We start from the raw sequence: 72,089 nt of genomic DNA, 5'->3' as shown, positions 1-72,089 counted from the left end.
ATGATTGCTAGACATCAGAGCCAAATGGCCTCTCTGGAAAGCCCTCACTGTTTAAATCTGAGGGTCAGACCTTTTTCTTTTACCAAAGTAAAAGTAATATTTCTTTTTCCAAGCACTTTACTCTTATCTGTGTAAATATGACAGCACAGCTCTGTGGGGTATTCTGCAAATCTTATGAAGTGGATTTTTCCGTTGACCCTCTTTAAACCTATAATGAATGCATGACAGGCTATTCCTTTGCCTATTGATGCCTTTAATGGAACAAACTACTGCAGAATAATTTCTCCCAAGGGCCAGTCATCGCTACCAGTGCTGGCACCCAGCCCCTGTCATGAGCCATAGCCCTAGGCAAGCAGCCACAGTTCATAGCAATTTGGTATAGCCAGAATGCTAATTTGTATGATTTAATTTAATTCAATTCTCAATTTATTCAATTACTGAAGAACAAAGTCCCTGCCTCTACAACCCTGTCTCCCCTCCTCCATTCTTGACATGACCCCCCACCCCTCCCCACAACAACCACCAATCTCATGCCTGTCGCTCACACCGCTGCTGCTGCACTTGACATGCACATTTGCGACTGTTTTGGAAATTGACTGGAGGGGCCGAGGTTCAGAAAGCGCTCCACATGTTGAATCCTGTCGAGTGCTGAGTCTCTGCTGTGGAAAGATTTAGCCACACCAGCACCCACAGGGATCTCTACAGCTTCCCATCAGTCCCTCTGTCATCCTTCTACCAAATCAGTTTAAGTGCAGAGCTGTTTCCGCTGATTCTGTGTGTGCTAGGCCTCAAATTTGTCCTTTTGAAAGGGTTATTAGAGCATGCAGGAGGTCTGTGTGTTACGCAGCACTCCTCGAACTCAGTGCTCCAGCGCTTTGCTGCCAGCCTGCAGCAAAATCAAAAGCTGCACACATGACAGTACGTCAAATGTATAACAGTTAAATATTTAAAATAGGAACACATTCATACAGATTCATAACTGAGAGAGTTAATTAGGGTGATTATCTTTCTGACACAAATGATTATTTAGAGTGGGCACTTTTTACAATATGGCAGTCAATAATTAACATGTGCTGATCTCTCATCCACTGCCCTTCTGTTGTACTGAACTCATCACCTCACCGAATGTGCACTGCTTCATGGTTTAAATCCCGAAACAAAGGCAGAGTAAATACCTGAAAATCCGTGAGAACTCCCCATCAATTTAAAGGTAACACTGCTCCTATAAAACAATCCAAAAGTACAAAAGATCAAGAACCAGTCATAATGTAAACCACTGTAAAAGTTAGGGAGTTCTTTTCACATTAATAATATTTGATGGATGGAAATATAAAAGTACAAGAAAAGAGTTTCAATCTCCTAAATCTTCATTTTGTTCATTTTCATGGTTTTATTCATTTTTGTCTTTGGCTCAAGGTGGAAAACAATTTATCATGTGAGGTGTGTGGTCCGGCCAAACCCAGTAGCAGTTGACCACCTGCCTGACTAACTGCACCAAGCTACCCACAACCCCCCCTCCCATCTCTCTCTCTAAGCTTTCCTGCTGAGTCAATAAGGAACTCTTTGGCTTACAGAGGATGGAGGCACTCAAAATAGAGCGCCTTAGCTTCTACGCCAAAAAAGATATGAGCTGCGTTCAGTCTCGAGGAGTGCATTAAATCTGTCGACGTGAATGTTTCACAAACCTTGACGAGGCGGGCGGCGCTCCCAACTGCGTGTCTCCTCGTGGGAGCAGAGGGGAGATAAATCTGCTGCCTGTTGGCTGCAGGTTGAGATCAGAGTGCGTGCACTTTAGTACACGCAGTTCTTTCTTTTATCTTGTGTCTCACTTGCTGCCGTGTGCACAGTACTGGATACACATGCACGGGAAACGGAGGATGTAGTTAAAGCACTTACAGCAGCACGGTTTGATCTTGGGATGGGTTCTGAGAGGTCTGCAGCCAAATTTGCCTTGTGAAATCTCATTATTAAAGCCAGGCCCATCATGAGACGTCATTAACGAGTACTGGTCCTCTAGCCTTCTAAATGGAGCGTAGAGAAGAAATGCGATATGCTAAACGCCACAGCAGCATTAAAAGCGAGGGGCAGAGCCCAGCGGTAGGGCCAGAGGGGAATTAGGATTGGATCACGGTCTCCCTCTGTTAATCTACCTGCTGGTTTTCTTCAATACTTTCATCCATCTTCTCTCTCTTTCGTTTTTCCTTCTTCCCAAACTTTTTCCAAACACTTCCCATCATACCACCCGTCCTCTCTTCTTTCCCTCCTTTTTTGGAAATCTGCTTCCTCTGTGTATTTGATTATCCACCCACTTACACTTGCTCTCTCACTCTTCCCTTTTTTATCTTCTACTTCCCTGCCAGCTTTTACATTCTGTCTTGCAACAGAGTTTCTCTCCTCATTTCCATGTTTCCCCCCATGTCTTATTCTTATTTAATCCCTCACTCCCGTCACCCTCAGTCCATTTCCAGCTCGTGCATTTCCTCTATCCCACCTTCTGTTTATCCCTCTTTTTTTCCCTCCCTCTTTCCCACCTCCAATCTTTTCCCTTCCTCTACCTCTTTATTCTCAGGGGCGTCCCTGACCCCATTCATTCATCTCTCTTCAAGACAGTGGATCCGCTTTCAGCGATTACGCTACATGCCCCACTCTCTCAACCCATCGCTGTGTTTTCCAACCACTTTTCACACACACACACACACACACACATACACGCACACACAATTCCCATTCCCTTTCTCTCTACTTTCTCTTTTGTCTCGCTCCAACCTATTGCCCGAGGGGAGTGATTGACAAGCAAGCGGGGGTCTTGTAAAGGGGAGTTTCTGATTGGTGGCAAGGGAGATGAAAAGGATAAAGGCTCCTGGACCTGCCCCGTCTACACTGCAAAAAACAAAAAAAGTATTAATTGTGACTCATCTTGTGCTCAGTATGAAGGTGTTCCAACAAGCTTCTCTGGCTCACTGGAGTTTTAGCTGTCTGTGTTTGTTCAGGGAAGAACCATCCAAAATTTAGATGGAACCAAAAACCCAAAACGATAAAAAAAGGAGGGAGTCCGGCAAAAGTAAATGTAATATTTAAATGGCTTGGCACTCTCACTCTTACCCAGCGAAGTGTGTGCCAAGCTTGAAAAGATTTATGCTCTGTATGCCTCCCACCGCTTGTTAAATTACACACATTTTAACGCAAGCAGCTCAATTCATGTTGTAGCAGGACTTTTGATTTATACCATCTTCAATGCAACTCGACTGAACTGTGATGCACTCCCAACAAAAGGATCTTAAAAAGAAGGGTTGTTTGTGCTCTTTTAAGACAGATGTAGCTAATTAAAACTAATGATGTAACAGAATAAGGAAATCACCCTAAAACTGGAGGGTTTGTGGGTATACAATAACAGATGTTGAAATCGGAAAGCCAGCAATTTCTCCTGCCTCGAGAGCTGAGCGCAATAAAATGAACAATGCACATTCAGCTGCTTCTCTGGCTTTTCTTCCCATTTTGCTAGAGACACCTCACAAAATGTGTAATTTATGATTTCTCAAAACGAATCAACAGTAGTCCTTTTGACACAAAAAATGTATATGAAGTACATGTTACGCATATTATGCAGTGAAACTATATTCTCAGTTAACACTGATGGAAGTGACTAACATCATCTTCTAGGTTTTCTGTGTGTGTGTGTGTCTACCTTGGTTCAGTTAAAACTGTCTGAACACCGCCACCACCTGGTCAAAATGGTGTACGACAGTTTAATTACTTAATCTTCATAACTTAATGCCAGTTTGACCTATGTTGACTGTTAGGGGATATGGGGTGTGTGTGAGGTCGCGACCAAAAACAGAGTGTGCATGCAACATAAACGTAGTTTATGGTATATCCATGTATGTATAAAACAAATTTAATATCTTTAATGCATAATAAGAAATAACATAAGAAATAAAAGAAGAAAAATGCAGTTGAGTGCAGCCATCTTTAATAGAATCAGTGCATAAATATGCAACAAGAGCAAGCAAAGAGGTCTGGAAACAGCTGTGTTGTTGCACTTGCTAAGCACAGAACAGACCTCGGGAGCAGATGATTCTGCTGACGTCTTCATCCAATGACTCATACAAGTGCAAATACACACAGCAGCCCTAAACATACTCCCTTTGAGACTTAAACCCACCTGTCCAGAGAAGTGTGTGTGTGTGTGTGTGTGTGTGTGTGTGTGTGTGTGTGTGTGTGTGTGTGTGTGTGTGTGTGTGTGTGTGTGTGTGTGTGTGTGTGTGTGTGTGTGTGTGTTGGTATTTGCATGGATGCAACATAACAGGGAAAATAACAATTGAGCAAAACTATTAAATGTAGTTTAGTATACATTTTTGCATAACAGCAAAGCGTGCAGAATATAAGCATAAAAAAGTTTTGTATCATTTCTATCATAGATCTATTGGATGGATAAAAAAAATCCATTTTCATTTGAGCTGCAAGTCTTGCGGGCTTGAATCCTGATCAGGTTCACACTTTTGGAAATCAAACTCAATTCCAAGTCCTAAATCCACTTTTACTAAATCACACGAGGCTCGCTGAAGAAGTGCCGAATACACTGATAGCGTTTTGTGTTTAAACCAAATTCAACCTAAACTTGAACGTTTTTACGCCTACATTGGAAAAGTTTCATGATTGTAAAATATTTTACACAGCTACATAGGACAAAATGTGTTGTAAGCATGTGGGATGCATGTTAAATGCAGAGCACATCAAATGCTGAATGTGAAATCTTTCATATTCTCATTTTATTTTTGTGGCATCGATCAGTTAAAAAACAAATGATCTGACAGGACTGTCTCAGCCGCTGTGCTGAATCGCCTCCTCAGTTAAAAACAAGAGGTTTCAATTGCATGAATGGCAGCATATTCCTCAAAATCCTGAACATATTATTTGCCATTAACGGTGCCTTCACAGATGTCATATGAGTCAATCTGAGGTCTTTGTAATCAGCCCTGAAGAAAATCTATCTTCCTACATTCACTGGAAACCTGAGTGTGATCCTTACACATTAACAAAATACTTTCAAATTACCAAGAGGACCTTTAAAAAGTCACCCATGCTTTCACCCCATCATATTTGCATTACTGTAATTCCCTCTACTCCTACAGGTCTCAGCCAAAGTCCATCTCCCTCCTTTGCGTAAAGATCCCAACTGCTCAGTATTAGCGTTCGGCCTTGTCTCGTACTTGTAGCAGTTTTCCTGGACTGTCTAAATTCACACTTTTCTGGGAATTTTCCCAGACAAGTGTAATACAGCGGCTACGTGCTTGCTGCTGACTGTGACTGAACTATGTCATCTATGACAGATAGCGCTGACAACGGCTCATTACAGGAGTTTACAGACAGTTTATGGAAAGTAGGAAGCACATCATTAAATTGCTCCGTTGGCTCGCATTTATTGGCAGGCGCTCATCATTTATGGCTGCAAATATCACGCGTTTATAGCAACTTTTTTGTGGATGAGATCGTGTACTCTGTGAGGCTTTAAATGGCTCAGCACCTCAGAATGATAAACGCTGTGGCTTTTTGTGAAAGTCACTCAGTTGTTTTGTGCTGTGCCTCGACAGGAAGACGCATCGCCACTGCGAGGGCTTTGACCATCACTCGCTGTCCCTATACTGTCTTGGGAGTAATAGTGGAAAAAGCTGACAGTAACAGGAGGTAGAAGATATCTTGTCACTGGAAAAATCCATAAACCAAGTAAATGATTTTTACCCTTAAGAAACAGCGTTCTGCCTGTAAAGCTACTTATAAAAAGATGTGAATATAACCTCGACGCCCGAAAATCAGCTATCCAGAATAATTTGCAGACCCTTAATAATAATGATTCAACAAATTACGTGTTAAAGCCGGAAAATTTGTTTGTTTTTTTAAATCATTAACTCATTCGATTTTAAGTTCCAGCAATATGTTGCAAATAACACTGGGAACGAAACATATTTATAGCTTCTTTTAACAACATGTTAGCTTTCAACTCAATATCCAAAAGGTTGTAAACTGATGAAATTAATTTTAAGTTTATCTGATCATTATAATTATTTCGTTAATCTGTTGTTAAGATGAGATGATCAGGAATCATTTATGTGGTGGAATTTTTGTATTAATGCTCACTTATCTCCATGGAATTTCCCATAATTGACCGCATGGCCTCTTATCTAAGCTACACGCTAATTGCTGACCTAAGCCAATAGTGAAATTCTCCACTAATGGCATTATCATTAATGCGCTAAACCGATTTGTCAGTGCTCCCTCCATTAATTAAAACAAGACCAATTATCCAAGCCATCACCATCACTTCTTTTTACAGATATTTATTTTAATCATGCAGCTATTATATCTACTAACTCACATCCCCCACTCTTTGTTTCACTGTGAAAGCATGTTTTTTTAAAAAAAAACAAAAAACAAAAATACAACAGATGCAGTCATTAATAATCTATTGCTCCCACACGTGTAAGCACCACAGCTTTTAAAGTCATGACTACATTTAACAGTGAGAAGGAAAACTAATAGCAAGAATGTGCAGTGTGCAGTGTGCATGCACATGTGTGTGAGTAGACAAACAAATTATTTTGGGTGAGGCATTTCCAGCCAAGCAACAGTTTAATTGAGTTGCAGGCCAGCGTGCAATTGCACAGAAAATCGGATGTGACCTTCAAATTTCCCGATTCGAGTCCACATTGAGGCCATGTGATGACCGCTCCTGCAGCCACTAGATAGTCCCTAACCCCGTGTAGTTATTTCAGTTTTCATAGCCTGAGCTGGCGAAAGTGCACGCACTCTTTACGTAAGTAGAAGCACAGATACTTGTCTTACAGATGGCGGCATGTTTTAGGTCATTGTCATGCTGGAAGACCCATCCGATCCGTAACCCATCTCCAGTGTTCTGGCTGTGGGAAGGAGGCTCTTGTCCAATGTTTGCCACATGGGCACAGAACCAATCTGTGGGAGCCAAAATTCAAGCTGGGTGGGATCTAATACATCTTTCACTCAATGACATTTTTTTCCCATGGATTTTTGGTTCATATTCTGTCTCTCTGCATTAAAAATGAAACTACCATAACAATTAGAGTCTGTTTATTTCTTTCAAACTCACACATCCATTGCACATTTCTCCAACTGTATCGTGTTTCATAAAGTCACAATCACACATCTGCATCTGTATAGAATTAAAAATGACTGAATGCTCCAGTTTTTCAAACCAGTTTACTGAGCAAAACAAGGATGAGAGTTGTGTGTCATTTACAGTACACAGGTATACAGCTATACATCGACAGCAGAGATATATAAGAAGGCGCGGGGTTAAAGTCGCAAGGTATCAACAAAGCACGGGCCTTATAAAATATCAAGATGGTGTCTTATTTTTCCTGGAGCACTGCAGACTCAATAACTATTTCATAAAAGCAAGTAAAACCATAAGTTTGGCTTGAGTCAGAGTTAACGAACGCTTTTCTTCTATAAATGAGGAAATAAATGATCAGCAAAAGGGAGAGGGGGTCTACACAAGGGAAAAAGACAAATTACACATGACACTAGCGGGGTTGTATCAGTGAAGGATCACTGTTAGCAGCATACAGTGAAGTGTACATATCTGTGCAGTGAGCGAGTTATTGTTGAATCCAAGGGCAGCGGGGAGCAGAGCACGAGAGGATTTATGTATAAAACATCAGTATCAGTATCACCATCTGTCAGACACTGAAGCTCAAGACAAACATACAGTGAGAGAGTCTGTCATGCTTATTTTTAAGTCTGCAGAAGGGGAAAAACACACACAAACTGCGGGTGCACAGATGTGTGTAGGCGAGAGTTTGGCAGCGTTATTTACATTCAGATGGACAAATACACTTACGGGGCAGAGGTGCAGAGATTTTCATTAGAGGGGAATTAGTAGGAGCTCGGCTGTAAATAATGCATGCAGCAAATGCAAAGCAAGGTCTCCAGATGGAATTTCACTTGGTATGATCAAAAGGTTCAACAGATGAAGTTAGTGTTTGACTGCATTCCTGACAATTCTGCAGTCATCTTTATAGCTGTCTGGTTTGCAGTCAAGAAGACTTCGTGTCAATTTTTTTATGGGGAAAAATATTGTCAAAGTCCTTGGACTATTTGTGCGACTACACTGTATAATATAGCCCTGAATAAAATAACAAACAGGGCCTATAAGGAGGGAGTCGGCATAAAAGACGGAGAACAGAATGAAGGATGGGTGACCGAGGTCAGGTGTTAGGGCCTGAGGCAGCAAACATGGCAGCAAGAGAAAAATAAAGCTAATGTAAGTCAGCATCGTTCTGTTTAGACATGGTTGCAGTGCAGTAGTGTAGAGTGTAAGAGGAAAACATGACAGTCTCTCTGCAGATCCTCTGCTTTAATACTGTGGTAATTACAGCAGCAGCTAACAGGACAGCTACTAAAATAAAAACAACACATTGTAAACGTCTCATTCCCTTTTCTAAAGAAAATAAACTAATGGAAAAAGTTTGCTTTTTTAAATCATACATTTACAGGGTCAAACAACATTTCATGCAGTGAAAAGTAAATCTGTCAGATATTTGTGATCAATAACACTGGACTGTACTATCATAGAATTAAAAAAAAAATGCTATGGCACATTTGTTGGTCACAAACAATAAAAACTGAACGATCAATGTTAGATCCTTATCATTTCACTCCCAAAATTTACAAATAGCATTTTTGGCATAAAAGTCATACATATTGTTATCATGCCATTTCATGCATGTCCTAAGATTGTGACACGATGCATTACGTTTGTCCATAACTGTCCGAAACAGCTGTTTCATAGTAACATCTGTGATTTGTCAAGCAGGATAATAATCATGTGAACACAGTGATTAAGACTCAGATGAAGAATATATATTCTGTACATTTCTCTCTATTTTTTATGACAATAAATATTTCTAAGTGTTGATAAATACAAGGTGGTAGATTTCCATGAATGGGGGCATTTAACATTTGGAGAAGACTCATAAAAGTTGATTTTCTTCCTTTAGGCAGTGACTAAACAGTTACATGTGTTCTAAAGAGGATTTAACTGTTGTTGGTGACAGTGAGTAGATGGGTAATAAGTAATAAGGCAAGTCTTAATACAGATCAGTTGAGACAAACACCTTAATTATAACTTGGCACCAAATATAAATTAAAGCTACTGGCTAGTTCAGATTTGGGGATTGTTATGTGAAAAGGACAAATACATTTAATTTATGGTTAGCAAATTCAAAAGGGCATACCAGCTCTGCCAATCTAATTTAGATCCTGATGCCTGCTGTGCTTAAGGGAAAGACATTTTCTCCATCATGTAGTAACAAAGCCAAAATTAAAAGAAACATTCTGACATTATGGGAAATGTGCTTACTTGCTTTCTCGTTGAGAGTTAAAATAAACAACAAACAAACAAACAAAAAAACCCCCAACAGACTAATATCACCAGTAGCTTACTCGTGTCTCCAGGCAACTGGAGGTTTCCAGGAAACCATCCAACCCCTTCCAAATACTGAGTTTAATGCCAAGTTTTTGTACTGAAACAAACAGGTTATAATGTTCCAATTAGAACACTTTAAAAATTCATAGGTGGACTTTGTTATCTTGATTTAGAGCCAGGCTCGCTCTTTTCTCACTTGTTGCGTTAAGATAATTAGCTAACTAACTAGCTGAGGAAAGCTAACTAGCTGTAGTATCTTCCAATTTCTATACATCCAAAGGGTGCCAAGCAATATGTCTTGCGTAGCATATTATGTATATCATAGTGTAGTATACTATATACCTTAAGTACTTGTTTAGTGTAGTGTAGTGTGTATTGTAAAGTGAATTTAACTGGCTAAGTCTTAAATCAAAAACGGCAAGTTATGCATTTTATGTTAAAGAACATGAACTGCTAGCAGCTATATTTTGCAATCTTCTGACCGCACATATATTGCCAAAATTTCTAATAGTAAACATGACACTGTAACAGGCATATACTCCAAGAAACAGCAAACCATGTCCATCAGAAAAAAAGCTGCCGCTGCTGGCTAGCTAGCAATTGGCATGCCATCACTGTAAATGACTGCTGGTTAGTGGCATCGCCCCTTTTTCTATGTACAGAAGACTGACACAACTGAAATGCTGACAGGTAATTATGCAGCACTTCTGTAGCTGTATTTGTAAGTGTGTGAAGAGATAGTACAAAAGCACACAGCTTGAGACAAGGAAGAATTTCTCATCAGTCAGTAAGAAAGCAAATAAGCAGCAACCCAAATGTCAAAATATTTCTTTTACAGCATACAAGCAGCTTAAATTGTCCAAGAAAATCTTTCAGCCCAGAAAAAAAAACCAGAACAGGATCCACTTTATATAATGTAGTTACACTATTCATTGAAATAACCAGACAGTTAGAATATGTCACAATACACTGACAGGGAAATGCAGAAGCGGGACAGTGGGCAAGTGAAATGTCATAATTTGTTTTAATATTGCCAAAAAAGGTATCAGCTAGACACACACAATACACATGGATGTGGTGTGTGCGTAGGGAAGGCAGGGAGGTAGAGCCAACAGTGAAGGGTGGGTGAATTATGTCGGGGCTATAGTTGCCTGATGGGGGGAAGGTTAAGGGTGTCCAGAGCGCTGTGGTAGAGCTCTCTCAATGCTCTCAGCAGATACAAACGACAAAACATTTGGTTGAAGAGATGAGGCAGTGGCTCCTGCAAGCAAGACAGACAAGAAGAAAGACTGAGAATATAGCAAGGGTATGTGAAGGAGTGAAAATACAGAGGAACAAAAATAACAATAAAACAACTGCTGGCTTCAAAATAAACTTCAGTTCTTTTCTGTCTGTTACAGATGTGGTCAGAGGTGGCTCATCATGGGCATGAATATCATGGTAATTTCAGGCTTTCTTTGACGTGTTCTTTTTCCAGAGTGTAATGAATGCACAGCATAGATCTTTAATGACTTAAAAGAAAACAGGAACAGGGTACATAAGTTTGAATTTATCTTGGATTTTCTCTAATCCTCCACACAATTACAGAAAATTAATTATTCCACCCTGGAAAAAGACCAGTTAAAAAAAAAAATCATTAAAAGCCTCAAAGTACTAGGATGTTCATGCATTAACGCAGTGGTTCCCAAAGTTTTTTTGCTAGGCCCCTCTTTGTTTTACAACAAACATTTTCGCCCCCCCACCCCACGCACACTCACGCACGCACGCATGCACAAACACATCCTCCAACCACACCCACCCATATTTTGCTCCATTGCGGTTTATTTCACACCTCAGACATTTAGTAAACAATTAAGCAAATACAAGTAATCTGCAATAAATTACAGGTAGTAAGAAAATAAACTACTAACTCTTTTACGCTACGTCCACACCTACACGGTTATTTTTGAAAACGCAGCTGTTTCGTCCACACGTAAACGGCGTTTCGAATCACCGAAAATGGAGATTTTTTTAAAACTCCTTTTTTGCGCTTCTGTGTGGACGAGGAATACAGAGTTCGTCACGCAACGTCAAAGGTATGTGCCTTTTTTCATGTCAGGCTGTGCACCACGTTATTGTTTACATGAGATGAAATGCAAAATAGCAGATAGAGACAAAATACTGTTAATCTGACCATCTGCAGATTTTACACGCTTACATATACACACACAGTTACTGTCCCTCCGTTTAGAAAGGCAGAGGCGTCACGGTGGGATTATTTTATGTGTAGTTGTTTTTTCCTGTGTAATAATATTCAACATTGCTATCAATACATTTTTCAAAAAAAATGCCTCTCTGTGCAAAATGGGTTTAAAAACATGAACAACTGTGGGATACTGTTTGTCCGTGATTTGAACCGGGGAAACAAATTTTGGCAGGATCAGCCTGATATTATTTGTATCCCGCTGTAACCTTACTGTATAAAGAGCTAACATCTCCAAAATGTCACCCCTAGTTAGTCATTACAACAAGTGTTTGTGAACTAAAAATCAAGAAAATTGTTTGTCCGTGATTTGAACAGCCCAGCTGCTCCCAACAAAGGGAAAACCAATTCTGCAGGGAAGACCTACCTCGGCACTTGTGCAGGTGAAGCCAAAGGGAAGATATGCTTCACTATATTTTCTAGTTTTTGGCTTAGAATGAAGTTGGTTTGGAAACATATTCAGCTATTCAGCTTCATCTCCTGCTTTGCAGACCTTCCCACGCTTTGGGAAGGTCTGCATTAACGAATGAGTCTATGCAATCTTCTGACCACAACTATATTTAAATGTAGTGTATAAGAAGAAAGGGAACACACAAACACACAAGAAAAATCACATAAACGCATAAGCAAATAGATTTTGCAGCATTCACACATAATCAGAAAACCCTACTGTAAGCATATTTGCTGTGGTAATATATAATTCAGAAAATGATTAAGTGTATGTATACAGACAAATATAAAATCTACTTCTTGTGGGACAATATGTATAATATAATCCAGTTAATTTGCACACAGTCCCCTCTGTAAGTACACACATACATATATGAGTACATCCTTACCCCCAGTACGTGGACCCGGTTGTAGTAGGAGCTAAAGTCTTTACTGAGCGACACGAGAAATTTACAGATCTGAGGAACACAAACATGTGTATGAGTTATATAAACATCTGCAACAGCGGACGTATCCACCTTTTCTGTTATTGCTCTTACCTGTTCAGTTTTTATGTTCACTCTGGCTCCACCCCCTTCGCTATCCAGAGCCTGTCCCGATTGTTCAAGCAGCTCCGAGAATGGAATGAGGTAATTGAACAGGAGAAGCCATTCACCCTGTCAGTTAAAACACAGTCACATGGTAGCGCTGTAGGATTAACACTGCATTACTAAAATTTAGAAGTTACAGTTTCTAATATAATTAAAATTAAGAAATATAATCAAATTGTAGAGAACAGCATAGAAGACACTAAAGTGGCACCTCTTCTTTCAGAGCAGAGAAGTCCAGCTGGGAGTCCTCTGGGATTTCTGGGTAAAGACCTGCAGATAAAGAGTCAGGAAAACTAAATGTAGAAACATTGTGATAGATTTTACATTACATGTTCAACATTATAGACATATTGATTGAACCCAAGAGACCAAGCAATAAGCCAAGTATCCCTTCATTTAGCTGTGGATGAAAGCTTTCATTCTTTTGGACCCTGCATATCAAGGACTGTGCACTTATTTAGGTTTATTCTCATCTTTTAGAAAGAACTCTCCCAGTCATCACAGGCATTTACTCTTCATCTAAAACTCATATTACCTTTGGTGTACCACAAGGATCAGTTTTAGGCCACATATAAAATTCTGTTTAAAATGATGGCACTTCAAATCATCCAATGTCAGCATCCTTATTCCCTGCTAGTTTGTTTTTAACCTTTATTCAACCAGGAAGCCAAACTCTTGAGATGGGCCCAGAACCACTGTGTTGCCAAGGTGTCACCCCTTAGAACAGCTGACCCACCTTCTTCTTCAGCAACACACCTGAAAATCATCATTGTTGTTCCCTTTTTTCAAACCACATCTTAACATGGAGTTCACATGCAGAATAGAAACAATTCCAGCACAATTTGATCCAGCTCAAAGCTTAGCCCTACCTAAGCTTTGAGCTGGATTTTCCAGATTTATCAGATGACATCACTCATATCTTGGTTTCTCATGGATTTTAAGATCTGATTGACACACGTGTGTAAAGCACTTTTTTGTCTGACTTGCTTTTTTTTCTTTGCTATTATTTTTTATGATCGTTTTTGTTCTGTTTTGTTCTGGCTTCTTAATATTCATAACAACATTTTGTGTTTTGCATGTCCTTGGATACCACCCTAAAGCAGCTAACATTGCTTTCTTATAACTGTGACAGAAATAAAATGCTCCACATGCAACATTATCCACCCACTGAGCAATATCGATTTCTGATTTATTTATGCAACAAAACATCACAGTCCCGCTGAACTATAAATAAAACTCGTTCTGGCTTTTAATAAGTCTCTCTTTCTCTTCAGACTGGGTGAGGTTAAAGGAAGACTGCAATCATTGGCCACAATGATCTGAATTACGGGAACATTTATTTACAGAAAAGCACAGCTCTCACCTTTCTCCACTCCTCTCTCGTAGCTGTCGAACAGAGTGTGCAATCGGGCGCAGTTATACATCACAAACACTCCTCCTCTGGGCCCCTTGGTCGACACACCGCCTTCCCTCTTGACGTCCAGCGTCACCTAAACATATGGCTGTCAGTCAGTCTGACTTAGCGCGTTAGAGCATGGCTGCTTGAAAGGGAACAGTGCTGTACTGATGACTCACAGGACTAGTGTGGACAGTCGACAGCAGCTCGAATCTGACTGTAGCAGAGGTCATGACCTTGATGATGTCCTCCCACGTCTGACCTTCAAGAGGAGGAAGCACTTGTCTTCAGTTAATTCAGTTTACTTACAGTCTATATGCACAATGAGAATGCGCATAAACACACACACCTTCTACTTGATCTCCATACTTCATCTCGGAGGCCTCTTTCATCTGACCTCTTCTCAACCTGGAGGAGAGAAGGAAGAATAGAAGGCTCATTAATACAGGGAACCGAGCTAAAAATACACCACAATTACACGCAGACGAAGAAAAACATCAACAGCGTCTTATTCATCACATCTGCAACGTTACGGTGCAGGGAAGATGATGGTAAGAGTGTTATTGGTGAAAACAAACACATCTGGTGGGGATCTGGGCAGGGTGTGTGGAGGAGTAACAGAAATGACATGAGTATGTCACAAAAAGGACGAGAGAGGACAAAGGATAAAAAAAAAAAAAAAAAAAGAGGCAGCACAGACAGAGGAACTGATGTGTCTTACTGCAAGTACTGTGCAGCAGTCAGGTGTGAACCAGGAGTCTTCACAGGCCCACAAACAAGATGCCTCTGCAGAAACAGAAAGCAGAACAGGTAAAAATAGGAACCCTTCATCACTGCAGTGTGTGTGTGTGTGTGTGTGCAGCTACCTGTGTGTGTTTGGCTCCGCTGGCTCTCCACAGCATTGCTATCTGCTGCTGGCGGAACTCATCTTGACAGGAAGTCACATGTAACGCTGTTACCATGGCTGCCTATGAAAGAGGCAGTGACAAAATTAAAATCAGTGCTTTGTCTGCCCGTTTTATTTTGTTTTTTATTAATAATTTTATATTAAAAACAAAGACATGGAGTGTGTTTGTCTCACTGTGCAGTCAGCTGTGGATAGGTCCAGTTGTGCCAATTGGGAAACGCCGTCTCTGTTAACTAAAACAGGACAACAGTCTGTCAGCTGTTATTATACAATATACCCTGGACACAGTCTGTTTGACCTGCTCCCCTGCTCCCCTCAGTCCATTCGCACCAGAACCTCTCGCCATAAGAACAGTTTCTTCCCCTCTGCTGTTGGACACATGAACAATAACCGTATGACTGTTCCCACCACTAACACATGACCCTACGCTGTGTTCACTGCATCATTCCATGTTTGGCACTGATCACCACCTGCACTCATGTATATATCATGTATATATCTATCTATCTACTTAGCACTTTTAATTCTTATTCTCATTTTTATTTTCATGTCTATTTAAGCTTAATTTATAACAGTATTTATAACAGTATGTTTGCACTGAAGCACCGCAGCAATTTCCTAATGTTGTAAACCCGCTCAACATTTGGCAATAAAACCCTTTCTGATTCTGATATGAAATCTCTGTTATCTCACTCATCTTTTATCTAAGCTAAGCTGCATCAATGCAGTTTTATTACTTTGGGAACTAAGCTTGCTGGCTTTCTTGGAATAAGTAGGTACCCCTCAGACACACACACACACACAGGAGAAAGTTGGCTTAGCTTAACGTAAACATAAAACAGTCTTCTAAGCTCACTAATTAAACGGGAATGTTATAATTATGAGTGCCGCAAGTTATTCTTGGCCAGGTGAGAAGCTTGCCGGAGCCTCCTGGCAACCAAACTGGAAACATGAAGTTTGAGGTCACTGGCTCAGCAAGAAGCAATTCTGGCACAAATCCTCAGATAAAAATAAAACAGAGCTTGATTTATTTGAGTGGACTGCAATTAGCTTCAGTAAAGAGAAAACTGCCAGTTTCATTTTAATTTTTTTTTTTGGACAAGCAGGAAGATGAGATATAGAGATTTCTAGACCTTGACACAAAAAGCAACAACTGATGAAAAATATTTGTCCTAGATTTGGATAAACTGATCATTCTTCATGATGAGGTGTAAATGAAGGCCTGTGGTAAGCAAGGGAACAATGGGGGAAAGCACTCAGACTCACCCGTGCAGGTGCCAAGGCTGGGGTCGTATCCCGGCAGCCCCTCCTCTTGAAAAACTTGCTTCAGGTTGATCCTGAGTGCTCCTTCGTTCTCTCCCTCCTCTGCTTTCCTCCCTCCCCCTCCGCTAGCTCTCCTGCCTCTCTCCATTTCCCTCTCTCTGTATTGAGACTTCTCTAGCGAGTCCTGAATCTTCTCCTCCCGCTCTTCATTCGTCCAATTACCCGGGGCTGTCGGCCAATCGATTCCCAGAGCTCGGAGGAAACTGATGATGTCGCTGTCTTCAGGAAGTGTTGGGCAGAAGGACACGGCATATCTAAGACAGGGAAAGGGATTAATTAACAGTTGCATCCATTGATGGTTAATTGATTAGTCTATAGATTATCAAGAAGCCAATGGTAAAATCTTTCAAATGTCCACTAATGCAAAAAAGAGAAAAATCAGCTAATTGTCACATTTGGGAAGCAGAAAACAGTTAATTTAGGGAATTTTCCAGTGTTATGATGACTGTGTTATTAATTCATTTTGAATGAGAGAAAAATTAAAACCAAGAGGACTTTAAAAGCCCGACATTTCTGTCAAGGTTTACAAGGTCCAGGTCCATTAAACCAGACTCACCCCTGTCTTCTCAGCAGTGCCCCCATGTGGTCAGCCAGAAGAACAGTCCTCAGCTGGCCTAAACTCATTGTGTCAGGACTGGGTGTGTTGGACTTAGGGTGCAGTGCGGGGCAGTTGAGCACCACACAGCCCTGCCTCTGATTCAAGGGCTTCAGGTACTCTGCAGCTCCACCCGCCAGAACGGCCCTGAATGTGGCAGCCCGATCCACCCGTACCCTTAGACCTTCACCCATCACCTCCCCACCAGCCACAGGGAGAACCCCACTACCACGAAGGGACAGCACTCTGGACATCACTGCTGGAGGGACCTGGGAGGATGTAAAAATAGATATAGGATGTCACATACAAGCAATAAGAAAAGTATAATGTATGAAGGGCGTTTTTATTGTTTTTATAAGTATTAATGGTTGTCTGATACATGACACATTCACGCAGTTATAATCACACAATCCTCCCCTAGCATTAGCATTGTATTAAAGAATATTTGCAAAGAGGTTTGCAACTTGGGGGGTCTTTTATGACTCTGACCTCTAATTTGAGTCTAATGTCATGCAATCCTTCTTCATTCAGCTTAGACAGATATCAAAAATCAATTAATTCAAAATCCTGCTGACAGGCACCAGTCCTTGCAATCATTCTTTGGCTACCTGTTAGCTTTAAAAATTAATTTTAACATTTTATTCCTGGACTTTAAACCCCTACATAGTCTGTCCCCTGCCTATATCTATGAGATGTTATTTTAAATGAGTATGGCTGCTGCCCACTAACAAAGCATATTCTTGTTAGTAGTCTGTAAAGCTTGTTTAGTCACTAAAGATCAAGGCTTTGCAGTCCAGGTCTCACAACTTTGGATTTCCCTGCCTGAGCATCTCATCCAGGCTAATTTTGTAACCTCTTTTAAATCTCTTAAAGCACATGTTTATCATCCGCTTTCTATAACTGCTAATGCGGAATCTTTTTAATTTTTAAGACCCAAATGTGTATAAATGTTTGTTTTTCCTTAATCTTTTCAATTTTTAATTGTTTTTAAATTCCCACTGTAGTCATGCTTAACTCCAACTTCTCATATTTGTTGCTTTTATTATTGCTAAGCACTTTGTAACATTGTTTTGAAAAGTGCTTCATGTTTTATTTGTTCTACACACATTTTTGCAAATAAAAAAAAATGCACACCATTCTCAGTATGTCTCAGTGGAAATACCTCGGTGTTTATATCAACGAGGACCTTAATTGGAACACACATACGGACTTCCTCATCAGCAAAGGCAGACAGCGCCTCTATCATCTGAGGCGTTTAAAGAGGTTTAAGATCTCCAAGAACATCCAGAGGAGATTCTACACCGGGGTCATTGAGAGCATCCTGTGTAATAACATCACGGTGTGGTACGGGAACTGCACAGTACAGCAACAGAAAGCCCTGCAGAGGGTCGTGCGCACAGCTGAACGCACTATGGGAACATCTTTACCAACACTGCAGGACATCTACGCTGAAAGGTGCAGATCCCGGGCCATCAGGATCACTAACGACTCCAGCCATCCCGCTTACAAACTGTTCAGGCCACTGAGGTCAGGGAAACGCCTCTGTAGCCTGAAAACAAGAACTGAAAGGTTCAGGAGGAGTTTTTACCCACAAACAGTGAGACTCCTCAATCAAAACACAAATCGGACAACATGATGGACAATTCCATACACAGTATATAATTTTCTTTTGAGTTTTATCCTTATTTTTATTTGTATTTTATCATTTACATCTGTATTTATGTAAATACGTACACTATAGCTCTTAACTATTACAGCGTAATATTTTGCACGATATTATACATTTTTATACTTTTATATAGATATTTTTTTTATTATAAGTTTAGTAAGATGCACAGTCGGGGGGGGGGAGTACTTGTGTTGTACTAGTTATAACTACATGTGACAAATAAATAAAGAATTGAATTGAAAAAAACATTAGATAATGGAGTCTGCTTTAGAAATCAATGCCAGTGCATCTCTACACTGTAAACAAAACGAGTGCATTGTGGAACATAACACATGCACAAGGATATAAACAAATATGTACTAATGTGTTTCTTTTTTAATCTTTGCATTGTCATATTTTATGGCTGAAGAGAACAAGCTTTAAACGGGGTCTTTTTGTGCTCTGTGTAACGCAAGTTGCAGCACAGCCAGCTTGGCCTTTCTGTCTATCTGACCTATATTGTATGTGTCAGTCATGGGTTAATAATTACTGCTGGCTGTTAGTGCCTGGTCGATGATGATGTTGGAGCAAAGTCAGCAACCTGATCAATCCACGGTACCAGGCCCTCTTAGTATCATTCAGATGTACCTACTGTTTTGTGAATTTAGGTGTTATTTATGACTCCGTGTGGCATTCACGGGCAGTCGGAATCACCTGAGCACTTTAAAGCAGACAGTTCGGTCCCTCGCTCCTATTGGTCGAGTCACGTTCGAAACAGCTGAAAACACCTTTATTCGTTTTTAATATCACTGTATTACTGCGCGAAACGAACTAGCACTAACATAAACACACTAGTGCCGAGGAACTACACCGCTTAGCGGAAGAATAAAATGAAGAGCTGTTTATCGGAACTTCAATGTGTTTAAGCAGCGGTATTCCCGCTGTCTGGTGACAGCGTCCGGTTTGACTAGATTTAAGAAGCGTGTTCAGAAAGCGCATTGAGCGGCTTAGATACTATTTAGCGCTATGTTGAAATAACATAAAACAGCATGGAGTCACGCAGAGGCTAATATATCCAACAGGTATCAGTCAAACCAACCTGTCCGTCGGCGTACAGCGTGTTAAGCATCGTGGTCGGCGACAAGAAGTCCCTGTTTCGTAGATTTTTAGCGCTGCTCTCCTTAAACCAAAGCTTCTCTGGTTCAGGGAATACCCTGTCACCGTTTACACGGCTGGAACCGTGGACATCTTCACGCTTCCCCCGCAGCGCGGAGCTCAGAGCACGGACTGTAGGGGTGATGCGAAGGGGCGAGAGCTCCTCGATGTTCTCCATCATCACCACCACCACAGCACAAACAGGTGAGCTTTCTACCAGTCAGCTCATTCACCCTCTCCTCATATCTTGTGTCAAGGCGTCGTCCCGCTGCTCGCGTTGAGACGGGCGAAGATGAGCCTGATTTTGGGTTACGCTAGCCGCACGGTTGCTCGCTGGTTGATGTCAGATGTTGCGCTGCATTGCCTGTTTTCTCTGCGGAACTAGTGAAATGTAATTTGTGTTTTCCTACGACATACATTCGCGTGTCGGACCAGCATGGCGCCATCCAGTGTTAGGTGAAATAACTGCAGTAGTTGTGCCCCAAAATTTGTGCATACTGCTCTCTGTACTGAGACTCTGGAATTTTGTTAGGGTTTGAGCTCGCCACCTCTTATCCAGTGAGGGAGAAAGGTCAATCATAAGGTGAGCCCACAACTCAAAAGTTGACCCTGGTCTTAGAAACCCAACATCATGAAATCCTTCCATCAGGGGTGAAGTTTAGTTAGATCATTTTCTTATTGCTTACTTTTTTTTTTTTTTTTTTTTTTGCTAATACAACCATAAACAGCTTTGTGTGTAGAAACTAAACATGCAGCAATTTTCACATTGATCATCTAAGCAAATGTTTTTTTTAAAGATTGTAAATAAAGTTATGGGTAGCACAAAGGAAGGTCCTTACAGCAGTTCAAAGACATGCAGTTAGTGCGGTTAGGTGAACTGGTGATTCTAAATTAGCCGTAGGTGTAAATGTGAGTATGAATGGTTGTCAACCTAGCAGAGCAGCTTTTCAGTTATTAAATACAAAGCTGAGTGCAGAGAGAACCACAAACAAGTAGCAGCTGAAGACAGCTGCAGCAAAAGCCTGGCAGAATATCTCAAAGTTAAAAACACAGCATTCGGTGATGTTCGTGGGTTCCAGGCATCAGGCAGTTACTGACTGCAAAGGAATTTCATCCAAGTATTAAAAAAGTAACCCTTATATTTAAAAGTTTGTAATTTTGCCCAAGTAATGTTTGATCATTTTGATAGGTGTATAGAGGCAAAATTATCAAAAATAGTCTCTGTCAAACAAATTATGGACCTAAAGACATGGAGATCCCATTATCTCTATGATTTAAAGAGACGAACTGCAGAAAATGTGTCATTGTCCCATTAATGACACGCTGCATTTTGAACAAAGAAAAGGCAAACAACAATGATGAAGCTAGTGTCAGTGACGGTCACCTAGCTTGGAGAAAAGTCCTCCTGCAACTGCACACAGGTGCTGGAGGACATCCATCTGCAGAGGTCAATGGACCATAACAGGAAAATGCCTTATAATGTCAGCTCACAACCGTGACTGAAATAATCAGTTGATGAAACTACAAGAAAAATCATGAGATCTTGGAGTGCTACCTAGTTCCCTGCACTTTCTGCCTCATCAGACCACCGACTGTCTGACAGCTGTCAAGTGTCTCAGTCCACATTTCTTCTTATTATAAACTACTAAGTAGAGCTGGGCGATAGAACGATAACGATATGTATCGCGATATAACTTTTACTCGATAGAGAAATTAAGCTATCGCGATAGACCTCGCCGCTCTTGTCCTCTTAAAATAAAAAAAAAAATAAAAAAAAAAAAAAGGTCAGCCAATCCAAACTAAGTAGCGCAGAGCCGAACCAATCACAGCCGCAGCGTCACGTCGCGTGACTTGTTGCGTACAGCACAAGTGCCAAGCCGCACGTGTGTTTGTTTGGGAAGCAGCCAATGGAGGAAATGAGTGTGCCGACTAGAAAAATCAACCGAGCGTGACCGAAGAGAAAACAGATGATGGTTCCAATGCCGGAGAGATTGTCGAACGGAAGAGCCATAGAAGTTCCGTAGTGTGAAGGTATTTCGGCTATTTCAAGTCTGACAAAAAACAGAGTAGCGTGCACTGTAAATTGTGCCGAAAGCAAGTCTGGAAATACAATAAACTGGTGCATGCGTCACACTGTGCGCCACGTTATTGTTTCAGTGAAATGAATTTCTACAATACTGTTAATTCTACTCTCTGCAGTGTTTAAATGCTTACATATACACACAGTTACTGTCGGTCCACACATACGACTCAGTTCTGCTTCTATGCCGCAGCTTTGTCTACTTTTTCTCACCGAGGCTTCTAGACTTCTGATTGGCCAACATTTCTGCACGGTTAGGAATCTAGCGCCACCTGCTGCTTTGGCATGTTCATAGCAGCGTTTTCCTTCATTTCTGCCTTTATGTGTGGACGGGATTATTTTTTAAAACGAAAACGGAAAATCTCCGTTTTCAAAAATACCCGTGTACGTGTGGACGTAGCCTCAGTCTCTGACTGGAAGCGCTAATTCGTCATTCGGCTTTTGTCAGACTAAAGTAACTGTTAAAACTGTTTGAAAAGCTCAGCTATACAACAAGGAGAGATTGAGAATTTCCTTTTAGTTCTCAGTTTATTTGATATTGACAAAAGTTAGTCAGTTTTGTCTGTTATTCTGTAAAACAAACTAAGATTTATTTTTAGAATTAATATTTTGTTTCTAAGTGGAATTGACAATTTAGTAGTCTGTTTCGTTTGTTCTCTTTTGAAACTTAAACGCTTTAGCGGCTGCCTTTTGTGTAGTTTGCAATATTTGCCTTTATTTATCTGAAAAAGTCTCATGTTCCTTGAGTACATCTACCCTGTTGAACTTATTATGGGAAATAAATATTTGAATAAAAACAAGCTGCTGATTATTTCACATTTTACTTGTGAGCAACGGCACATTTAAATCTTACAAATATAGTTATTTGGCTTATATCGTGATAGATATCGTTATCGCCTGAAATGAAAAAAACATATCGTGATATGAAAAAATCTCATATCGCCCAGCTCTACTACTAAGGTGATATTCAAGGAACTTTAATTGTCTGAGCTGCTGTTGAGGCAGATAATGCACTGCACATTACGCTTGGAAATTTGATTTCACTCCAGAAATGACAGACAAAATGGATTTAGTAAATGTGAGCAACAAACACGACTTCGTGTTACATGGCTTAACACCTCTCGTGTGAACATGCAGCAACCTTCGGTTCACAGGAAAGAGATGAGTCAGTATAGCGCTGACGTCTGGATGTCCTGATGGTGTGCAGTTAGACGTGCAAAGTCTTGTTTTCCTGTGTCCTACAAACAAAATGAAGCTTAATGGGTTAGTGTTTGGCTAGCACTCTGGCTGCATTAATCACACTGAACTGAAATAAGGTTAAAAAAAAAGTGTCTTCTGTTTATCCCGGCTCCCTTAAGTGCTGCTGGTCAGATAAATATGGCAAACACTTTATAGTTCTTGATGTTCTAAAGCTGCAGCAGAGAGCTTCGACACTCTCATCTGATACAGGCAACTCTAACATTTAAAGTTTGTTCAAACAAAAGAAGACTTTTTAAATGTAAAGTAGGGAAATGAGCCCATCTTCTATTAACCTCTGGCTACATTAGCCGTAGGCTCAGGGACAAAGACTGCCCTCTGTAGGATGAGTATAGCTAAGAAAAAACTACTGACTTGAATCACACACTTGGTTAGTTTAACCCTCACTGTCACTCATAACTGACCGAGAGCTCATAACTAATCTGAGAAATGAAGGGATCATTTCAGGAAAAGACTCCGTTCCCTTATCCTGAAGGTTTGTTATTTTGAAGGAATGATTTGGAACCGGGCAGTGCAGAGCGACTGCAGCAGCTGTGCTGTAATACTGCTCCCGCCTTGATTTTATTTATTTATTTATTTTTGGGGGGGGGCTGTCAAGTTATCTGGTTCTGCATTTGCATGATGTCCAAGCCTGTTGTCCTATATTTACTTTTTTGCCTTGGGGCAGTACCTGATCTGTTAACCGATTGGTTCACAAAGGTCCATCTACAGTACAGTGGATTACACAATACAACCCTTCACTTTATCATGAACCTGTTTTAGCCCAAGCATTGCTGTAACATAAGACTTGCCTTAAAAGCACATTAAATAACATGCCTAAACTTAAAATGCAACTATTTACACCAAGTAGGTGTGCCATGTGTTACCATACACCTGCAGACAGACCTGCTCTGATTGGATGATATATGTGCTCATCATTGTTAGGTTTTATTGAACCTTTCCAGTGTTGTTTAGACGGAGAGTTAGACTTTGACTTCTTTCATTCAGAGTCAGAGCACAATCAGAATACATATCATAAACAATATGTGATACTGGGATGTCCTTTGCTTAGCAACATAAAATCCATTAGGCGAACATGTTATAGTTAAATAAAAGTAAATTAAACTAGATGTGAAGAAATATTTTAGTTTGTGTGTTGTTGTGTGTAATATTTTTTAAATGACTTTTGAGAGCAATTAAAACTAACTGAAGCAATTTTGTGCACTACAATAATTAAATAAAGTAAAGCTGTGAAGAAAATATCCCTAGTTTTAGTATCTGTTAGTTTAGTATAAAAATAAAGTATTAAAACTTGAGTCATGAGGTGTTGAGAGACTGTTGGAGACTCTGAATGTCTACAATACTATGACACAATTTGAGTGAACCGCTTTCCAAAAGTTGTTTTTATTCTAATACCTGTACTAAGTTTCCTAACTCTAGCCTCTGACACATGCCCTCCATACAATAATAATTAGACTTAAACCAAGAGGGAAACTAATTAAACCGAAACTAAAACAAACCTTTTTTTTTTAACGATAAAAACAAACATGAAATAAGGAAGCACCCTCAGCAAACTAAACATAAATTAAAGAACAATAATAGAATCCAATAAATACGAATAAGACTACATATCTGTGATAACTTGGCTAGAAGGTGAGATTTGTAAATGACTATTTGTTTTCGCAATTTTTGGCTGTTTATCGGTGTTTTTAGTGTGTTTACTAGGGTTGAGAGTGACTGGCGTGACGTGGATGACGGTATCAGGAGTTTAAAAGGGGGGATGAGGGGGTGGGAGACAAATAATCCTCTATTTGCACGTCGTCTTCCGGCGGAGCTGTATGACGCACGGGGTGCAAAGATTAAATAAATAAATAAATGCATCTTTTTAAAACGGTGTTTGTGTGATTTTTGTTTGTTTGTTTTTGTTTTTTAGTAAGTTGAGACGTGTTGTTGGGGTAATTGAACGCAACCCCAGGATGCACAACTGGCAGGAGAACGAAATCCGAAGACTGCTAAGGATCCGCAACTTGATCGCGGGCACGGCGAGAACTCCGCGGTTTACCGGCGGATAAACAGCTGCTGGCGGAGAGGGTCGTCCGCGGGTCACTGTACCACGAGCAGAAGACCCGCTGCGGGACCGAGCGCGTCGTCTAGCTGATACGTAGACAGCGACGTGATCTTCGAAATGCCCAGGGGGGGGAACCCGGTGAAGCGCCATCCCCAGCACCTACACCCGCCACGCCCACCTCCGCACCGAAGTGCAGTCAGGGACGAAGTGGACGACAGAGGGCTCAACAAGCACCTGGGCCCAGCGGAGGTGGATGACGACGAGGACCAGTACAGCCCACCAGAACACGTGCACACAATCAGCCCCGTGAGTTTGATTCTGTTGCAAGTTTGCAGGGGCGGTGCTAGATGCTATCAATCAAGCGCTGGTATCGGTATCAGATCGATTCTAGTGCAACAGGGTCAATACTTAGTTTCTGTCCTCGAAGTTCAGTACTTCTAAACCGAATTGTTAATTTTTATTTTTTAAGAATGGGGGGAAAAAAAACTTTAAACTGCACTCTAAAAAATGTCTGAACCATTCTGTTGAATGTCTTTATTTGTAGCCTTGAGCACACTGAAACAACAAGCTTGTTTGACGTTTGAACTTCTATGGAGACCAGTGCATTTAGATTCCAGTAAAAATCACTAAAATAGTATAAATAGTATGTGAATTGGTCGTGAGGTGCAGATATCACATAGACTGGTTTAAACACACTACTGCACAGGAGGTTTTGGTCCAGTTACACTTTACTCTGTTTATATTCTCTATACAGGTCTGGCTCCACAGAGTAGCTCAAGCCTTTTACAGCAGGTAGTGAGGTCTGTGGGAGCTACATCATTTTTTCTGTGCACATTGAAAACCTACAACAAAGCCCAAGCGTTCATGGCTATTCTTCAGTTTTCAAATTATCAGCAAAGACCATGCAGAGGTGTTTATTATTATCCCATATACTTTTGATGTTGGGGTTTAGTGGAAAGGACTTTCTGAAATTGATCGGCATGCCCTTGGATGTTCTTAGTATTTAGGTGTAGGTGGGCTTCATTGTTGCACACACATTGTCTTTGAACACAAATTTTCACAGTTGGATCCACTCTGTCAGATAAGCTAGCTTTTAAAAGAATGCCATCAGATTCCTGCATGCATTTAAACTGACCTCTGGCCAGTATTTGGGTCTCCAGTTCTTTATCTAATCTGTAGGAAATCTGCATAAGGATCAGTATCACTTATTCAATATTCTGTCCTTATCAGGAGGCTGTTTTATTGCTGGAGTTTGTTCTATTCACCAGAGTAGATTTGAAGGGATGGTCGACTGTAAGACCGGTGGCCATAGTTTCACTTTGAGCAGACAGATGAAAGGGTGTCACTGTCTTCTAATTGCATGCTGCAATGTCTTTGTTTTACAGCACACGGTGATGGAGGAAGTCTCCACATCAGTGTTGGCGACGGATGCCCAGATCAGAGAGATGGATGCCTGTTTGCAGAGGTTAAAGGAGCATGAGAGGGAAATGAAGAACAGTCTCATGAGCCAGTTCATAGCCATGAATGAAAGAATAGGACGTGACACCTCAAACTTGTGAAAGACTACTGTCCAAGTTTCCTTTGCCTTTGGCTCCTTCAGGCTGCTGACTGACTCGTTCTTGTGTGAATGGCACTTGTTCACCACGTGTCCAGTGCCTCAGCCCAAATTAACCTCAACTCTGTTCAGTTGTAGCTACTACTGATCCAGGTCATGTTCACACTTTTGTTTTCTGTGAATTGATTTCAGTCGTTAGTTAACCAGTACATATTTTTAGATGCATACTGTAATTCAATTTTATCGTACTAGCAAAGTAAACGTAGAAAATGAATAGCTGGTCTTTCTGGTTCTGCCTTTGCTTTTTGATAACACAGCCTACTGTGGAAGACTAAATAGAGTGGCTTTCTTTGTGTCAAAGAGTGCTGTGTGTTTTCTTTTCTTTTAAATTTCCCTGAGCGCTCTCACCTTCTGTGTAGCTGTGTGTAACTCAGATTTTCATCTTGTCTACAAATGACTAAGCAAGAATGAAAATGCAGTAGGCATGTTTGGCTTTTCTGAAAAATTCTTTTCTATAGAAATGCGGGTGGTTTGATCTACATTCCTCTTCACTCTCAGTGCTTTTGAACCTTTTAAGCTTCACCATCATGCTTCTGGGATCTGAGTTGTGTGAGTCTGAAAATCTGCATTTGGTGGATTAATACCTGCAGCGTGAACAGAAAATAAAAGATAGCTGAGTTAGTCTAGTGTCTGACACGCGGGTGGGTGTATTCCTCCACCATCCAGGCCAGACATGTTTGAGTGAACACTGAAATGTAACACAAAGTAGGAGTGCGCTCAGCTCCAGATCTTAAACATGTATCGCGTGCCCGGTCTTGACAAATATGAAAACAAACAGAATACAGGCACCAGATGGGAAACATTCATTTTTCTTACCAAATATTGAAAGCATATTTTGGCTGAGACATCATCAGGATAGTCTGATGTATAATAAGATGAAATAATATTTTAGAATATAGTATAATAATTGTATAGAAATATGAGGTGAGGTCCAATCAACAAAGAGGACACACCGGCACGATAGAGAGCAGGCTAACCACCCAGATGAGAAAACTGCCATGAAAGAACAAAACAAAAAACATCACGTCATCATCCACAGTTAAATACTACAATAAGTTATAGCAGAATAAAAGTAACAGACTTGTATGAAGCTTTATCCCAATATGTTTGTCTTTATTTTGAACCGACCAAAACAGAATCTCTTATGAAGCCAAATATGTGCTCTGCTTGTTGAAAGGTTTCACCCTCTTTCACAGGGTCGGTGATGGCAGGTGTGGACTCAACACGGAACCTGCTGCTCAGTCATTTCCTGCGATCTTGTGGAACTGTCGAATTACAGGTACTCCTCTGTAGGTGATGCTGTTTGGTGTAATTGAGGGCAGTTTTTTCCTCACTCTTATAGATTAAGCAGCCTTACCCAACAATGGATATTAAGAAGAACACGTGTACATATTGTGTGCTGGTTTGTGGAAACAGTGGGCCACACTCATTTGTAAAAGCAGAACAAATTGCAGCTGCTGCTTTGTGATGTGTTTGGAGGAAATGGTAAAAGCTTGTAATGTGATTTGACATTTACAGGACAACATGGGTTGTCACGAGCTTTCTGAGAAAGCATTGTTGTCATACATAAACCAGGTAGTAGTACCAAGAGGACGAGAAAAACCACTGTTATTTACTGTACATATGTACCACTGAAACCGTCGGTGGTAGAGCGCATCATAAGCAACGTGCCACAATGGGCACTGCAAGAAAAATAATAACTTTAACTGTCAGTTTAAAGTTTGAGGTTTATTAGAAATACCTGTTTAGCAATACAATTAGTTTTTAAAAAAAACAACAACTACGCACATTTTAAATATTGAAAGTAAAAAATAATTTTCAGCTGCCTCCTCAGTTGCTGTTTCAGGTGTCATTCTTGGCTGACACGAAATTCCCGGTTGCGTTTCCTGCTCACAGCAATCCGGGAGAAAACGTGTCATTGAGGAAAAACACCTCTGCATTAATCAGTCGAACCACTTTTGCAGACCGGCGACAGAGTGTCACATGACCTTACAGGCGTTAGTTTCACTTTCTTCACTGATTCAACAGAAACAAAACCACAGGTCTGCCCTGCGTGGGCCGTGATGGTGAACAGCGAGACAGTAGCTGTTATCAAAATGGGTTTTCTCAGTGACTCAGCTGGGTATTTTTACCCCAGATGCTTTTATAGCGTTCTTTACTGCCACTGGTGTTTTGCTTTTACTGTTTAAACATGGTTTTTGTTCTTCGTGTGAGAGTTTTGAACTGACGTGACATGAATTCTGTCTTAAAAACATTTCAAGGTGACCTGCAGTGTTGAAGCGTAATGTCTGATGTGTGGAAGGAAGGAGGATGCCCCACCGGGCCGATGGGTCGGGGGATGTCTTGTGCGCCGTGGGATGGAAACGGACCCCATAACCAGCTGGGGCTCAGAATCACAGCTGCATTATGGGTTCCGTTACAATCCCACCCACAAACAGAGGGTTTCAGCAGGGCTGGCCTCAGGTCAACACGGCTAAAATAAAAAGAAAAAAAAGAACAAGTTAGAAACAGAAAGTAGGTGAATTTACATGATATGTTTGAGAGCAGTAATCAAACTCAGACGACCTGAAACGGAAAAACATGAGTGAGCTTTTCGATGCATTACTTCATGTTTGTTTTGCACTGACAAATGAGTAAGGTGCTTTTTAGTGATTTGAAATTGAGAATTGTGGCTTGTTTCCATTGTTGGGCTGCGCGAGCAGCTGAGGGTTTAGATGATTCAGTGGCAGTCGCAACACTAACTTCCGCTGGCTCGTTTTGTTCTGGTTTTTGGGCGCTGACACGACCTGATCTCAGACCTGCAGTGGTTCACAGTGGATCTGAATGGAAATTGTGTAACCTCCACCCTGATGTACTTTAAGTTATTTGGCTGAAATGTGAACAATTTAAAGAAAAAAAAAAGATGTATTTCATCAATGAACAAGTGAAAACCCACTTTGTGATACATTTCTTTTTTTTCTTTTTTTTTTTTTTTTTGATAAAGTTTGATCATTTTCAGCCATTTATTCCGACTCTCTAACTGCTGGTTTATGCTTCTGCAGAAGCAGACATTTAAGCCTATAAGGCGATCAGAGTCCAGTGTTCTTTATGCTGTAACATAAAAACAACCATTAAAATCACCCAGCCACTCAGGTCTAACTCGGTGATTTAAAAGTCCCACACAGATTCAGACCGATGCAAGGAGATTTAGTTTATCACTCCAAACACGACACACCTCCCAGTCACACAGCAGCTTGGCTCATTACAGTAGCTTAAAAAAAAATTACAGGCTCACCATTAAATTTGTAATAAAATGGACAAAGATGTTAGCGAGAGTTATGGGATACAAACTGCTTTTTACAGAAAACTCTTATTAACCAAAACTGGTTTCTGGAACTGATAATAGATGCTTTTGTAAAGTCTTCTGTTCTTTTAAGTTAGATAATTTACTGTGTTGCTGTCTGATTGAACGCTCTTAAACCAGAGTGCGTCTTAAAGAAATACTCCCCTTAAAGGTTTGGTCTGCTTGAGGGGGAAAGGTAGCAGAACAACTGTACGGCTTTCCTGAGAGGCAGGAGTCAGAAGAGGAAAAAGTCGTTTTTGTTTTGACCCAAATAAAGCATATATGTTAAAAAAACAACGTGAGGTTCAGCTTGTCAGCTTTAAATCCATATCCATATATCCAGATATTGAAAATAGACCCATCACTTACTGTAACTACAGTCATAAATAGGACTATATAGGTATTCTAGCTTGAAAAACCAGTTTTGTGTTATCAGTTGTCAGAAAGAAAAAGAAAGCAAACAACAGAGGGGGCGCGGGAGGTCAGTCTGACAAGGAAGAGCTGATAGAAACGATAAAAAGGAAGAAGAGAGCAGACGAGAAAACTTTAAGGAAGAGATTTCCATCGTGGGACTCTTCCTGTGAAGCCTGAAATATGCCTCACTCTGCCCTGTAATTAACAGCTAATCCAGGAAAACAAAAGACGAAGTCACTGAAAGAAAGATGCCTCGCAAAGGAGACAAAACAGCAGCAGCTCAAAGATACTTTCAGTTTGTCTTGTCGGCTTAAACACCTGACGACTTTGTAGCTCTTCTACAGTGTGTGGGAGAATTAAACAAACCCATCCGTTGCAATCAATTTAAAAAAAAAAAAAAGCAAACTGTGTGTGGGAGGAATGTGAGGAAAGAGTTAAAGTTAAACTGAATAAGGAGAGGGAGAGGTGGAGCCATTCAGAAGCCAAGCAAGAGAATGAAAGCAAAGTGAGTGTACACAAGGAGCTGTCAGACACACGGCTCATCATTAGATTCAGTGTTGCTGAAATTTAAAAAGCTTTTACCTAAATGTCGAGCGGCTCACCTGCGCGTCTGAGTGCTGCGTCGTCCTCTGCAGTCCCGTCTGCCAACAGCTCTGGGACTCCAAACTTCCTCTTTAAATACTCCACAGATTCATTTCACTTTCACTTCTCCTGAGGGCAAAACTCCTCCTTTCCTTCCTTTATCCACTCCCACTGCCCCAACTCGCCTCTCGCCCTCCGCACAGAGACGGCAGCTGGTTTTCTTTATTTAAAATGCATTCTAGGCAAACAAAAAACACCCACAATTGGTGTAAAAGTTCACTTTTATGTGCCTTTTCTGTTTAAAATTGTTGTACAGTAAGCACAACCTCAGTGTATTTAAACTTTAACTGATTCAAATGCTTTCATTTCTCATGAAACAGCCATATGTTTTATACAATGTTTTATTGTCTGTAGTACATATAAGTGACACACGATCAGTTTTTATGACTTAAATACATTTATTTTCATTTTCATTCTCCTGTAGTGACTGTAAATTAACATATTTTTATATTTTATAAAGGATCAGATTATTCAGATTAAAAAATACAAGTTTAAGTGCATGTAGGTTTTAGTAGCTGATGTAATTTTTAAAAAGTCAGATTCATATCTTTCAAACAAATTAACTTTCTTTTCAGTGAAAACACTTCTATGGTGCTTAAAAAAAATAAAACTGGAAAAATCTGGATCATCCAGGACCAGAAGATATTCTACTTTTTACCTTTTTTTTTTTAATGCTGTGAGCCTACATAAGAAACGTTATTCTCTTTCACTTTGTTTTGGTGGATGGTTAAATCTCCACAACTTAAACCTACTCAGTCCTGTTTGGGTTAACAAATAGGGCATAAGAGTGTCGTAAATAAGTAAAGGTGCATTTTTAATTTAATCTCATGAACTGTTGTTGTAGATCAGGTTTTAACACCACGCACAGATAATCAAACATCATTTGTAAAATAATTATTGGACTCCGTTTTTTTTTTTCCAAATTTTATACAATAAAACAACATCTGATTGAAATTATACTCAATTGTTTCCACTGCAAGAGAATGCAGTGTGTATTATATTATATATCATTTTCACACTGAAAGTAGGGTAAGGAAATGAATCAGTCACTTTAAAAAAACCCAGTCATAATTAGAATCTGAAACACAATATATGAGAGATATAGTTCTTTATGTGACTCATTTCCTTACCTTACTTAAATGATATATAGTTTAACCAATATGTAACCATTAAACATGTCAACTGTATACCAATTTGTTTATTCCAAAGACTACATAAAATGCATTATTAGTTTTCTACAGCTATGAGTAGCCGTAGTAATGACTTAATACTCATAATAGTAGTGACAACAAAGGTGGTGTTAATTGTAACTATTAAAATGGGCTAAAATCAGTTAATTTGGAAAGTTTAATATTGCATTGTAATATCGTAACCATTGTTTTATCTGTGTATGGTTCGGGTATGTCTCACAATGTCGGTAGAATGCTGCTGAAAAGGATGTAACATGAACATACAAATAAGCTTAACCCTTTCAAACGTGTTCTCATCTGAAGGTTTCTTGTAACCAGAGTGAGCCTTTGTACCCGACGACGGTCACTCAGCATTAAAGGAGGCATTGTGGGAGTTGTATCGCCTATTTTTACAATTATTTTGGAACAAATGAAAACCTTAAACAAAAAAAAAAAAAAACAGCCTCTGCCATAACCACTGCACCCTTACCAGAAGTAGTAGGAGAAGTCACAGAAGTGACTTTAAGTACAAATGGTGGCTTTATTTCACAGATCGGGGTTCGGTTTCACATGTAAAACCTTCATCTATCCATTGTACTAATTGAGGCATGTAAACTGACTCTTTCCTGTGTGTTAATTACAAACGTCTGCGTGCGACATGATGGATGAACCGAGGGCAGGTGTGACCAACAGAGTGTGACCGGACAACTCCCATCAGACAGTCTGCATTTCAGCCTGGAAAGTCCGGGAGATTCAGAGGAATACCTGATGCTCTCTGGAGACCTTCAGCAGATAGGAAGATGTGGAGGTAGGCGGAGAAAGGGTGGTGGCTTTCTATGTGATGGTGGAAACCACGGTCCTCGAAGCAAGATTGGACTGAGTGGCAACAAACAGAGCTTCTCTGGAAACTCTAGGTGGGCAAATCCATCCAAATGTTAACACTATACCCGCACAGATGGAAAAGAGTATTGATCTGATACTAAGTTCACTGAATTGTGTTAAACTATTTTATTAAAAGGATTTAGTGGTCATTAAAATGTGTTCAGAATTTGCAAATTGAGGATTTCTTAAATTATGACACACTGCTCTCCCCTAAATAAGCTGTGTTTACAGGTTGAAGTATCAGTACCTGTGTTTATATCGGCAATACTGGCCCTGTATTTGATAGGTATCAGAGTGATACCAGAATTTGCAGAATCACACAGGACTACTGGAAACCAAAATAAATGTCATGATGCTTTGGTGTGTGTGTGTGTGTTCTCCTTAACTTTACAGCATGTACAGATTGATTAATATTCTCTGTCCCGATGCAAACTGCAAAGAATTACTTTGAAAGGCTTTTAACTGTTTGATACATTAAGTTTTGAAGTTGGATGTTTAGTTCCAGTTCTTCAGTGCAACCTACTCAGGTCAGCTAAGTATATAAATGTACAAATTTTAAACAATTCTTCAAATCAGATTGAAAAAGAATATTTCGTATAGACCCCTTTGACCTCTTTATCAAACATAAAATTAGAAATTAATCTAAAACAAGCCTGTTTTTAAAGTCTGACTTAAATGGAGTAAATTGAGTGGATGATGATATAAAGTGTGTAGAAACTGGCACACAGATGGCCGTCAGCTCTCGCTACTAACGAAGTTGAAATGAATGGGTCTGCTTCACTGCTTCCCTACATTAGATGAACAGAAACTAAATGGTCGGTTTAGAACAGACAGTTTCTCATCTACAAGCTGCAGCACATCCTTTTCTTTTCTCTTCCCTCAGGTAACATGAGAACATGCAGGGCACAAGTTACTAGATAAGGATTCTTTAAAGTTTTAGCAAAGTTGTTCAATTAAACAAAAACAGACCACAGCCACTTATGAAAAACATGCTTTATTACTGGACATTTTTCATCTTGAAATGGACACAGCAGGGTTCAAATACTTTGAAACAATGGATATTTTCATGACACAATCACCCGTGCACTTATTGAAATGCTTTAATTCAGTCCTTCACATTTAAAACAGACTATGCATAGATGACACCGGCAGGAAGACTAATGGATCACTGGAAGAGTGGAGTTTGCGAGAGGTTGATCTTTACAGACTACTCTAATGAGAAGTGTGGGTGTGCGTCAAAAACAGCTATCAGATGATCTGGCAAGTAGTGTTTTTGCATAATGTCTGTTGGAAGGATTCTCCATCAGAAGACAAGCTTCTCCTTAAAAGAGACGTTTCTCGTAACTGTGGGAGAAAGAGTATGAGAAGAAAAGATCACACGACTTATCCACGATACTCCCTGAGGTTTCCTGTTAAGACAGACACAGCAGTAGCCTGATTACAGGCGCTAAAGAGGAAGTTTAACTGAAGGCTTGTGTGGTTGTGGTAAGACATGAAACTAGGAAATTTGAAGACCATGAAATATGAAACTGAGGAAAACCCATGTCTGTGTGCGTGTGTACCTGTGCAAGCTGTGGACTCCGCCTTCTTTCTGAGCTGATGTTGTTCTCTTTTCAAATTTCAGGTCTCCAGAGTACATCATGGCTCTGGAGAAGGAAAAAAGAAAACAGCTGTTAGATGACAGCAGAAATGGTGAGAAATTAAGTACAATATAAAACTTAAGGAAATAAGAATAAAGCTGGACATCAAATTTCTGTGAAATACAAGATAATGGCCAAGCTATAGAACTTGTAATACACCTGACTGTACTTGGTCAGCCACATCACACTAATGTGATTTACAAAATGTGTCAAGTACATCAGATTCAAACTTCGTAATGAATTCCTTTCCCCCCCCTATAACTGTCAATGTATTTGTCGTCAAAAACATTTCTGCAAAAAAAAAAAAAAAAAAAAATTGAGCACCACTTTGGTCCCCAATCTTCCCCCACACTCTCTCCCAGCTGCCCTGTCTACTCCCTGCTGTGCTATCTGATAAAAGCAACCAAAAAAAAAAAGTTCAAAAACCTTTCTGTATGATGTACAAATGAAAGTGTTTATTTAGACAGTAAAATTCATACTGCATATCGATCATGATTTATGCTTCAAATATCACTGGACATTTAATCACTTTTTTTATTGGCTTGCTTCTGAGTATTTAAACATTCATTTTTCTTCTCGTGTGGCTGTTTGAGTTCTCTCAGAGTGCAGCGTTAACTCTGACAGGTTTGTGTTTTTACCTGAGTTGGGTTAGGCTTTTAGCTCCGATGTCCTGGCAGGAGTGCTGAATGCCAGCGAGCAGGTAAGGAACAAACTTGTGGATGGAGCCTTTGTCCTGCACAGCTCCGGAAACACCCTGAGCGACTTTAATCTTATCGTTCTCACTGGGAGGGGAGAGGAGGGAGAAAGGAGTGAGTAGTGTGGAGAGAACCCCTTGTTAGGCAACCTACTGCTCACTGATAGCATATCAACTTCAACAGCCTGTTTAGACCAGTTTGTTCAGTGAACATCTTTGTAAGCTCGTTAGAGGTTGTCTATTAGATGAAGGTTTTTTTTTTGTTTTTTGTTTTTTTTAAAGTGAAATGCCAGCGCCATACTTTTCTAGCAGGCTCATCATTCTTTACCACCACATAGCAGTACAACAGCTGTGTTCTGCAAACCACTGAAAATGAAATGAGGAAGTGTTGTCTGCTGGGGAAAACTGGCAAAGAAAGGCCCAACAACGTGACAGGCAGACTGGCTGTGTAAGGTGGACAGCCCCTTGTTGTATTACTGATACCTGAAGTATCTGGTCTGGGACCCCAGGTTTTTGTCCATGGCGTCCAGGGAGCCCATGCCACGGTATTTCTTCAGCCTGATGCCATCAGAGAAGAAATATTCACCAGGAGCTTCACTAGTAGCAGCCAGCAGAGAACCCATCATCACTGGACACACAGAAAAAGAAAGTTACTGAAACATTTAACTCTATCATATATATAAAAAAAAAGTCAAAGATAAAATTGTGCCGAGATTACAACAATGAGGTGATTGATTTTTTTTTTTTTTAAATTTGCTCTTTCCACAGTCAGACTTTACCTTCTCACTAACTGTAGGGTGCAGTTAGTATTAGAGATAGACCGATCCGATATTACGTATCGGTCCGTTACTGACCTAAATTACTGGATCGGATATCGGAGAGAAATAAAAAACGTAATCCGATCCGAAGTATCACAAAATCACCTCACAAAACGCGCTACTTGGCGTAACCCAGCTCGGCGCATCGGAGCAGTATGTGTCACGTGACAGAGCGGCTGTTGTCTGCGAGACCTGTCGGCGGTCTGGTGGAGTATTTGGAGCCTCGCTACATGCTTCCTAACCGCGGCATTTCATCTCGGCCAAAACTATCCCAGAGAAGTAAAGCAAGTGTGTAAGTTCATGCCTAAATGTTTGCATAGTATTTCCACGTTAAGCTTAACAACTGATATATTGAGCCACAGCTGGACTGGCGATCGGAGTTCCATACTGAGGTGAAAAGGAAGCGATTTGTCCCGTACTTCAGCTAGAATTAAAAAATCAACACTACTTCTCTCATTCACTTCCCCTCCCTCCCCTGTTATTACTTCAAGCATGAAAATGATCAATGATCAGCTGATCGGCTTTTCTGCCACAAGTCCACTCTTTCTCGTTTGTTTATCGCCCACTTTGTGCTAGAAAGAGGAGACCGGCGGATAAACAACAGCAGCACGTTTAAGCGTGATAAGCTGCTGTTAGAATGTATTTAATATTACTTTCTAGTGTCAGCTGAGGTTTTGGTGGAGCCACGGCTGTAAAAGCTGCTGGTCACGATATCGGTTTGGATATGTGGTGAGAGGGAAACATGAAGATGGAACTAGGAGATGTTCTTACTAAATCATCAGAGCTGAGCAGGGTGATGGAGAAACAGGTTTACCTTTTAGGTGACATGAATGAGTTGAAGGGAAGTTATGAACTGTTTCTGAGAGACAAATAACACCAGGATCCTTTCCTACGTAGCTGATGGCTGGTAACTGTGCAGGGGCGGGTCTAGCAAAGTTTTGTCGGGGGCCAGGGGCACAAAGAATATTTTTCTTTGTTATGTCATTTAAAAACTTTGAATAAATAATTATCTGAATCTTACAACAAAAGTGGTCATCTGATTAAATGTATAGAAATCCATTATTGTATATAGTAATTAGTAAGTCTAATATACACTTTAGTAAGTTATAGTACTTTTTCCTTTGGGAAGGTACCATCTGTGCAGTCTGCAATTCTGTTGAAGAAAGATGCTGAATCTATTTAATTATTTCTGTGCATTTGTTTTGCACTTGCATTAAATTAAAGTTGATTACATCGATTAAGGGGCGGGGGGTGGTTCTCTAATATTTTTTCTGGGAGTTGGCAACCCTATTAGTTAGGTAGGTAAGTACTCTTTAAAATACCAGAATAGGGAGGATGGTGTAGGTTTAAATTTATTAGATTGATCAGTGTTGCTGAACTATAACATGTTTTGGGTGGAGTGTATTTTTTGCATACAGGTATAACAGAATAGCTTCAGTCTCTTGTTTTTTTTAAAACTTGAGTATGAACTTATACAAAATGCAGCAAGATATTTATTAAAAAAAAAAAAAGAAATCCGTTATTGATTACAAAATACGCTATATCGGATTCATATCGGTATCGGCAGATATCCAAATTTATGATATCCGGTATCGGACATTAAAAAGTGGTTTCGTGCCATCTCTAGTTATTATGTTGCATCTTAAAATTCTTTAATCAGTTCTTCAGTAATAAAACAAGAAGATAAAAATCAAGTTTTTCTTTCTCGTTCGACATGGCTTCAATGCATGTTCACCTGATGATCAAATCCATACCTGTGGATGCTCCAAGTGCTAGGGCCTTTGCGGTGTGGCCAACGGTCTGGATGCCGCCGTCAGCGATGACCGGAACGCCAAAACGCCTGGCATACTCTGAAACCTTATAGACAGCTGTGGCTTGGGGTCTGCCACATGCCAGCACTGTCGAGGAGAGAGGAGGAAAAAACAGATGAAGGTGGATTAAACAGGTACAACTGAGAAAGGTGCCCTGTAAAGAACCTCTGTACTACTGTAAATACACAACTCGAGCCAGATGCACCAACTTGTCTTGACTAAGCTTGATCCTGAGGTTTCAGCTAATATGAGCCTTTTAAAAATCTTATGCAGCTTGAAACCACCAAACCAAGCACAACTCAGCTATCCACATTAATGTATTGTGAGTAAACCTAGCAGTATGCGCCATCTTGCTAATGTGTCCTTTAGCAGCAAGCTCAGGCTGATAAAACCTTATGAAAAGTAATTTTGTCATTAAAATAAAAAACAAATTGAATTCAATTCAATCTGTAAACAATGTAGGGGATTGCTTCAGTCGGTTATTTAAAAACGCAGAATGTTGTCTTCAGTGACAGAGGCTGTATGATGATGGCCAACATTTTTACTTTACACCTGCTCTTCACTTGTTGTATGGAGAACTAGCTTTAAGCTTAAGTGGTTGAAGTTGCTTAAAAATCAGCCGATAACACCACGGTATGACATATTTAGCTAAAGAACTGGCCTCAGTTTGGAAGATTCAGCTTTTCCATCATTTAGCCATTGTTCTTTCATATGTCTGACAGTTTGAGAAGGCAAGAGGAAAGAAATCTCCACTGACTAATAATAGGACAAACTGTTCAACGTTTAGAAAAAAGAAACAAAGTGAATGAGCAGACAAACTGGGAACATGTCTGTTATGTTTGTTAAATGTGAAAATGAGGAAGTTAAATTTGTCACATCAGCAGAGAAATACCACACTGCTCTAAGAATCAAACTCTCATAATACACGCTGCCTGTAGCTGCAGAGGACTCTTCAGTGGATTTCAAAGCCATTTTTCAAAAGATCAACTACTCTAATATTAAGCAACAGAAGTAAAGTGCCAAAACACAAATATCCCAACATTCCAATTCCTTTTATTAAACCGCTGAACTCGTCATTTCCTTCCAACTCAGGACTGCAAGGTACTTACCAGCACTAATGATTCCAGTGTTTCCCCACACAGACTTTAGTTGGGTGGGCCAGCAAGGTATATTTACTGCCAACCAGGTTTTGGTTGTTCAATCTATCCGGGTTGCCGTTGTTGCAGCCCTCGATATCAATCAGCTGCATCCCTCTACAGAGGATCTCGGACTCTATCTTGGACTGCAGCTGGCGAAGAGAGTGCTTCTGCTGCAAGCTGGAGAACCACCAAAACCACAGCCTCCAGCAGGTGAACAACTAGAAAAACTGCCAAGCTCACCAAGGCTGCGGAGCGGAAGGACTCATGTCCCCAGCTTAAGACCAAGACGAGTAAAAATCTAGTGCTCAATAAAGTGGCAGTTCTTTAATCTGATTATGTGGGGAAATACTGGATCCCTATTTATTTTCTACTCTGCTTCTATTCAGTGAAAAACACAAAAACGTTTCAGAGGGAACTGTTATCATATGCAATGGCCGTACTCTAAAACAGTGAAGCTCAATAGGTTCAAGCTACAAATCTTTACTATTCTACTCTGTTTTGACTCATGAAAAGCAGGGTCAAAGCAGAAACGAACCCACAAAGCAGGTGAGTGCAGATTAATTTTCAGCCAAAAACAGTGGCAGCGACTTCTTTAACATCTTTCCCCACATTGTAGACAAAGGTGATTAATTCTTATCATTTATATCCTTAAGCAAAGTCTGTCCCAACCAGCACACAAACATGACCACAAGTGCTGAACAGAGACACCCTGTGGTAGCTAGTCACACCATCTAGTAATCCTCTGCTTTTTATTTTGTTCCAATGTTAGGAATGTGTGTTAGACATGGATGAGACGCCTAACACAATAAGCAGTGGCCTTTGAACCCAGCCACTATCTCACCAATAGTATCTTTACATTTGTGTCTCAATCTGATGGCTTCAAACAGAAATCAAAAGGTCAGGAAAGTGGGTGGAAGAAGAGCAACATTCACTCAGCATTAGGGATGGGTATCGTTTAGGTTTTATCCGATACCAGTACCAAACCGGTACTTTTGAAACGGTGCCGGTGCTTAAAGAATGGAGAACACAAAATTGGTTCAAAAACCTCTCATGTTCAGCTGGTTTTTTTTGTAAAAAAAGATAACAATGTTAGCCTTTTCTGCAGCTATAGGGGATTTATGGTATCACTCTTGGCTGGAAGTGATACCATACTTTTTCAATGGAAAAAAAACAAAACAAACTTTGTCCAAAGACCTCTCGTGTTTAGCTGTTTTCCACTTTTTCTTTGGTCATTTTAGCCTTTTTGGCCAGGGTGAAGGGAGTATCTGCCATCAAACAAGAAGACAGCCGCATGTAACTACGAAGGTGTTTGCTAGTTCACCTTACATGCATTAATTCAATGACGTGGTTAGTTTACACACAGACAACATTAAGCTACTCACGCAGAGAATAACAGCTGCTGCCATCATCATCCGTCATCATTTCTGCTACACTGGCAGGGCTAGGGGCCAGGACTCTTGGGGTTTTTGGGGGATGTTGCTAACTCCGGGTCCGATAACAGGCAACCCACGTGCAGTAGATGTGCACGGTGTGAGGTCTCGCAGCAAGCTATCAAAAACGGCGCATTTCTTGGCTTTTAACAAAATGCTATATGTCGCCAGGTGTTTGATCAGATTCGAGGTAGAGCTGGGCGATAGAACGATAACGATATGTATCGCGATATAACTTTTACTCGATAGAGAAATTAAGCTATCGCGATAGACCTCGCCGCTCTTGTCCTCTTAAAAAAAAAAAAAAAAAAAGGTCAGCTGAACCAATCACAGCCGCAGCGTCACGTCGCGTGACTTGCTACGTATAGCACAAGTGCCAAGCCGCACGTGTGTTTGTTTGGGAAGCAGCCAGCGGGTAATGGAGGAAATGAGTGTGCCGACTAGAAAAATCAACCGAGCGTGACCGAAGAGAAAACAGATGATGGTTCCAATGCCGGAGAGATTGTCGAACGGAAGAGCCATAGAAGCTCCGTAGTGTGAAGGTATTTCGGCTATTTCAAGTCTGACAAAAAACAGTAGCGTGCACTGTAAATTGTGCCGAAAGCAAGTCTGGAAATACAATAAACTGGTGCATGCGTCACACTGTGCGCCGCGTTATTGTTTCGGTGAAATGAATTTCTACAATACTGTTAATTCTACTCTCTGCAGTGTTTAAATGCTTACATATACACACAGTTACTGTCCCTCCACACATACGACTCGGTTCTGCTTCTATGCCCCAGCTTTGTTTACTTTTTCCCACCGAGGCTTCTAGACTTCTGATTGGCCAACATTTCTGCACGGTTAGGAATCTAGCGCCACCTGCTGCTTTGGCATGTTCATAGCAGCGTTTTCCTTCATTTCTGCCTTTATGTGTGGACGGGATTATTTTTTAAAACGAAAACGGAAAATCTCTGTTTTCAAAAATACCCGTGTACGTGTGGACGTAGCCTCAGTCTCTGACTGGAAGCGCTAATTCGTCATTCGGCTTTTGTCAGACTAAAGTAACTGTTAAAACTGTTTGAAAAGCTAAGCTATACAACAAGGAGAGATTGAGAATTTCCTTTTAGTTCTCAGTTTATTTGATATTGACAAAAGTTAGTCAGTTTTGTCTGTTCTTCTGTAAAACAAACTAAGATTTATTTTTAGAATTAATATTTTGTTTCTAAGTGGAATTGACAATTTAGTCTGTTTCGTTTGTTCTATTTTGAAACTTAAACGCTTTAGCGGCTGCCTTTTGTGTAGTTTGCAATATTTGCCTTTATCTATCTGAAAAAGTCTCATGTTCCTTAAGGACATCTACCCTGTTGAACTTATTATGGGAAATAAATATTTAAAAACAAGCTGCTGATTATTTCACATTTTACTTGTGAGCAACGGCACATTTAAATCTTACAAATATAGTTATTTGGCTTATATCGTGATAGATATCGTTATCGCCTGAAATGAAAAAAACATATCGTGATATGAAAAAATCTCATATCGCCCAGCTCTAATTCGAGGTGTTACCTCCTTTGCACGGTATCACCTTAAAGCACTTGTTGCAGACTGCTGAGTTTGCATCTTTTGCTGTGAAGTACAGCCAGATGTTGACCGCTTCGCCTTGGGCATTTTTAATCTGTAGCTCTGCTCTAAAAGAACGTACGTACCTGGGCCCGCCTACTGCGCTTGCAAAGATAAAATGATTGGCTAGAATCCAAAGTGTATGACATCTCAGGAAGAAAAAAAAAAGCACCGAAATAAAGCACAGAAATGTGCGCTGCTTTTCGGTCTGGTTATTACCGTTTATGTCAGAACCAGTGCCATAATGGCATCGGATACCAGTACCCATCCCTACTCAGCATAATCGACAAATTAGTGTGGACACACGAACAAGCAAAAACCCCAAAACCCCAAAGGCCAACTTCTAAAACTCTAGTACACCTACAGATGCAAAGCTGAACCCCAATTAATGCAGCAGGCTGTGGGGGTGGGTGGGTGGGGGGGGGGGGGGGGGTGGGGGGGGGGGACACACTGTGATGATGGAGCCAAACCGAGCCTAGTGCACACCAGCAGGGGAACTTACTGGAGTATCCCGTAACAGTGGTTGGGGTTTTGGGGCTGTGGAGCTTTATAGCTGGTGGTACACTGAGGGGAGCTGACACACGCACGCACGCACGCACGCACGCACGCACCAGGATGAGAAGTAGGGGAGAGAACAGGAGGCAGACAGAAAGGAAGGCAGAAGGTAAGAAGATGGCAAGATGAAGATGATAGCAAAACAGAATACAAGCAAAAGGAAATGAACAAGAAATGCCTAATGATATCACAAGAATCATAGTCAACATAGAGACAAGTGCAGTCAGAAACAAGGAACAGAGAGAGCCTCACTACAGCAGACAAACAAAACTCATAAAAGTGACAGACTGATTCAGTTATAACATTTAAACTGAGTTTAACCCTTTAAGGCCTACCATAGAACCAAGTCCGCCAGAGCTTATATTATATTTTTACATGCTGTGGAGCCATTTTTGGGAGCATTTCAAGTTGCTATACATCAATACAACCATTATAGCCCAAACTTTAATAATATGTATGCATTAGGTGCATAGTAATTACATAAATTGCAAAAAAGTGCAATAAACTACAAAAAAAATTGAAAATCGTTTTTGTTTTTTTAACATATATTTCTAGTTAGAGAAATTTAAGAGGCTCATCCCTCAAAACTGTAAATACAAAAAAGTTGCACAAACTAGTTTCCCACCACAGGAAATTTATTTTGAGTGTCTTCATAGTTTTATTTTTGAAATACACCAATTTTTATACACTGCAGGAAAAACGAAAATAAATATTATAGCGCAAATTTGCAAAATAACAGCATATGCATCAAAATAAACTATTTCCAGCAGTGCAATATGAGTCCTAAGCATCCCAGAAACGACACAGAAAGTCATAAACTCAAACATAACTTTTTAAAACACAAGTATAGGCTCATAAGGCCCCAATCGTAAAAAAACTACATTTCCGCAAAATGACGTCACTTCCGGTTTCGGGCAGGTCATGCGGTCATGTGATAGTTCGCGCTGATGGATGTAGGAAGTGTTACAAACAGCTGATGGATCGGCGAAGCGTGTTTCTGGAATATCATGTTTTTGTTGCTGCAAGTGATTTTTATGCAGTTTTTGCAAAGCTATATGTGGGAGGAAACTGTGACCTAGGACAAGCTGATGGCATAAGATGTAAGTACAACTCCTCCGGTTTCATATGCAAAAAAAATTATTGCGCTAGCTTACGTGGTTGCAGAGCTACCGGGATTTAAAAATAGTTACGCAAAATGGAGCGTGCCCGCTCCGATCGGCTGTAAAGGGTTAAACAAAAAGCTTTCCTCATTTCCAAAAGGCAAACAGTCAGGATTAGAGCTGCAGCTAGCAATTATTTTATATTCTCCATATTCTATCAATCATTCAACCAATTAATCAAATAAGTAGTTGTCTCATTAACAAAAATATTTTGTAATTATTTATTTACAAAAATAAATCATTAGAAACATAGCAATATGTATGTATGTATGTATGTATGTTTAACCTTTAAGCCTCTATAGGAGCATGTGCTGTGTGCAATGAAGAAACACGAGCACAAAAATTCTCAGATTTTCTGAGGCCCTGTGCTTTGATACTTTTTCTGCTGCAGAAAGCAGACCTTCAGATGAGTGACGTTAATAATAATAACAATAATAACAACTACTACTTATAATTCAGTGTCCAAGCTAATAATGCCAGGTCAGTGGCTGAGAGTTTTAGTGGCTTGTATATTCTTAGTGGCCTATATATATTAAGAAAAAGCTTTCATTTGTATTCATATATATTGGTACAATTTAAGTCGTAATTTATATTTTATATTAATCTAAATCTGCAGTATAACGTCACTTTAGTCTTGAAATAAATATGCTCTAGTACACCCCATACCCCCCTTTAGACGCACCCCTGTTGTTGCAGGTATTGCTGCCATATAAAGTAGGACAGCTGCTGTCAGCCTTCTGCAAGCTGCCTTATAAACATACCAGGTTCAGTCAGTCTGCACTCGTACGCTTTTTAACTTCTGTAGCTTTACTGTAGATTTTCATTGTAGCACCGCTGTTTGTTTTACACAAAGTTTGCATTTCTTTACATTGGAGTTTCCTGATCAGCTCGTACGTTTTTGTTTTGTTTTTTTTTTAAATACCAATTATAGAATTTTCTTATCTAATCTAGTTTGACATATCAGGCCCAACAAAAACAAAACAAATAAAAAAGGTATAAATCAATACAGTTCAAGCCATTAACATTGTGAAGCTTTTGTGGAAACCAAATTAAACAGCTTATCCAAACCAATCCCCATCCCAAAGTCTAACCTAATATTTAAAAATAAAATAAAAATAAAATAAAAATGTGATACTCAAAATTAGCCAGGTGCAAATGTTTTCAAGGAATTAAAATAAATGATAAAAGGCTGCTGCATCTATAAAACCTCACTAGCATACCCTCTGAGTCTGAATTGGATCTTTCAGCCAAAGTGATGTAGCTGGAGGGTGAAGAGCTTTCGAGGAACACTAAATTCTATGATGTGCCAACAAAAAGTCCAGTATGATTGAAGTGTAAGGCAGACGAGTTAAATCACAGAGAGGTAATACATCTGCCGCACAGGTCGAGGTTGTCAGAATATACTTTAGATAGTCTTGATTTTGACAAATACAATCTACAGGGTGGGCCATTTATATGGATACACCGTAATAACATGGAATGGTTGGTGATATTAAAGTCCTGTTTGTGGCACATTAGTATATGTGAGAGGGCAAACTCCTCAAGATGGGTGGTGACCATGGTGGCCATTTAGAAGTCGGCCATCTTGGATATAACTCCCCCCCCAAATAGGAAGAGGGCCATGTGACACCCACCCTGTATTTACTGTCTTAAACTAAGTAAGGAAGAGTCTTGCACATGAGGATGAGGTATGAATACTATCAATTACTTTTTCCAAGTAATCTTCCCCAAATTTAAGACCCAGTTCCTTTTCTCAACTGGAAGTGATCTTTTTGGTTGAGTAATTGGCCAGTGCAGTAATGAAAGTATATATTCATGAGATAAGAGCCTTACTGTGAGACTTCAACTCATATAAGTCCTCCCACAAATGCTTGGGGGGCTGACATGGAAACTCTGGGGAAGCAGAGGATGCAGTGTGTCTTATTTGAAAACAGCTGAATAAATATGAGGGCAAATTGTACAAAAGACATATCACTAAAAACTGAGAAAACTGTTGTCTTTCCAAAAAAATAAACAAATAAATAAATAAATTATAATGAAAACATTGACTCCTTTTCTTGCACATATATGAAAGGAAGAGGGGGGCTGATTATTACAGATTGGGGTCAGAGCAGAGGCAGAGACAAAATTAAGGTGGCACTGGAATTGATACCAAATTTAAAATAAATAAATAAATAAATAAAAAAATTTCCACAGAGGCAATTACAACAGGGTTATCACAACAAGGGATTAAACTTGATATGCACTCCTAAATACTTAAAGCCAGAAAAAGTTAGACGGAAAGGTAGCTCCGTTTTGTCTAAGCTCCTGTGTATCAAGGTTTATGGGAGAAAGAGACAAAATTTTAAAGTGATTCCATAATAGCAGATAGGGGAGTCGTTGGATTTGTAACATAATAATAATAAATCATCTGCATATATAGCAATCCTGTGCACTATGCCACAGGATTGCACTACACCACTACAAAGACGTTCTGAGAGGTGGCTGAGAGAGGCTCTACTGATAAAGTGAAAAGTAAAGGTGAGAGTGGGAAAGCCTGCCGTGTAACAAGTTTTAAGTAAAAGAATCTCAGTCTTAGTACAAAAGTGATGCTAATGGGGTGATGCTGATACTCTTCACCAAATCAATAAAAAAGGAGTGTATGAAAAGCAGGCTAGATTTAGTATCATGATTAAAGAAATAAATGAAAAATAAAACAAATACAAAAAGCTAAACAAAAACTGAGGAGTACCTCTCACCCCCACCCACTAGGCCCCATTCCCCCAAAAAAACAACAACTTCAACTTTCTAACCCAAACTCCTGCTACACAGTAATAGCAGCTCCACAGAACCATAACTTAAGTACTAAATAGATGTCCCAGTGTAAATAAAACATCTCAATGAACATTAGTTTAAAACCATAATCATGTACCGCATTGTCTAACTTAGAGGACAAGTTCACAAAGGATGACTTAAAGTCCACTAGCACTGCAGCTTTATGCCCAATTTGAGTAATCAGTGCAGAAACCATAATAATTGATTGTTATTTTCTATAATAAAATGAGGCTGCAGCATAAATGTTTCACAGCCTATGATGTACAAAGATGATCAGACATCAGATAGTAGAAAGGGTCAGAACTGTCAACAACAGTTACCCCTGAATGCAACAAATTGTCAAACTAAGCAACTGGAAATGCTCACGTTTCCATCAGGAATCTCATAAAGTACACAAAAATACAGAATTAATTGTCCTTCAATACGATATACTACACAGGGTGAAAGTTTAGGTTTCCATTCTTGGTTTGGTCCGTGCTTTAGGATTCAACAAGCAAAGCAGACTTTAAGTACTGTTTATTGCTGCAGAAGAACTTTACTGCTGCCATTTTGTAGCAGAAGCTGCTACACCATACAGATCAAAGGCTTCAGACTGGTTTAGAGCCGTTTTATAAAAGGAAGCAGGAAGTGATGTGCCTGTTGTCTGTACAGTTTTGCCTTCAGTCACTCACCTTCCTGCGTGATGCAGATGGAGCCGCTGCCCATCCCCACTCTCAGTGCATCCACTCCTGCATCAATCAGATTCTTGGCCTGAGCTGCAGTCACGACTGCCACAGACCGGGTGAGACACAGAGGAGGGGAAAAAAACAAACAAACAGTAATTTTCACCACAAACAACAGATCAATGAGCAGCAAATACAATCAAAGACATGAATGTTCAACACTCAAGCCCACTGGCTGTGAACAAATGTAGGATGTGTCGCTCCCCCTTTGCACGATACGCCTTTATCATGGACCATTCTGACAAGTGCATACATAGAAAACAGCATCCATTCTATAGTGAACACTTTCTTTTTAGAAAATACTTTCTCTGAATACTTTACATATGAAAATATTAGTGTGTGTAAAGTGAAGTTACCATTGCCACCGATGACCTGCAGGTTGGGGTACTTTTCTTTAATATATTTGATCATATTGATCTGGAAGATCGAGTTGCCCTGAGAGGAGTCCTGGAGGTAGAGAGATGAAACATAACATGATCTTCCCATTCAAAGACATGAAGACTCACCCAGATTGAAGATAACCCCTTAACAACAAAAAACTGTGTATTCTAAACAATAATTGGCAGGTCTACTCTGTCCTTCATCCAAGCGACTGCTTTTTCTTTTCAGATTCCATGGTTATGCACTGTTTCATTAAGTGGTTTTAGTTAAATATTTGTCAGTGGACCAAGGCAGGTCTCTTACTTGCATGACAAAACCAAAAATTGGTCCCAGTTTAAGCCCCGTCCCCAGTTTCAACACGACTTAATTTACCCCCAAACTCTGCACCTGAAACATTCCATGCCTTTAAAAAGCACATTAGAAGTCCTTACTAGTACAACCGCATCCACTCCGCTCTGCACCAACAGGTCCAGTCGGTACTTGTCGTCATCGTGTGTGCCGATGGCTGCACCACACAGCAGCTGTTTCCGAGAATCTTTGGAAGCTAAGGGGAAGTCTCTGTTCTTCTTCAAGTCTGTGCGAGCGATGATGGATACCAGGGACCCCTCTTCATTCACTATGGGCAATTTACCTGCAGGAGGAACCAAAGGCATGAAAGCGTGCTCATGCTGTGCACTTAGAAGCAGCTTACCCTGTTCCTTGGTACATTTTTCCCCATCATAGGGCTTCGTGATAATAGCCAAAATTATGATCACGATTATTCAGATTTTTGCGCCAAAAACTTTTATTGCACTGTAATGTAAACAGAGCACTGCTTTAACATCAACACAACAGTGTTGTGCTACATTCCAACTAATGTACAAATCATTACAGAAAAATAAAACTGATCCTCATCAACTAAAGTCATGGCATCTCTTGGAAGAAAAATAAATCATTTTATAAACTTTACACAAAAAACAGAATACTGCTGTCACTTTTACACTGCATTATATTCCTATTAAAAATCTTTGCAAAACAATAAGACGTTTATCCATCTCACCTAAAGACAAAATAGTCTCATTCTACTCACTGTACCAGCATGACATATGTGAATAAAATTTAGCAAAGAGAGCCCAACAGATACAAGATTTTTAAGAGCAATAACAATATTTCTACTCTATATTTGGCGGTTTAAAAATCCAACATTGGCTGATTTTGTTTTTCCCCTTTCAGACACATGAAACTGATTCCCATAACAATTATTATGTGTAGTTATGATCATAGTTTATCCTTACTGAGAAAATAATGACAAAGCAGTTTAACAATGGTCTTGTTTTACTGTCACTACAAGTCATGGGTTACTCATTTACACTCTGCAAAATTCTGCTTAGATCAGCTTGTTCTTAGGTGCCCCCAACAAGGACGTTACAAAGTGCCCTCTGGTGGACAAACAGTGTAACATTAACATTAACATGGCGGAAAGTTGTTTTTTAGTTTTTACAATTTCATCTATCAGCCAGCTGATATATCGGTGGAGCTCTAGCAGAACACAGTGGCTGTGAGATCCCATTTGTTCCCCCTTCCACAGTTTGTTTACAGTGCAGCTCTATCCCACATTGAGAAAATAATTGCATGAGGGGATAACATATCTTTTGTCCCCTACACTGACTAGACAATGCAGTTGTATTGGTGATTTCAGTGAGTCTTTGTAACCCGGATAGATGTGCTGATGGACTCCTCAGGTTCACCTTTTATGGATGTCTGCACTGACACTGGATAACGTGAATCATCCAGTGTTAGCTTAGACAATGCATTTTCCCCCCCCTCTGCCTTCATGAAGTCATTTTACCACAGTTAGTAGAGCAGGACGATATGACCAAAATTATTTATCACCATATACATGTGAAAATTTGCGATAACGATATAACTGACGATATAATTGACACTAGACAAAATACTTTACAACTCCACAACTTTATTAATGCAAAAAAAAAAAATCTAATAAAAAAAATAAAAAAATCAAAGAATTGATTTTAAGTGTGCCGTATTTTAAAAACAAAAAACAAAACCCAAAAACAAAAAAACCCACAGTAATAACGACAGCCCGCTAGCATGCTCTACCAAAAATAGTGCTTTGTTGTGTATCTGACGGATGAAAGCTAAACCAATTCCACACCACTGAAGTTGCAGCATTTTTACAAACCAATTCTGGTTCATCTGTTTCATTCAACGATCCGCTTTCGCCCTTCTCATTCTCCGTCGCCGCCATGCTTTTTCCGCCATGTGCGTATGAAATCAAAGGCACTGCGCATGCACGTTTTACCCATATTCTATCGCGATATTTCATTTTCTTATCATTGCCCAACATTACACCGGTATTACCGTGAACGGTATGATATTGCCCAGCCCTAACAGTTAGTGAAGTGTTTTCAGGTGGTTGAAGAAGTTAGTTTGTTGCTTTGCAGATCGCACTAAATCTAAAGTATTTCCAAACAATGGATGAAGATCTGTTTAGAATAACAACCTCTTTGCCTTTTGCTGTGCCAGACTTTTGCTATTTGTTTTGACTGTTTGATATCTGTTGTTTATCTGTCTTTGTACTGTTTCTCATTCAGAGTACATCCAGGAAACTTTAAGCTGCAGCATGCAGGAAACAGCTGTGACTGGTATGTGCTGGCACACCGTCAGGCAGTAATTTAGGGACTGCTTTGTGTTCAACCAGCAGGGCACACATTCACATTAACAGTCAATCATGTTCCCGCAATTGTGGAAAGCCAAAATTATGATCAAGGACAAAATCTGATCAACTGGCCCAACTTAATCATCATATTATCAGGTCTTACACGAAACAACCTACACACCTTTCTTACTCCTCTGGAGGATTTCATTGGCTTCTTTCAGAGTCACCCCAGCGGGGGCAACCACCAGATCATCTCGCTTTGTCATCACCTGTGAGAAAAATATTACAAAGGTTTCTAAGAAAGTGTCTCTAGAGCATTTTGAGATGTAAATTTCAAGATCAAACCAATTTTTTGCATGCCCACCTCACTCAGTGGAAGGTCGTGGTCCTCCACCTTCAGAAAATCGATGTCTCTGGATGAGATGATGCCCACCAACTTGCCGCCCATTTTGCCGTTATCTGTGACAGGGATGCCACAGAACCCATGGCGTGCCTTGGCCTGGAAGACATCCCTTACTCGCTCGTTGGGGCTCATCACCACAGGATCTGTGATGAAGCCCTGCTCATATCGCTGGAGAAGGAAGGGGAGGAAGGAAATGAGGAGGGGGAAAAAACAGGATGGGGATGTGGAAAAATAAAGATTGAGCAAAAAAAAAAAAAAAGGAGCAGTGAAAGGAACATAAAGGAATCATTGCCTATACTCTATAAGCTGGGAAGCAGACAAATACACTGCTCTACACATGCACACAAAAAAGACACGAGTTAAGAAAGATGAAAATAAACATGCATAAAAAAGACAAGAGACAGACTGAACACAGAATCACTACCTTGACTTTGCGAACTTCATTAGCCTGGAACTCTGGAGTGCAGTTGTGGTGAATGAAGCCTATACCACCTGTTAGCTGCAAGAAGAGATAACACATGCGTGTGTGCCTGAGGATGGCCAGATGTGATGACAGAACAATAAATGCCTTTGGTTGTTATACTCACTGCCATAGCGATGGCCATGTTGGCTTCAGTGACAGTGTCCATAGGAGAGGAGACGAAGGGGGTCTTCATGGTGATTTGTTTGGTGAGCGCCGATGTCAGGTCCTACATACACAGAAACACTCAGTTTAACCTTTCAAGCCTCACACAGTGGGGTAAGCAGAGGTGGAAATATTTAACCAGTTTCAGTTTAATGGCTGTGACATTACAACGTCACATTTTTTTGGACATTAAAACACTTGACACTATGTATCAGTTTGTTACAACATACCAGCACAAAACATGTCATGTTTTTAGGCATGTTTTTAGAGTGACACAGAGTTTTTAGACTGTGTGTGTTTAGATAGTTAAATATTTGGAGCGAAGAAAGGCAACTAAACAGATTTATGAATGGCACTGACATTTCTTTCAACTTACAGGACAATCATGTCGTCTGAGGTGTTTCACCACCATCTGACTGTTTTCCAGCTGAGAGAAGTACTTCTACTTACAGCTATGCTTCAATAGTATATGTCAGTAGGACACAACATACTGTTTTTAATCTGAGTGACTGTGGAGTAAATTTAACATGTTCTCATGGTGACAGACAATATTTTTTTTAATCTTCTGATACAAACTATTTTTGACAAAGTGGACTAAATGCTCAGTTTCAATTAAAGCCACATGAGAGATGCAAGTGACTTTTATCCTTTTTGAAATACATTGTCCATTACTTACTTTTATTTTAATAGACATTTGTGCAAAACTCTTGAATTATGCCCAAAAACCTGTTTTGTGGGGTCATGTTGACCGTAGGCCTCCAAACTCTAACAGTCCTAGTAAATGCTTGTTCAGTGAAATGCAAGAGCAATGCATCAGTCACCCTAAAACTAAAAGAACATAAGGAATGCTTATACAGCATATCTCAACATGCTGAGCCACCTAAAATCACCATAGAAGAAATTCCTTCGTTACAACAGTCCAGTCCAAACATGAACACACCAAAACTAGCTGAAAAAAGAAAAAAGAAAAAAAAGAGAAAAGAAAATAGTTCAGAGCTACTGTTTAAATGTGCATTGTAAAAAGGATGCATATTAACCAAGTTACACATATATTTGGTCAGACTGTTGCTTTCTATGTCAATAACAAAATGTAACCCCTATAGACATGGTTACTAGTATTTTCTTGTTTTTACCTGGTAATATTATTTCCGACACCCCTTGAACACACTTTGATTTTCCGTAGTTCAGTGAATGCAACAAAAGCACGTTGCTGCATTAAGCTAGGCAAAACGGAGCAAGACACCCGAGAGCAATTAACAAGCTACACAAGGCCTTTATGTGTTTTACTCTCGACCAAAACCAGGCAGAGCGTGTATTTGTTTCTTGGGAATTCCGGTGAGTTACTAGAGATGATAAGTTAGCAGGAAAACTTATGCTAATTGTACATGTGGTAAACACTGCAACAGTGCGAATTCTGTATTGTCTAAAAAAAGCTAAAACCAGTCGGAGTACTTGAATTGTGTGTGAAATGGAATGTCGTATTTTATTTTATTGTCTATTTGATTGGGCATCTTCACAAATGCGCAAAACTAATGCAGGATGCACTTTTCTTTTAGCCATAAATGTTGTGCAGTGCCTTTCCTGCACTTTGTAATTTCAGTTATAGGTTAATACATGTAAATAAGTTATTTAAAACTAGTTACGTTACAAACATTTCATGATGTGATTACATATGCCTTAAAAAGGGGTATATATATACAATTGATTGTAATGCTGTAAAGCAATACAAATGGAATTCATAGAGACAGAACAATGTTAAAACAACAGTGTACTTGATTTTGAAAACTTTATGAGATCTCATTTTATTTAGAAAAACTGTTAAGAACTATTTTGTTTATTGCTCTGTACTGTATGTGCAGACTGGTTTTTTGTGATCCTGGATCTGAAGTGGTTCTGGATATGGATGGCGAGCCAGACCCTGTGAAAACTCTTGGCGAATCCAAAAGCAGTGTGGCCAGCTGTTCTGGATGCAGGAGTAGAGTTACAGTCTGAATTACTTCGAATCGCAGGATTTCTGATAAGCAAGAACAAAAACTGCTTACTTGATACGGATTGTTTCTCTGGGAAACAGTTGAACTCCCAATATCCTGCTCATCAGGAGTCAGGTCTAAAGAGACTACTTATTTTATTTTGTTGTTATTTTCAAAAGAGCGCTCTTCTCTGTTGATCTTCTGTTAATTTTCTATGCTGTTTACATTGGATTATTGCACCACTGTAACATTGTAATAAATCTGCCGGCTGTTCAACACTCAATTCTCTCAAATTTATTTTACTCCTCTCGAATCTAGTCTATAAGTTTAACCCTACTATACTAAGCAGGTGTTACAAAAAGGAAACTGCAGCTCTGACACAAATGTGGTTATGATGTTGCATGAACTAAGTCTAAGATGAACAAGACAGACTCCAAGAGCGCAAACCTCCACCAAGGCAGCTCACTCTCTAGCCAGTATTTACTTTGGGACTAGAATTGTGTGTTCTATGTATTCATTTTTCTCCTTTGTTCTTTTTCAACGTACTGGAGTGTGTAGTACAGTAAAAACAAGTGCAAAGTGCATGCTTTTGGTTTTTGCACTGTTGAAACCCATTTTAATATACTTCACCTACTTTTGAGAATAATTGTGTTTTTATGTGACTATAGTACATCTGTAACATTCATTGTACGGTTTGGTAAAATTAGTTTAACTGTTCAATAATAAAGAGCAAATTAAAAGCTTTAGATCATGAGTTTTTGCTTAAAAAAGAAAAATGTATTCAGGAATGCTGCACATGTATTCTAATTGTTTTGTATTAAAACAGTTATAACCTGTTATTGTACTCTACAAAAAAATGAATCACTGTACTCAAAAATATCCCAAGTCGACAAAATGTTGCCTGTCATTTTATGTAGCTCTAGACCTTCAGATCAATCTATTGACCTAGAAGGAGAAGTCAAAGGACAAATGTGACATAATTTAAATCTTTATAATGTACTTGCTATATGTTAAGAATACACACCACACTTGTAAGAATCATAGTTTCTAAGTTATAAGGCTTTTTGTCAATTTTCAACCAACAAATCATTAAGACAATGACTAAGCTAATAACATGACCCCACTCTACACCTCTGCTAAGAACTCATTCGATACTTCTACAAGTTATTGTGTTTACAGAGAGAAGGACAAAAAGTAGAAGTAATAAGATAAAAAGAAGTAGAAGTAACTTAACCACCTTAGAGAAATGGTCATTTCAATCAAACACACTATCAGATTTCCTGCCCCCCCCCCCGACGCCTTTAACCTTGTGAGCCACGGTGCTGTATGGGTTTATGCTGGTGCAGCCTTTGGTGACATTTCTCAGAGCACAACATTCAAGAGCAATAAACACAGGCGTTTCTCTGCTACAACCTTACTTGGTCTGGTATGACCAGCAGCTCATGAAGGCTAAAGTTAGTAAACATTAGATAGGTGTGCCCCCACCTCGGTTTGCCAGTTTTGTAGTTAGTTGGTATCCCCTGAACGTCACAGTGACAGCATTTAGAAAAAGTTACAGAGTCTCTTTAAAGTGAAAACAAACTGTGCAATTTATGGAAGCACTGTGAGATAACATTAGAGATGGGAGGCACACAGCTCATAATCCTCACTCTCACCTCATATGCTCCCACCCTGAACATTATCCAGCTTGGATTAGTATAATACTACAACATCAGCTTTAACCAGATTTTGCATGTTGGCAATTATTCGTCTGTCGACTCAACTCACCACTTGATCAGCAGTGAAGTCAATGTAGCCTGGCAGAATCAGGAAGTCACTGGGGGAGAAACAAAAACAGTTAAAGTAAAAGAAAGTTTAGATCTTTTCAGCCTACAGTTCTGAAGCTTCCTTTGAGATGTCAAACACTTTAACCCCCGATGTCTGACTAAACTGGCTTCACTCCAAGAGTTAAAAGGAATAATACACTAATTGTAATTGTAAGTATTTTTTGTAAATAGTGAACATGACAGGTTAAATATTGAGCAGGTGATTTTTAAGCTCAGAAATAGTTATGGCATTTGAGAAAAGAACACATCTTATGCAACTGCAAACTGGACATAACATGAATTTCTTGGACGGGGATCATCAGTGAGTGTCATGTTCACAAGACTGCATACATGGAGCAGAGTAGAGGCAAAGAGGCCCAGAAACAGACTAAGGGTATGAAAGCATGTTCATCCATGCGACCTGAGAAAATGTGTGTCATTAAGCCACAGCACTTTATTATGCATGAACAGCATTTAAAATCGATTAAACCTGGGGTTCCAGTGGGTCAAAGGATTCGCTGATACAGCTTTATTTTCTTACCCATTTAGAAAAAAAAGAAGAAACACTAAAACACAATTTGTTTGCTTTCCTTTTATTTTGTTTGTAATATATAACAGTTTTGAAATCTTTAATTGCTTAAAAATTGTTTTAATTCATCATTGGATTTTGGATTGCTTGGTCACTGGTTGGTTGTCAGAAATAATTACATTCAGATTTTATTTATTTTTTTGGGGGGGGGGGGGTAGAAAAAGCTGAAAAGTTTCAGAGTCATCTTGTGGATGATTTGATAATCAGTGAATCAGATTCTTAGTTTTCCCTGCTGAGTAAAAAGCAATTTCATTAAAGAACTAGAAAGTGCATTTTCTGAAGAAACTGCAGTGTGAATGCTTGAATCTGAATGTATGCATTGAAATGAAATAATTACTGAATTTAAGTTAAAAATCTTGAATGAGATTAAAAAAAAAACCCGAATTTAACCTGAAAACAAAAGTGCTGAACTGCTAAAAGCTGAAGGTTACACAGAAGAAGAAGTTGGAAAAAAGCTGAAAATGTTTTAATTGTAAATTAGAAAAACCTAAGAAATGAGAAAAGAACATTTAGAGTCAGAAAACATCTGAAAGAATATTAAAAGGTCATATTCTTTGAATCACTGAATGACTAAAATGTGATCCCTCCACTTGGATCCACACAGTTTAAAAAGTTTAAATGTCTGAGCTTTGAAAGACAAGATGTTGGAAAGAGAACAACGATGGCGACGTTTTGAGGGTAAAATGATGGCTTTAACACTGTGGACACAGCAGCAGTTGAAAGAGAAGTGCTAAAGATGAATCTTGGCAGAGTGGCAGGCAGAGCTCGTTAAGCAGGCAGGTGTGAGCCTGGTTGCTATAGTGACCGCACCCAATGGCTCCATACACACGCACACAGACATGCACCTCACTTTTGCTGCTTAAAATGAACAGAAAAGTCAGGCCGAAACAAATCGTTCCCATATGAAAAGTACAAGTCGTATTGACGAAATTCTTTCACCGTGAGCGACAGCAGCTTCTAGTCTACGGAATTCTCAGTTTTCATGCCTGTGGAGTTTATTATATGGACGTGGTGACAGTGGAAAGACACCATGCTCTTCTGATTTTCAAACGAACCTTCTGAGCCATTTTAACATTAGAGTCTATGGAAGAGTTGGAGGGAGGAGGCTGTGCATTGGTGACATTTACGAAAGAACCATAACACCTAGGACAATAGTAAACACATTGGATGAAAGAGGACAGCGATGGCTACGTTTTGAGGGTAAAATCATACCTGTAGAGCAAACGCTGCGGACACAGCAGCAGTTTTAAAAAAAGATTTTAAGATTAATTTTTTTGCTCCTCTCACTCTAGCAGTTGAGCTGCCTCACTCTAGCCCCAACATTCCGTCCCATACACACCCATTATAAACTCTGAAACGGGTGAAAAAACATCATGAAACTTAAACTGGAACTGAAGAAAAAGTATAATAGATATTGAAAAGATAAATACAAGTTGAATAGTTGAATGTCTTGTCTTCGTTTTAAAGTTTGAATGGTGGCTCTATGTCAATGTATGTGGAAGTAGTAAGAGTTTAAAAATGAGTAAGTTGAATGAGGATTTGAAGGGTCTCCCCATTGAAATACATTATAAATTTTTGTTGAATAAAGTTGAATAAAATTAAAAATATAAATGTTAAAAATATGAAAAATAGAAGCAGTGTTGTCCAAAAGAATAGGAATCTAACGGTGTTTGAATGGTTTTTCTAAGTTGAACGGTTTTGAAGGAGTGAGATGCCAAAAAACGTACGGAATATATAATAATAATAACTAGAAAAATTTGCATTTCCTGCGAAAATGCAGTGTGGATGCTTAAAGCTGAAGCTGTATGCAAAAAGTAGCTGAAAAAGCTGAAAAGTTGCAGAAATTGTAAAAACTTTGCAGAAGCAAAAGAAGTTTGCTAAAATGGAATAACTTAGCAGAACTGCAATATCTTAGAGGAAACATAATACTTGGCAGAAATACAATAGCATAGCAGAATTTAGCAGAAATATTGTAACTTACCAGAAACATGATAACTTCTCAAAAATACAAGAATTTAGGAGAAATAGTATAAGATAACAGAAAGAATATATTTAGCCAAAAATACTTAAACATTACAGAAACACTATGATTTAGAAAAATAGTACAACAGAGCAGAAATATTGTGATTTACCAGAGACACTGTGATGAACTATGAATATTGTAATTTTAAATTGAGACTATGTTTTAGCACAAATATTATAATTTGGCAGAAATACTATAATTTAGCAGAAATACTATATTAAGCACAAATCCTATAAAAAGCAGAAATGGTATGATTAAGCACAAATACTACATTTAGTAGAAATACTTTGTTTTAGCACAAATCCCATAAAAAGCAGAAATACTGTACTATGATTTAGTAGAAAAACTATAATTAATCAGAAATACTAAATTTAGCAGAAATACTATATTAAGCACAAATACTATGAAAAGCAGAAATAGTATATTAAGCACAAATCTTATAAAATAGCAGAAATGCTATGATTAAGCACAAATCCTATAAAAAGCAGAAATACTATAATTTAGAACAAATAGTATAAAAAGCAGAAATACTATAATTTAGCAGAAATACTATGTTAGGCACAAATCCTATAAAAAGCAGAAATACTATAATTTAGCAGAAATACTATGTTAGGCACAAATCCTATAAAAAGCAGAAATACTATAATTTAGCAGAAATACTATATTAGGCATAAATCCTATGAAAAGCAGAAATACTATGATTTAGCAGAATAGTAATAACTTATTGAAACACAAATGCACAGAGGGACACACAAACACAGGCTCTAATCCAGTCAACCAGTCTAACTATGTTCAATTTAAATCCTACAATGACATGCTGCCAAATAAGGGCAGGGTCCTCTCTCTCCCACTAAACACACACACACACACACACACACACACACAGGGAGAGAGGACTAAGTTTCTAGGTCAGCCTGGGAACTGCTGAATTTGAATCCACCAATCAGAGAGGCTGTTTACGTTTTCCCGCCAAAACAGGTGCATCTTTTTACACACGCAGCAGCACAGAGACATAGACCTGCTTCTTTCAGTTTATTTCACATAGTGAGGATTCCCCTCAAACAAATGACCATAATTTCCTAACCATAGCGGCTAGAGCGGTCATTCTTACACCGTTTTGTTCAGAAGAGATGGGGGAATCTTCAAGTGTTGACAATTTATCATTAAAATATGAATTTTTAGAGATATATGACATGGATGACTTGTTGACTTAGAAGCCACGAATTCCCCAATATGCAAATTTGAATACCTGGAGCCCACATACATGATTGGCTGGCTGGGAAGCTGTGCAGGCCCTGATTTGTGGATTTGAATTCCTCAGCCCTCAGATATGATTGGCTGGCTTAGAAGCCATGAAGGCCCCAATATGCAAATTTGAATGCCTCAGGACACATATATGATTGGCTGGGAAGCCGTGCAGGCCCTGATTTGAAAATTTGAATGTCTAAGTCCTCACAGAGGATTGGCTGCCTGGGGACCTGGCAGAAATATATAGAAATATATAGAAATACTATGATTAAGCATAAATACTACATTTAGTAGAAATACTATGTTTTAGCACAAATACTATAAAAAGCAGAAATACTATAATTTAGCAGAAATACTATATTAAGCACAAATCCTATAAAAAGCAGAAATGGTATGATTAAGCATAAATACTACATTTAGTAGAAATACTTTGTTTTAGCACAAATCCCATAAAAAGCAGAAATACTGTACTATGATTTAGTAGAAAGACTATAATTAATCAGAAATACTAAATTTAGCAGAAATACTATATTAAGCACAAATCCTCTGAAAAGCAGAAATAGTATGATTAAGCATAAATACTACATTTAGCAGAAATACTATATTAAGCACAAATCTTATAAAAAGCAGAAATACTATATTAAGCACAAATCCTATAAAAGCAGAAATAGTATATTAAGCACAAATCTTATAAAATAGCAGAAATAGTGTGATTTAGCACAATAGTAATAAGTTAAACAGAAAAATTGGAAAAGCAAAATGGACAGCTGAAAAAATGCTGAACATGCTGAGGTTCCCTCAAATATACTTGTTAAATGACAAAAATCAGCAAAAAAATTTATGACTGCCACACAATTACAAATATGTACACATGAGGAAACACACATGCACAGAGAGACCCACACACAAGATCCAATTCAGTCAACCAGTCTAAATATATTGAATTTGAATCTTACAATGGGATCATCCCATTAAAAGGCTTTCTCTCTCTCTCTCTCTCTCTCTCTGTCACACACACACACACACACACACACACACACACACACAGGGAGAGAGAAGTAAGTTTCTAGGTCAGCCTGGGAGCTGCTGAATTTGAATCCACCAATCAGAGAGGCTGTGCACTTTTCCCCACCAAAACAGGTGCATCTGTTTACACACGCAGCAGCACAGAGAGAGACACAGGATTTTTGCAGTCTATTTCTCATAGTGACGACTCCCCTCAAACAAATGACCGTAATTTCCTAACCGTAGGGGCTAGAACGGTCATTCTTACACCGTTTTGTTCAGAAGAGATGGGGGAATCTTCAAGTGTTGACAATTTAATATTAAAATATGAATTTTTAGAGATATATGACATGGATGACTTGTTGACTTAGAAGCCACGAATTCCCCAATATGCAAATTTGAATGCCTGAGACCACATATGTGATTGGCTGGCTGGGAAGCCGTGCAGGCCCTGATTTGTGGATTTGAATTCCTCAGCCCTCAGATATGATTGGCTGGCTTAGAAGCCACGAAGGCCCCAATATGCAAATTTGAATGCCTCAGGACACTTATTTGATTGGCTGGGAAACTGTGCAGGCCCTGATTTGAAAATTTGAATGTCTCAGTCCTCACAGAGGATTGGCTGCCTGGGGACCTGGCAGAAATATATAGAAATACTATTATTAAGCATAAATACTACATTTAGTAGAAATACTATGTTTTAGCACAAATACTATAAAAAGCAGAAATACTATAATTTAGCAGAAATACTATATTAAGCACAAATCCTATAAAAAGCAGAAATAGGATGATTAAGCATAAACACTACATTTAGTAGAAATATTATGTTTGAGCAAAAATCCTATAAAAAGCAGAAATACTATATTAGGCACAAATCCCATAAAAAGCAGAAATAGTATGATTAAGCATAAATACTACATTTAGTAGAAATACTATGTTTTAGCACAAATAGTATAAAAAGCAGAAATATTGTAATTTAGCAGAAATACTATATTAGGCACAAATCTTATAAAATAGCAGAAATAGTATTATTTAGCACAATAGTAATAAGTTAAACAGAAAAATTGGAAAAGCAAAATGGACAGCTGAAAAAATGCTGAACATGCTGAGGGTCCCTCAAATATACTTGTTAAATGAAAAAATCAGCAAAAAAATGCACAGGGAGAGAGAAGTAAGTTTCTAGGTCAGCCTGGGAGCTGCTGAATTTGAATCCACCAATCAGAGAGCCTGTGTACTTTTTCCCGCCAAAACATGTGCCTCTTTTTACACACGCAGCACAGAGAGGCACAGGATTATTGCAGCCTATTTCTCATAGTGAGGACTCCCCTCAAACAAATGACCATAATTTCCAAACCGTAGGGGCTAGAGCGGTCATTCTTACACCGTTTTGTTCAGAAGAGATGGGGGAATCTTCCAGTGTTTACAATTTATCATTAAAATATGAATTATTAAAGATATTTGACTTGTAATGCACCATAACTGAGTAGAGCGAAGCAAAAACTGCCTTGACTTGCCCTCAAACAACGCTTTCTAACTCGAAATCTATTTGGAGTATCGATATCATTCTTTCACCGTAAGAGACAGCAGGCTTTGGTGAACAATCATGGAAATTTTCAGGTCTCTGTGGAAATCCAACAAAAAGTTATGACGAGAGAAAAAAGTGGTTCATTTCCACAGTTTGAAATCTGAAGAAATCTGAGCGAAGGACGAATTTCCTACCCTCAAACAAGTCCAACTCATTTCAGAACGGTAATAGGTGAGAAAGAAATTCTTGAATTGTGAGCGTCAGGGGTGTCTGAAGATATTCGGGGACAAGCCTCATGTCTTAACTTTGCTTCGTTAAGGAGATATGACGATTCGAATATGCCTCTCATTACAGAAATCCAGCGGTGATTTTGAACAAGCTCTCCATTCACTTTATATGGAGAGTTTTCTGACCTTGTGTTAGTCTGAGGAGATTTGCAAAAATTCTATAAATCCCACAACAATGATGGTGACATTTTCTGAAAGCCAGCAAAAATACCTACGTTTTGATGTATAATTTGTGGAAGTTGAGTGAAAATTGAGCAAGTAGCAGGAAGTTGTTCGGACATGAAGTGAAAATTGCAAAACCTTCAGTGGCACACTGGAAGCCAAGAGCATAGCAACCATAACAACGCATGTATTTTGTGAAAAATCACAATTTTGCAACTCAAAACTTTAAGAGGCATAAAAGTAAAACAGTAAAAGATTTGAAAAAGCTGAATCATACCTGAATAGCCCAATAATTTGTGAACATTTTAAAGTTTGAATGGTTGTTCTAGGTGAAAATATGAGGAAGTAGTTAAGTTTCAAAAACAAGCAAATTTTAGCAGAATTGCAGAAGTTTCCCATTCATTTCAATGGGACAAATTAAAGGAAAAAAGCTTAATATTTTAAAAAGTATAATAGTTAAAAATAGCAAAAATCGTAGCGTAAATTAGCAAAAATAGCAGAATAGTTTAAAATTTGAACGGTGAAAATCGGCTGAAAATTGTGGAAGTAGTTAAGTGCCAAAAAGTGTACGGAAGCAACTAGAATAATAACTAGAAAAATTTGCATTTCCTGCGAAAATGCAGTGTGGATGCTTAAAGCTGAAGCTGTATGCAAAAAGTAGCTGAAAAAGCTGAAAAGTTGCAGAAATTGTAAAAACTTTGCAGAAGCAAAAGAAGTTTGCTAAAATGGAATAACTTAGCAGAACTGCAATATCTTAGAGGAAACATAATACTTGGCAGAAATACAATAGCATAGCAGAATTTAGCAGAAATATTGTAACTTACCAGAAACATGATAACTTCTCAAAAATACAAGAATTTAGGAGAAATAGTATAAGATAACAGAAAGAATATATTTAGCCAAAAATACTTAAACATTACAGAAACACTATGATTTAGAAAAATAGTACAACAGAGCAGAAATATTGTGATTTACCAGAGACACTGTGATGAACTATGAATCTTGTAATTTTAAATTGAGACTATGTTTTAGCACAAATATTATAATTTGGCAGAAATACTATAATTTAGCAGAAATACTATATTAAGCACAAATCCTATAAAAAGCAGAAATGGCATGATTAAGCACAAATACTACATTTAGTAGAAATACTTTGTTTTAGCACAAATCCCATAAAAAGCAGAAATACTGTACTATGATTTAGTAGAAAGACTATAATTAATCAGAAATACTAAATTTAGCAGAAATACTATATTAAGCACAAATACTATGAAAAGCAGAAATAGTATATTAAGCACAAATCTTATAAAATAGCAGAAATACTATATTAAGCACAAATCCTATAAAAGCAGAAATACTATAATTTAGAACAAATAGTATAAAAAGCAGAAATACTATAATTTAGCAGAAATACTATGTTAGGCACAAATCCTATAAAAAGCAGAAATACTATAATTTAGCAGAAATACTATGTTAGGCACAAATCCTATAAAAAGCAGAAATACTATAATTTAGCAGAAATACTATATTAGGCATAAATCCTATGAAAAGCAGAAATACTATGATTTAGCAGAATAGTAATAACTTATTGAAACACAAATGCACAGAGGGACACACAAACACAGGCTCTAATCCAGTCAACCAGTCTAACTATGTTCAATTTAAATCCTACAATGACATGCTGCCAAATAAGGGCAGGGTCCTCTCTCTCCCACTAAACACACACACACACACACACACACACACAGGGAGAGAGGACTAAGTTTCTAGGTCAGCCTGGGAACTGCTGAATTTGAATCCACCAATCAGAGAGGCTGTTTACGTTTTCCCGCCAAAACAGGTGCATCTTTTTACACACGCAGCATCACAGAGAGACACAGGATTTTTGCAGTCTATTTCTCATAGTGACGACTCCCCTCAAACAAATGACCGTAATTTCCTAACCGTAGGGGCTAGAACGGTCATTCTTACACCGTTTTGTTCAGAAGAGATGGGGGAATCTTCAAGTGTTGACAATTTATCATTAAAATATGAATTTTTAGAGATATATGACATGGATGACTTGTTGACTTAGAAGCCACGAATTCCCCAATATGCAAATTTGAATACCTGGAGCCCACATACATGATTGGCTGGCTGGGAAGCTGTGCAGGCCCTGATTTGTGGATTTGAATTCCTCAGCCCTCAGATATGATTGGCTGGCTTAGAAGCCATGAAGGCCCCAATATGCAAATTTGAATGCCTCAGGACACATATATGATTGGCTGGGAAACCGTGCAGGCCCTGATTTGAAAATTTGAATGTCTCAGTCCTCACAGAGGATTGGCTGCCTGGGGACCTGGCAGAAATATATAGAAATACTATTATTAAGCATAAATACTATGATTAAGCATAAATACTACATTTAGTAGAAATACTATGTTTTAGCACAAATACTATAAAAAGCAGAAATACTATAATTTAGCAGAAATACTATATTAAGCACAAATCCTATAAAAAGCAGAAATGGTATGATTAAGCATAAATACTACATTTAGTAGAAATACTTTGTTTTAGCACAAATCCCATAAAAAGCAGAAATACTGTACTATGATTTAGTAGAAAGACTATAATTAATCAGAAATACTAAATTTAGCAGAAATACTATATTAAGCACAAATCCTCTGAAAAGCAGAAATAGTATGATTAAGCATAAATACTACATTTAGCAGAAATACTATATTAAGCACAAATCTTATAAAAAGCAGAAATACTATATTAAGCACAAATCCTATAAAAGCAGAAATAGTATATTAAGCACAAATCTTATAAAATAGCAGAAATAGTGTGATTTAGCACAATAGTAATAAGTTAAACAGAAAAATTGGAAAAGCAAAATGGACAGCTGAAAAAATGCTGAACATGCTGAGGTTCCCTCAAATATACTTGTTAAATGACAAAAATCAGCAAAAAAATTTATGACTGCCACACAATTACAAATATGTACACATGAGGAAACACACATGCACAGAGAGACCCACACACAAGATCCAATTCAGTCAACCAGTCTAAATATATTGAATTTGAATCTTACAATGGGATCATCCCATTAAAAGGCTTTCTCTCTCTCTCTCTCTCTCTCTCTGTCACACACAAACACACACACACACACACACACACACACACACACACACAGGGAGAGAGAAGTAAGTTTCTAGGTCAGCCTGGGAGCTGGTGAATTTGAATCCACCAATCAGAGAGGCTGTGCACTTTTCCCCACCAAAACAGGTGCATCTGTTTACACACGCAGCAGCACAGAGAGACACAGGATTTTTGCAGTCTATTTCTCATAGTGACGACTCCCCTCAAACAAATGACCGTAATTTCCTAACCGTAGGGGCTAGAACGGTCATTCTTACACCGTTTTGTTCAGAAGAGATGGGGGAATCTTCAAGTGTTGACAATTTATCATTAAAATATGAATTTTTAGAGATATATGACATGGATGACTTGTTGACTTAGAAGCCACGAATTCCCCAATATGCAAATTTGAATGTCTGAGACCACATATGTGATTGGCTGGCTGGGAAGCCGTGCAGGCCCTGATTTGTGGGTTTGAATTCCTCAGCCCTCAGATATGATTGGCTGGCTTAGAAGCCACGAAGGCCCCAATATGCAAATTTGAATGCCTCAGGACACATATATGATTGGCTGGGAAACCGTGCAGGCCCTGATTTGAAAATTTGAATGTCTCAGTCCTCACAGAGGATTGGCTGCCTGGGGACCTGGCAGAAATATATAGAAATACTATGATTAAGCATAAATACTACATTTAGTAGAAATACTATGTTTTAGCACAAATACTATAAAAAGCAGAAATACTATAATTTAGCAGAAATACTATATTAAGCACAAATCCTATAAAAAGCAGAAATAGGATGATTAAGCATAAACACTACATTTAGTAGAAATATTATGTTTGAGCAAAAATCCTATAAAAAGCAGAAATACTATATTAGGCACAAATCCCATAAAAAGCAGAAATAGTATGATTAAGCATAAATACTACATTTAGTAGAAATACTATGTTTTAGCACAAATAGTATAAAAAGCAGAAATATTGTAATTTAGCAGAAATACTATATTAGGCACAAATCTTATAAAATAGCAGAAATAGTATTATTTAGCACAATAGTAATAAGTTAAACAGAAAAATTGGAAAAGCAAAATGGACAGCTGAAAAAATGCTGAACATGCTGAGGGTCCCTCAAATATACTTGTTAAATGAAAAAATCAGCAAAAAAATGCACAGGGAGAGAGAAGTAAGTTTCTAGGTCAGCCTGGGAGCTGCTGAATTTGAATCCACCAATCAGAGAGCCTGTGTACTTTTTCCCGCCAAAACATGTGCCTCTTTTTACACACGCAGCACAGAGAGGCACAGGATTATTGCAGCCTATTTCTCATAGTGAGGACTCCCCTCAAACAAATGACCATAATTTCCAAACCGTAGGGGCTAGAGCGGTCATTCTTACACCGTTTTGTTCAGAAGAGATGGGGGAATCTTCCAGTGTTTACAATTTATCATTAAAATATGAATTATTAAAGATATTTGACTTGTAATGCACCATAACTGAGTAGAGCGAAGCAAAAACTGCCTTGACTTGCCCTCAAACAACGCTTTCTAACTCGAAATCTATTTGGAGTATCGATATCATTCTTTCACCGTAAGAGACAGCAGGCTTTGGTGAACAATCATGGAAATTTTCAGGTCTCTGTGGAAATCCAACAAAAAGTTATGACGAGAGAAAAAAGTGGTTCATTTCCACAGTTTGAAATCTGAAGAAATCTGAGCGAAGGACGAATTTCCTACCCTCAAACAAGTCCAACTCATTTCAGAACGGTAATAGGTGAGAAAGAAATTCTTGAATTGTGAGCGTCAGGGGTGTCTGAAGATATTCGGGGACAAGCCTCATGTCTTAACTTTGCTTCGTTAAGGAGATATGACGATTCGAATATGCCTCTCATTACAGAAATCCAGCGGTGATTTTGAACAAGCTCTCCATTCACTTTATATGGAGAGTTTTCTGACCTTGTGTTAGTCTGAGGAGATTTGCAAAAATTCTATAAATCCCACAACAATGATGGTGACATTTTCTGAAAGCCAGCAAAAATACCTACGTTTTGATGTATAATTTGTGGAAGTTGAGTGAAAATTGAGCAAGTAGCAGGAAGTTGTTCGGACATGAAGTGAAAATTGCAAAACCTTCAGTGGCACACTGGAAGCCAAGAGCATAGCAACCATAACAACGCATGTATTTTGTGAAAAATCACAATTTTGCAACTCAAAACTTTAAGAGGCATAAAAGTAAAACAGTAAAAGATTTCAAAAAGCTGAATCATACCTGAATAGCCCAATAATTTATGAACATTTTAAAGTTTGAATGGTTGTTCTAGGTGAAAATATGAGGAAGTAGTTAAGTTTCAAAAACAAGCAAATTTTAGCAGAATTGCAGAAGTTTCCCATTCATTTCAATGGGACAAATTAAAGGAAAAAAGCTTAATATTTTAAAAAGTATAATAGTTAAAAATAGCAAAAATCGTAGCGTAAATTAGCAGAAATAGCAGAATAGTTTAAAATTTGAACGGTGAAAATCGGCTGAAAATTGTGGAAGTAGTTAAGTGCCAAAAAGTGTACGGAAGCAACTAGAATAATAACTAGAAAAATTTGCATTTCCTGCGAAAATGCAGTGTGGATGCTTTAAAGCTGAAGCTGTATGCAAAAAGTAGCTGAAAAAGCTGAAAAGTTGCAGAAATTGTAAAAACTTTGCAGAAGCAAAGGAACTTTGCTAAAATGGAATAACTTAGCAGAACTGCAATATCTTAGAGGAAACATAATACTTGGCAGAAATACAATAGCATAGCAGAACTTAGCAGAAATATTGTAACTTACCAGAAACATAACTTCTCAAAAATACAAGAATTTAGGAGAAATAGTATAAGATAACAGAAAGAATATATTTAGACAAAAATACTTAAGCATTACAGAAACACTATGATTTAGAAAAATAGTACAACATAGCAGAAATACTGTGATTTACCAGAGACACTGTGATGAACTATGAATATTGTAATTTTAAATCAATACTATGTTTTAGCACAAATACTATAATTTGACAGAAATACTATATTTAGCACAAATCTTATAAAATAGCAGAAATAGTATGATTTAGCACAATAGTAATAACTTAAACAGAAAAATTGGAAAAGGAAAATGGACAGCTGAAAAAATGCTGAACATGCTAAGGGTCCCTCAAATATACTTGTTAAATGAAAAAAATTGGCAAAAAAAAATATAACAGCCACACAATCACAAATATGGACACATATGGAAACACACATGCACAGAGAGAGACACACACAAGATCCAATTCAGTCAACCAGTCTAAATATATTGAATTTGAATCTTACAATGAGATCATCCCATAAAAAGGCTTCCTCTCTCTCTCTCTCTCTCTCTCTCTCTCTCTCTCTCTCTCACACACACACACACACACACACACACACACACACACACACACACAGAGAGAGAAGTAAGTTTCTAGCTCAGTCAAGCAGCCTTGGAGCTGCTGAATTTGAATCCACCAATCAGAGAGCCTGTGCACTTTTTCCCGCCAAAACAGGTGCATGCAGCACAGAGAGACACAGGATTTTTGCAGTCTATTTCTCATAATGACGACTCCCCTCAAACAAATGACCATAATTTCCTAACCGTAGGGGCTAGAACGGTCATTCTTACACCGTTTTGTTCAGAAGAGATGGGGGAATCTTAAAGTGTTGACAATTTATCATTAAAATATGAATTATTAAAGATAATTGACTTCTAATGCACCATAACTGAGTAGAGCAAAGCAAAAACTGCCTTGACTTGCCCTCAAACAACGCTTTCTAACTCTAAATCTATTTGGAGTATCAATATCATTCTTTCACCGTAAGAGACAGCAGGCTTTGGTGAACAATCATGGAAATTTTCAGGTCTCTGTGGAAATCCATTAAAAAGATATGACAAGAGAAAAAAGTGGTTCATTTCCAGAGTTTGAAATCTGAAGAAATCTGAGCGAAGGACGAATTTCCTACCCTCAAACAAGTCTAACTCATTTCAGAACGGTAATAGGTGAGAAAATAATTCTTGAATTGTGAGCGTCAGGAGTGTCTGAAGATATACTGGGACAAGCCTTATGTCTTAACTTTGCTTCGTTAAGGAGATATGACGATTCGAATATGCCTCTCATTACAGAAATCAAGCGGTGATTTTGAACAAGCTCTCCATTGACTTTCTATGGAGAGTTTTGCGACTTTGTGTTGGTCTGAGGAGATTTGCCAAAATTCTATAAATCCCACAACAATGATAGTGACATTTTCGGAAACCCAGCAAAAATACCTACGTTTTGATGTATAATTTGTGGAAGTTGAGTGAAGATTGAGCAAGTAGCAAGAAGTTGTTCGGACATGAAGAGAAGACTGCAAAACCTTCAGTGGCAGACTGGAAGCCAAGTGCATAGCAAGCATAACAACGCATGTATTTTGTGAAAAATCACAATTTTGCAACTGAAAACTTTAAGAGGCATAAAGGTAAAACGGTAAAAGATTTGAAAAAGCTGAATCATACCTGAATAGCTCAATAATTTGAGAACATTTTAAAGTTTGAATGGTTGTTCTACGTGAAAATATGAGGAAGTAGTTAAGTTTCAGAAACAAGCAAATTTTAGCAGAATTGCAGAAGTTTCCCATTCATTTCAATGGGACAAATTAAGCTTAATATTTTAAAAAGTATAATAGTGAAAAATACCAAAAGACATAGCAGGAATTAGCAGAAATAGCAGAATATTTTAAAATTTGAACGGTGAAAATCGGCTGAAAATTGCAGAAGTAGTTAAGTGCCAAAAAGTGTACGGAAGTCCCAAGAGGAACTCAATAGTGTGGATGCTTAAAGCATCCACACAATAAAGAATAAAGAGAAACAGGAACTCAATAGTGTGGATGCTTAAAGCATCCACACAATAAAGAATAAAGAGAAACAGGAACTCAATAGTGTGGATGCTTAAAGCATCCACACAATAATAAAGATTCGAATAACAATACTGTGAATGCTTTTCAAGCATTCACACTAATAAACAGTTTTGTTGTGCAGAGGACTACCGGGCCGACGTTCTAAATATAGCCAGGGTCCACAGGATCCAGCTTAACAACACAGGACTGCATGAGCCAGAGCCTAAATTTAGGGCAAGTGTGTGCACCGAAGGACTGTTCACCCCTCTAATTTCCAATAGGCTTCAACTCAGATTGGTCCAGTATTATTAGCTGTGAAGGGCACCAGTGATCCTTTGACGCACAATGCCCGATTTATGAAGTGAAAACAATTAAAATTTATAGAGACTTTCAAAACCTCACTGAACAATTTTGCTGGGATTTCCCTGCTAATACATACAGCTGCACAGTTACACAGAGGCAGTGGATTCACCGTGAAACGTTCAATCCTGCGTACAAGGCAGATTTTCAAAAGGCGCGAAATTTAAACAGCGAGTTCATATTTAAATGCCACTAGATTTGCTTGAAAACAAAACAAACAAAAATAAAACCATTAACAACGCAAAACACAGGCACACAAAACAAATTCTTGTTCTTGAAACTGACTGCATTCTGGGAAATGTAGGATCCTCTCTTTTTTGAGGGGGCGCTATCCCCGTTGAGCTAAAAGTAAGCCCTAGCAATAATGCACCTATTACACGATAATAAATGCAACAATTAAGTAACACCCTGATTTTCGCTTCATAATATTAGTAGAATGTCTTGAGAAACATGAACCACTTACGTACAAACTTAAGTAGCCCAACTTGGCCTGCTTACCAGGGATACAGGTATAGAGATAAGGTCCTTACTTGTATGTGAGTCCGTCTCCTCCGTTGAACAGCTGCTGTCCCGTCAGCCCGTCATCGGGGACGTAACCGGTTTGCCCGCTGATCAGGTAGTCCGCCATGCTGTCCAAACAGCCTTCACCAGTCCTCTTATCAGCCTTCGACTGTAAATAAATCACCCTAACAAGCTGCCGAGGTGCGCATACAGAAACACAAAAACACTCTCTCAAGCCGCACCGGCTCAGACACCGACAACTTTCCTCTTTCGCGCCGCGAGCTGCTCTCCTCCTCGTTCAGTTACCCTTCAGTGCGTCGTCAGGCTCCTCCGTGCGCCCTCTTAGCAGCCTGAGCATGTGCTAATGAAGAGGACCAGAAAACGGCACCGTGAGAGATATTCGCTGCTTTTTCGAGCCTCTTCAACCTCAACAGACAAGTGCTCATGTTCTCTCTGCAGCTAACTCCAGCACGTGCATCACTCCCGTCTGACAGCGTTTCCGACACTGCCGTCACATCCGGAAGATCCGCCCCCTCATATATATTATTTCATTGCTGTAGAATTTAATGAAGCTCCTCTTCAGTATTCATACAAAGTTGTATTTACTCTCATACTGGTGACTTGTAGACCCTTTGAAGATAACACACAGATTTCTGACATTTTTAGGGCTCCAATGCTGCTTAAATCCAGCTGCACTGATTTCTGTTGTGTTTCTAGTTTGTTGCCTACAGGGTACACTGGGAGATGAAACATAGTATGGCAAGGTTATCCCAACAGAAAATAATTATTTCAATTCATATTATTTAAATGTAATGGTGTCTAACAAGGCTGGAGTTTACAAGTTAACGAGTGACACATTAAATGCGGTAGCGTCTTTCCCAACCTTTTTTTTTTCCCGAAGGTGTTCAAACCAAAAGAGTCCCCAGGTATTCTGAGCACCTT

The 72,089-nt window shown here is 39.0% G+C and overlaps 2 protein-coding genes and 1 long non-coding RNA gene across 4 annotated transcripts; 1 reads left to right on the top strand and 2 right to left on the bottom strand.

Moving 5' to 3' along the window:
• Window positions 1-7,215: 7,215 nt before the first annotated feature.
• Window positions 7,216-20,146, bottom strand: dalrd3 (DALR anticodon binding domain containing 3). The gene is made up of 13 exons (XM_026153276.1): window positions 19,711-20,146; window positions 16,925-17,232; window positions 16,312-16,622; window positions 15,220-15,278; window positions 15,005-15,106; window positions 14,860-14,924; window positions 14,488-14,546; window positions 14,318-14,400; window positions 14,106-14,232; window positions 12,954-13,012; window positions 12,692-12,808; window positions 12,542-12,610; window positions 7,216-10,721 (listed from the first exon to the last, which is right to left on the bottom strand). The coding sequence occupies exons 1-13, from the start codon at window positions 19,945-19,947 to the stop codon at window positions 10,602-10,604; spliced, it is 1,716 nt and encodes a 571-aa protein (XP_026009061.1). The 5' UTR covers window positions 19,948-20,146; the 3' UTR covers window positions 7,216-10,601.
• A 14,023-nt stretch (window positions 20,147-34,169) lies between these two features.
• Window positions 34,170-71,445, bottom strand: impdh2 (IMP (inosine 5'-monophosphate) dehydrogenase 2). 2 transcript variants are annotated; one of them, XM_026153277.1, is made up of 15 exons: window positions 71,177-71,345; window positions 55,385-55,433; window positions 51,610-51,711; window positions 51,447-51,521; window positions 50,984-51,190; window positions 50,801-50,888; window positions 48,392-48,591; window positions 47,936-48,026; window positions 47,529-47,624; window positions 42,831-42,902; window positions 38,101-38,244; window positions 36,012-36,156; window positions 35,473-35,616; window positions 34,757-34,840; window positions 34,170-34,538 (listed from the first exon to the last, which is right to left on the bottom strand). In XM_026153277.1, exons 1-15 carry the CDS (start codon window positions 71,272-71,274, stop codon window positions 34,517-34,519), a joined length of 1,617 nt encoding a protein of 538 aa, XP_026009062.1. In that variant the 5' UTR covers window positions 71,275-71,345; the 3' UTR covers window positions 34,170-34,516. The 2 variants fall into 2 exon arrangements, with proteins under 2 accessions (XP_026009062.1, XP_026009063.1); XM_026153278.1 differs by lacking the exon at window positions 42,831-42,902 and having other exon boundaries at window positions 71,177-71,445.
• LOC113012869 (uncharacterized) lies at window positions 51,718-53,900 on the top strand. Its single transcript, XR_003270762.1, has 2 exons — window positions 51,718-52,982; window positions 53,507-53,900. It is a non-coding gene; the product is annotated as an uncharacterized LOC113012869 (long non-coding RNA).
• Window positions 71,446-72,089: the final 644 nt, after the last annotated feature.

Source organism: Astatotilapia calliptera, chromosome 20 (genome assembly GCF_900246225.1).
Source record: "Astatotilapia calliptera chromosome 20, fAstCal1.2, whole genome shotgun sequence".
Classification (NCBI taxonomy): domain Eukaryota; kingdom Metazoa; phylum Chordata; class Actinopteri; order Cichliformes; family Cichlidae; genus Astatotilapia; species Astatotilapia calliptera.
Note: the sequence above shows the minus strand (reverse complement) of the source record. Positions and strands in the feature narration are given on the sequence as shown.

Bases quoted from the DNA above. Each gene is read 5' to 3' on its own strand.
- dalrd3 (XM_026153276.1), bottom strand. From the start codon at position 19,947: ATGATGGAGAACATCGAGGAGCTCTCGCCCCTTCGCATCACCCCTACA. The intron at 15,279-16,311 runs GTGAGTCTGAGT...GTCCTGTTTTAG, and splicing joins CAGCCTTGGCACCTGCACGG to TTAACAGAGACGGCGTTTCC. The intron at 15,107-15,219 runs GTGAGACAAACA...CCTCTTTCATAG, and splicing joins TATCCACAGCTGACTGCACA to GCAGCCATGGTAACAGCGTT.
- impdh2 (XM_026153277.1), bottom strand. From the start codon at position 71,274: ATGGCGGACTACCTGATCAGCGGGCAAACCGGTTACGTCCCCGATGAC. The intron at 55,434-71,176 runs GTAAGGACCTTA...TTTCTCCCCCAG, and splicing joins GGAGACGGACTCACATACAA to TGACTTCCTGATTCTGCCAG. The intron at 35,617-36,011 runs GTATCAGTAATA...CTCCCCTCCCAG, and splicing joins TCCCAGACCAGATACTTCAG to TGAGAACGATAAGATTAAAG.